Genomic DNA, 72,089 nt, shown 5'->3' with positions numbered 1-72,089 from the left:
CGTTAATACCATAAATTCAATTCTTCAGCTGTTACACATGGACCTTTTTTGTCCAATTCAACCAATGGCAATAGGCCAAAAAGCCTATTTGTCTGGTTATTATTGATAATTTCTCTCGTTTCAGCTGGACGTTTTTACTAGGTCGCAAGGATGAGACAGCTCTGTTTCTGATACAGTTTATGATTTGGTAGAGAATCAAACTGACAAGAGAGTCAAATGTGTTAGAAGTGACAACGGGACAGAGTTTTGCAACAGGGCTGTGGATGACTTCAGCCACGGCAATGGGATTCTTCGTCAATTCAGTGCTCCATACACTCCAGAACAGAACGGGGTTGCTGAAAGACGAAACAGGACACTCACTGAAGCCGCCAGAACAATGCTCTCATTCTCCAAACTTCAATTGATATTCTGGGGTGAAGCTATAAATGCTGCTTGCTTTACCCAAAACTGTGTGTTGCTGAATAAGAAGTTGAACAAGACTTCGTATGAAGTCTATTATGGGAACAAGCCACGTATCAATTACTTCAAGACATTAGGATTTCCATGCACCTTGCTCCAATCAAACGCCAACTCAACCTCAAAATTTGTTGAGAAGGAGGATGAGTGCTATTTTGCGGGCTACGCAGCTCACAAGAGCGCTTATCGGGTATACAACAAGCGAGCAAAGGTGATTATGGAATCCTATAACATTGACTGGCAGGAGATGAATCCCACGGATGCACGCACAGGTCCAAACTGGATGTTTGATTATGAAAGTTTGTTCAATCAGTTTCGAGGAGTATATGTCACACCAGTCCCCCCCCCCCCCCAAGTTGCATCTGCACCAGTCCATACCGTCGATGATCAGTCAATCTTGATGCAATCCATGTTGAGAAGCTTAGAAGATGTCAGTGTAGCTGCTCATGCTTCAATCAGGAATGCATTACCTGTAGCAAATCAATCGGCTGCAGTCAATGCAATGCCTTCTCCGGTAGATACTACAGACATGGTCACCGTCGAAAATGCCTCTGATTCGGATTCTGATTCATTTTTGCCGGTTGACAACGTTGAAAATGAGCATACTGATCCTGTGGTGAATCTTCAAGCAGAACACAGTGTGGTTGAGTCTATTCCCACACCTCCCTCTTCAGAAAACATTCAGGTTTCTTCTGAGGAGACTGCTGTAGAAATGTTCCCAATGATGCTTCTGACAACACCAAATCTACTTCAATTCCTGCCATTGTTGTCCCGTTTTATGAGAATCTGTGGGGTGAACCCATTGATCAGTAGCATTTGGTTGACCAACCGGAAGCCATTCAACCACACACCGATGTTCTCATGAATATGCCTGCCGTTTTCCATCCCATAGAAAGCTTATGTATAGAGATACAAGCCACTCAAATCGAACCAATCGATCCGATTCAACAGCTGCCAATCCATCAGACTCACCCGACTGAGAACATCATAGGAGACCCCTTGGCCGGCATCCAAACTAGCAGCATGTCGTGTACAATTAACAGGTGTAACATCCCGAAAAATTTCATATTTATTTTGGACCAAAGATGTAAATTTTGAAAGTTAAGGGACCAAAAATATTCTCAAGATAAGTAATGGGAAAGAAATAATACAATGAGAAATAAGACATCTTATGTTAAGGAAGATCCATCCCACATGGAAAGTTGGAATAAAGTGGAAGTATTCCATATGGGTATAAATAAGCAAAAAAAGTTCATCCCACATGGAAACAAGAAAGAAAATGGAAGCTCTTTATGAGGAAGAGAGTTTCCATAGTAATATTCTTATGTGGCTAACCACTCTCCAAGTCCTAGCGGAGGGTGCGAAGCACCCGACGCGCACGCGCATGGACTCGGACTCGGACTCGGGTGATGGGCGTAATGTGGCATTTTGATGGCGCACTTTGCACTTCGCACGCTCGCATCGCCGCGAGCCGCATAAGGGCCGCTTTAGTATTTTTGAACTATGGAAGATAGATCAAGAAGTGACGAGTTAACAAAATCCAAGGGCTGAAAATAAACATTTTGGTTTTCAAAACCCATCGCGCTACGCGATGGGTAAAACATGTTAATCATCGCGCTACGCAATGGTGTTTGTTGGTACATGATGTCAGTAGTTCAGTGTCTAGTGTCTGTAATCGAGTTAGTTGGATTTGTGTTTTGGATGTAAGCGAAGTTCTCACAAGTTCGCTGATATAGGAGAACTTGTGGAACAAGCGAAGTTAGGAACAACTTCGCCTAAACATGTTAGGCGAAGTTGTCGACTGTTAAATAGTCTAGGTTACGGCTGTGTTTCATAGAATTAGAAGTAACGAGTTTACGAGTTGTGTAATCGGTGATCAGTGAATCCCGTGTTTCCAGTTGCAATAAAATGTGTCTTTGTTTATTGTAACGTGTGTTTGATCGTGTTACGTGTATCGTCTTCTACGCTTGTATCGTCTTACGTAGGGATTCCGCACCTACGTAGAACGAGATATTCCGTGTAGATCCGGCTGGGAACCTACAATTGGTATCAGAGCTTTTGCTCGTGATTGTGTGGTTCGGGATTATCACGCGGGTGTAGAAATCGTTCCGTTCGAATATTCGCGGGACGAGTTTACCGAATTTTTGTGTCCTACTCACCTCCCACCATCAAAAACAACCCATTACACCTTCGCATACCTCGCAAAATCCAGAAATCAAACCTGCAAAATCATCGTGTTCATCAAGCGAAGTTGCCGCTACTGTTTGTAGGGTTTAGGCGAAGATGTAAGTTAAGCGAAGTTATCCACAACTTCGCCTACCTCACAAGTTCGCTTAACTTAAGCGAAGTTATCCACAACTTCGCCAAATCAGGCGAATTTAAAAAGAAGAGCGAAGTTAATAATTCAAGCGAAGTTAAGACTTAAGCGAAGTTAACTTTAACTTCGTCTACAGTACTGTTAAGAATAAAATTTTTATTTTTCGGGTTTCTATTGTGTTTTCGTTTCGTGAAAGATGACTTCGATAAATATTACGGAACTGGTGAAAATGGAAGTGGAAGTGGGTTCAGCTACGAAGGCACCGAAAATGCTTAAGGGTACCGATTTTGTGGCTTGGAAAGATCGGTTTGAGCAGTATGTTAAATACCAAGACGCTAAGATGTGGTTGTGCATTCAAGACGGATACATTCCACCAACTGCTTTGTATGAGGGTCGTGAACAGATTAAGAAATACAACAAGATGGAAGAGGAAGAAAAGAAGATGTATGAGGCTGAAAGCAAAGCTCATGCTGCGATTACAATGGCTCTTCCACCAGAGATTCTTCACACCTTCAGGAAGTATAAAACCGCTAGAGAGCTATGGTAAGCACTTGAAAACCGATTTGAAGGTAATGTGGGGATTCGTGCATCCAAGATTAAACTACTCAAAACCCAATTCTCGGTGTTCAATTATTTGAAGAATGAATCACTTGATGATATCATCACGAGATATTATCACCTGATGACCGAACTCAGCAATTATTCCATTGCTTACAAAGAAGAGGAGATCATGGAAAAACTCCTTGATGCTCTCCCACCGAAATGGGAGATGTACACTGTCTTGATGAGAGAAGACAAAGAGTTTGCCGACTATGACGTGGAAACAGCAGTCAACAAACTACGAACTTTTGAACTCAACATGGTTCGAAAAGAGACACCAACTGATCAGGTTCAGGATCCGGGAATGTATGGTGCAAAAGTTAACTCAAGTTCAAGTTCGAAGTCTGAATCATCTGCTTACTACTCAAAGGGAGACTCGGGCGCTAACTCAACACATGAAGGTCATGTAACTCTCAACATGGATGGTGATGTGTGTTTTGTAGCTGGAGGAACAAATGCTTCTAAACCTCAAGCAACCAAGGGTAGTTTCTCTTCAAGTGTTCCTAACAACAACTACTCAAAGATGCCCATGAGTGTTAAATCTGCTGAACAGCAGTTTGCTCTCTATGCATCTTTCATTGCTTCGTACGAAAATTACATCAAGGGTAAGATTGTTGACCCTGCAACTCTAGACGAAGACTATGATCAGATCGATGCTGATGATCTGGAGGAGATGGATCTGCAGTGGCAGATGGCGATGATAGTGAGAAGAGTTAAGAGGTTTATGAAGAAGACAGGTAGAAAGTTTGTTGGTGAAAGACCAGGTTTTAATAAGTCAAAGGTGCGGTGTTATAACTGTCAACAGAATGAACACTTTGCTAAAGAGTGCACAAATGAACGTGTAGAACGCAGTCAAAACAGGTCTACACAACATAGTGGGGGTGGTAATGAGAATAGGGCCATGATATCCAGACAGAACGGGGAGTACAACTGGAATCTGCATGTGGAGGAAGTGTTCGAACAGGCCAATTTGGTGACCATCGAAACTGCAGGAAGTGAGAAAGTGACTGGAGAAAATCAAGCTTACATGGCAGAAGTGACAGACCAGCTCTCCGAGGTAAGTACTAAACTCCCTTGTACGAAATGTGAAAATCTGTCTGAACAATTGAAAACAATAACTGATCAGTTTGTTAGTTTGGATGCTCAATTTAAAACATTAAAAGAAGATCATCATTACACTAAAGCTAGAGAAAATAGTTACAAGGTAAAAATAAAAGCTAGTGAGAAAGATATCAGAAGTCTTAAAGCCAGTCTAGCTGAAAAAATACAAGTAATTGATCTTAGCTATGAAGTGGAAGAGAAAACCAAACTAATAGCTGAAAGGGATAAACAGATAGCTAATCACCAGGTGAAAGTGGTGGAACTAAACAGAAAACTTGAGCAATTTAGAAATTCCTCCGCTATACTTGATCACCTCATAAGTGATCAACGTTCCCCAGTTAAAAGAGGAGGAATTGGATATAATGAAGTTCCACCACCTTATAATCATAACTATACATATGACCCTAGTAATCAGAAATCTGTTGATGTTGAAACTGGTCAGACAGTTCCGGTTAAGGTTACAATTAAAGATCCAGAAGTTAGTAAAGGCGAAACGAGTATGCCTGTTTCTAATGTTAAGATTTCTGTTCCTAGTTTTGTCTCATCAAATTCGGACAAGTCATCCGAGTCGAGTGAGACAAAACAGGAGGCAGTGTTACCAAAACGTGGAGAGGAAAATAAAACAATTGAAAAGAATTCTCCTCTAAACCCGTATGTCCCACCATATGTTAGACAAACGGGCGGTAATGCAGCCTCAACATCTAAAACAACTGTTGATACGAAAGTTGAACACAGGAGTTGTTTCAGATGCAATCAAATAGGACACCTGGTTGCTGATTGCCCTCTAAAGCAGAGATTCAGAGGTATGAGGCCTTCAAAAACTGAGAATAGAACTAACGGTAATTACTATAACTGTAAAAAAGAAAATTCATCAAAGTTCAGATATTGGACTAATCCAGATTTTCAAAGAAATCGATCTCAGTTTTTCCCTGTTAACAACCAAACCATTAGTAATAATTCATTTAATTCATGAAGGTTTGGATGGCCTCATAGTCAATCTACAAGAAGGTATCCTTTTGGGACTTACAGAAATCAGTCTAATACTAACTTTGGACAGCCAAAGTACGGGATGCATTTTAACAGATTTTATCGACCCAAGACCAATAGGTCTTGGGTCCCCAGATTTTAATCCTCTGCTTTAATCGTGCAGGAACAGTTGAACAGGGATGCAAATAATCTATGGGTTGTGGATAGCGGCTGTTCCCGACACATGACGGGTAACAAGAATTTTTTACACGAGTGGAAACCTGTTCAGGGAGGAAGAGTGAGCTTTGCTGGAGAGAGTGGTGGAAGGATTTCTGGAATTGGGACGGTGACTAATGGTAAAATGACGTTAGAGAAGGTGAATTTTGTTGAAGAACTGAAGCATAATCTGCTGAGTGTATCGCAGATCTGTGACAAAGATTACACTGTACACTTTACCAAGAATGAAGCGGTCGTACTATATCCTGGTTTCAAGATACCAGATGAATGGATAGTAATGAAGGCTCCAAGGGAAAAGAATACGTATGTTATGGACATGAGGTCGACTGAGATGGCAACAGAAGAATCGTGTCTTTTGTCAAAAGCAACTGAATCGGAGTCCGAGTTATGGCGTCGAAGAATGGGGCATATTCATCTTCGGAAAATGAGCTACATTGTCAAGAATGGGCCGGTGCTGGGTGTTCCCTTGAAAAATTTCAACTTTGTAGACCAATGCTTATCGTGCAAAAAGGGAAAGCAACACAAGAAATCTCATCACACCAAGAAGGTTAATTCAATAGTCAGTACCCTAGACCTACTTCACATGGATCTCTTCGGTCCCGTGAATGTAAAAAAGCCTAGGTGGAACATCATACTGCTTGGTGATAACTGATGATTTCTCTCGATATTCTTGGGTATATTTCCTGAAGTCAAAGGATGAAACGGTTCAGATGGTAATAAATTTGATTACTAAGGTTGAGAATATTATGGGGAAAAGGGTTAAATACATCAGGAGTGACAATGGGACAGAGTTCAAAAACTATCAGATGGAGATCTTCTGCTTAAAGAAAGGGATAGACCACCAGTACAGCGCTCCGTATACTCCGCAACAAAAAGGAGTGGCTGAGAGGAAGAACAGAACGTTAATTGAAGGAGCCAGAACCATGCTGGCTGATTCGAAACTTCCTGTGGTGTTCTGGGCTGAATCTGTTGCAACAGCCTGTTATATCCTTAATAGAGTTTTAACTGTTAAAAGATTGAATAAAACATGTTATGAACTTATGCATGGGAGAAAGCCTAACTTGAGTGGTCTTGAACCATTCGGGTCCCCGTGTTCGATATTAAAGACAAATTCTAAATTTAGTGAAATAGCCGACGAAGGTATTTTAGTCGGATATGTTGTTGGGACTCCCAACAGACGAGTCTTTAATACATCGACCAGCAAGGATGAGGTGGTGTGTAACACTGATATCACAAGTTACAAATCACCAAAACCAAGCACGGGACCCGCTGGGGCTTTCGACTATGATAGGCTTTTTAAATCTTTTAACATGCCTTACTTGGATTGTGCAGAAGTTGATGAGAGAATTGCTACGAAGATGCTTTATGATGAGGAAGACAATTATGTGCAACGACCGCAGTACGATGAATGTCAGCCTTCCTCGTCAAATGCTGTCGATACCCCTGCTCCCTCTACAGAAGAGGAATTCTTCAATCCGTTTCACTCTCAACAACAATCACCCATTGATGAGCTACCTTCGAACCTGGAAGACAATCTGCAAGTCAGTTCGGTTCCGACTACGAGAGTTCACAAAAATCACCCTTTAGAGAACGTGATAGGTGATCTGTCCGACGGTGTACAAACAAGACAAAGCTTGAATGAGCACACCTGTGTTTACACAAGCATTAAAGATACAGGCATCATTAACGAATGCTTGTACACCTGCTTCATCAGTCAGATTGAACCAAAGAACTATCAAATGGCTCTCAAGGACAGCTCGTGGGTCGAAGCCATGCAAGAAGAGTTAGCCCAGTTCAAGAAGATGGAGGTATGGAATTTGGTTACAAAACCGAAAAATGTGCATGCGATTGGAACCAAATGGGTTTTCAAATGCAAAAGAGATGAGAAAGGGATAATTATCAGGAACAAGGCGAGGCTGGTTATAAAAGGTTTTAATCAGCAAGAGGGGATCGACTACAATGAAGTGTTTGCTCCTGTGGCGAGATTAGAAGCGATTCGATTGTTTTTGGCATTTGCTGCACACAAGGAGATGAAGGTGTTCCAGTTAGACGTGAAGAGTGCGTTTCTTAACGGTAAAGTCGATGAGGTTGTGTACGTTGAGCAACCTCCGGGTTTTCCTGACCCAGACTTTCCTGATCACGTGTACAAGCTAAGTAAAGCGCTATATGGGCTACATCAGGCCCCTCGTGCTTGGTACGCAACTCTATCCGATTACTTGCTTGAGAATGAATTTGAAAGGGGAAAGATCGATAGCACACTGTTCTTTAAGAGAAAAGGAAGTGACTTTCTTCTGGTGCAAGTCTACGTGGACGACATCATCTTTGCTGCATCAAAAGTCGCCATGTGTCAGGAATTTGAAGCCGTCATGAAAAGGAGGTTTGAAATGAGTGCTATGGGTGAACTAACTTTCTTTTTAGGACTGCAGGTTGATCAGAAGAAAGATGGGATGTTCATTCATCAGACTAAGTATGTCCATGACGTTCTCAAACGCTTCAAGATGGAGGACAGCACTCCATTTGATACTCCAGTTTGCGTCAACCATAAACTGGGTGCTGATTCAGATAGCGATGCAGACGTGGACCCCACACAATATCGGGCAATCATAGGTTCTTTAATGTACTTAACTGCATCTAGACCTGATATTATGTTTGCAGTTTGTCTTTGTGCTCGCTTTCAGGAAAACCCAAAGGAATCTCACTTGAAGGGTGTGAAGAGGATATTGCGATATCTCAAAGGCAAGCCTAAGCTAGGGTTGTGGTACACGAAAGGAGGAGACTTGGAGTCAGTCGCCTACACAGATTCTGATTATGGAGGATGCAATCAGAATCGGAAGTCAACAACATGTGGATGTCAGTTTCTTGGAGGCAGATTAGTGTCATGGTAGTGCAAGAAGCAGACCTCAGTCGCCATTTCTACCTGTGAAGCAGAATACATGGCAGCATCGAACTGCTGCTCCCAGGTTCTTCGGATACAACAGCAATTGCGCGATTATGGTCTGAATTTCACTCATACTCCTATTTGCATTGATAACACTGCTGCTATCTCAGTAACTAACAATCCCGTAAAGCATAGCAAAACTAAACACATTGACATCCGTCATCATTTTATACGGGATTGTGCTGAGAAGAAATTGATTGTGCTCGAAAAGGTTGATTCGTTAGATAATTTCGCTGATTTGTTTACTAAAGCGTTTGACAAAACTCGTTTTCAAAACCTTGTTGAGCTAAATGGGATGATCAATCCCGAGTAACTGTGCTTTTCGTCTTTGTTTAAAAAAAAAAAAAAAAAAAAAAAAAAAAAAACCTCACTATCGCTTAGAATTATGTCGGTTGCCTCAGTTTGAAGGACATATCTTCGGATATGTTTGGTCCTCATTTCTACTTGTAGAATATGAGGATAGCCATTAACCAGATGACTGAAAGTGACCGGAGCGGTTTATGATGTGTTTTTATTCTTTCGCTGAAAATTAGTCGTTCATACTTAGTTAGAAGGACACATACTCGTATGTGGTCGGTCCAGTTGATCCATTGGATCTTCAGGATAGCCGTTTACCTGAAGACTTCGACTTGATCGGGGCGATAGAAGTTAAAAACTTTTTTGGGAGATGAAATTATTTTTCAAGTCTACTACTTCATAAGAAGTTTCTTTACTATGTTTAAAAGAAAATTGATCCAACCTTGGAAAGTGATAGACAAACTGATTCTGTGTGCTTAACTAGTGAAGTTATTAGGCCTAAAAGACTTTAGAACAGTCATGTATGTCATGGTAGCTTTTTATGGTGCGTAAAAGTAGAAGTGATACTAACTAAATCTCCTCGATTTTACGTGGAAACTCCTTAAGAGTTGTGCATGTCTCCATATATATCTTTCCGAATGATAGGCAGAAAAGCAATTACCCAGTCATACACGAGCCCGTGAGTGTTCTGATTCCCGTGAAGATAGCGTGTCAAGAAACTGCAGTGATCCAGATTCGGGACTTGCAGTAGTTTACTCTGAAGTTGTGTAAATACTTAAAAAAAATGTGTGTATTGAGACATTCTAGAGTTCATAATGTTAATACTTCTCAATCAAGATGTAAGAAAGCGAACGGGAAGAAGAGTCTAAAGATCGAAGAGTACTTACTATTTAATCAGACACTACGGGTCGAGGTCAACTCGGGGTGACTTGGGGAAAGCCAAATACGCTTTGAGAATAGATAGGAGACATCATAATCTCTGAGTTGTTGCCCATTTAAGTTTTGAGCTTAATTGAACCTAACCCGTATCACAGAAGCAATGAAAACCATTCTAAGTTATTTACCTGCTTACAACCTGTTTCTTTATGTCATAATACAGCTGAACATGGATCTGTGTGACAGTCACTTAATTAGTATGATTCCTGTTCGGATCTTTTCTAAAACATGGTAGTCCCTATCGAGACTGAAATTTGATCCCGTGTACTTTATTTCTAACTTTTATTCTACCTATGTAATTGTATGATTTTATACCTGGTTACTTGGTCTTGATCGTATCATTTAACGCTTTAAAGGATGTTTTAAAACTTAATTGCAAATTGTTCAAATTATAGGGGTTTGTTGTGTAAATTTTCATATCAGCGAAGTTATCCATAACTTCGCCTGCAATAGGCGAAGTTATCCATAACTTCGCCTGTATAACTCTGACCCTATATAAAGAAATTTTTGGTCAAAATCATTATTATTTTCTAAAACCAGCGAACTTATCTTCCAGTAACCTAGGCGAAGTTATATCTCGAATCACATCTTGTTGTTTTTTCTCAGTTTCTAATCCGATTTAAAGGTGTGTAGTGTCATCATATCGTATAATCACTGACAATGGTGTTTATCGAGGTCGTTTTGGTCCGTTTAGTGACCTCGTTCTTTCAAACATCCAACACCCGATTTTCAAACTTATTTTCACGTGGTTGTAATCATATTGATCGTCTAGATCATCTTAAAAACATGTTTTACGAGATCCGCAATCTCCAAATTGACCGAAATCAGTTCGTATTGAACGTCTAACTGTTGCCGATTCATATTCAGGCGAACTTACAGTTTAAGCGAAGTTATCCTTAACTTCGCCTGATAATTAATTATGTAACAGTACATGAGGCAAAGTTGTGGTTAGGCGAAGTTATCATTAACTTCGCCTGGTCCTTTTTTACTTAACATTTATCAGGCGAAGTTCAAGTTGAGGCGAAGTTGTTCCCAACTTCGCCCCACCTCTAACTTCGCCTATACAGAATAAATCATAACTTCGCTCAAGGTAACAGGCGAACTTGTGATTTGCCTCGACGTTTTTCTAACTTAGTCTGTTTTTGTTGTAGAAATGGCAGCTGTAGCTGGAGCAGGTGGTGTAGGTGGTGATGAAGGTGGAGACAACAACCGACAGTTTTTCCCGGGGCATAACATGTACATTACATTGGACCCGGATGCGAGCGGTGTTGATGATTTCCGCGAGATCATCAAGTTTCTACTACGCTCGCGTATCTTTCACGCCATTACCACAACGCTGCCGATATCTTTGCCAAACATAGAAGATTTCTGGCAGACAGTGGAATATGACTGTCGAGACGAGCCCCCGGTTATGCGTGCAACGGTTAACAGTCAGATAGTACAGTTCTCGTCTGAACAGATCAGGGTGGCTTTACAGTTCGGGGATGAAACGAGAGACGATCCTACAGACTTTGTGGCTCCATTCAGAGATGGTGCGTTTCTGAGGATGGGATATTCTGGTCCTCTGGGGGATACTCAGAGACGCAAGGGGTTCTTGCTAGACCAGTGGCGCTTTCTCATGCATGTGATGATAGTCTGCATGTCAGGGAGAAAGGCTGGTACGGATGGAATGGGTGCGACCATGCAGTCGGCGATGACTGCACTGACTTACAATAAGCGTTATAGCTTTAGTCAGATGGTATTCTACGAGATAGATCGTCAGAGAAGAGCGGTGGCGCGTGAGAGATTTCTTATGTATCCAAGATTCCTTCAAATGATCTTGAATCATGTTGCTCCCACGTTACCTCAGCGCCGCCTGATTAGATATGTAGAAAGTGTCAGCAAGAGGATCTTCGCTCAGTGTAGATCATCGAGTGCAAGAAGCAAGCCTGAGCTCCGTCCTCGACATACTCCATTATTTGGGTACTTGATCAACCCAGAGTATGTTCCAGCTCGTGGGGACGAGTTTCGGGATCCTCAACCACAACAGGCTGGAGCACCTCAACCACCACCTGAGGTACAACAAGCTATACCTGCTGCTCCTGTTGTGTCACCGGAGGAAAATGTAGACCTTGATGCAGCGTTTGGCGGTCAAGGATTCTTCGATATGGATTGTGTTGACCCTGAGGAATATGTACAAGTCTCGGTAGCCCGGGTTTCTAGTGTGAATGTTACTAGGGCAGCTACAACGATGGCTGATTCTGATTCTGATGATGATGTGGCTGAAGCGAGACGGACTTTAGTAACACAAGAAAGATGGGAAAAGGAAGAGAGATGCTGATGACAGTGATTCAGATTTTGAGGAAGAAGTACATCAGTTGGTTCGTAGATGTAACGATTCCGGCAAATTCAGGTATACCCTAGCCGGAATATACTATTTACGTGTTATTTAATACTGATTATATGAGTTATAGTATGTTTATACGAGTATATATGATTCACAGTATGAATCATACTCATATATATAGTGAATCGTATTGGAATTACAATTAACCAATGAACGATTATTGAAACCCGAACGAACCGGGAATTACATTATAGACGAAGTATATAATGTTAAGTGATGTTTACGAGGTATTAATGCTTCGGGATAAGTGAATTATAGCACAGAAAAAGGATTTCGATTTATTAGTACGTCGGTACGATAAACGAAACCTTTAACATCAAACCAAGCAAGAGACGATCGATCAAGCCGAAAAAGTTGCGTAATTATTAATAATATGATGTTTTAATGTCATGGTTTAAGTTTTTAAAGTTTTTCAGTTGGTTTTATGTAAATTTTATTTTAACCCGAAAAACGACCATTTTAGGCTCGTTTCAAGCCGAATTACGAGTTTAAACGAGAAACGAACTGAACCAGACTATCCACAACATTATCCGGATTGTGTAATCCAAATGTGTGGCCATGGTTTGAGATGTGGGCCCCCCCCCCCACACCACCACTTGGCCGGCCTTGTTTATACACACACACATTCCATTTTTTTTTCTTTTTTTACTACACAAACTCTCTCAAACCTCTCAAATCTTCAAGTGTTCATCCAAAATCCACCATTTTTAACCAAGAATTGAAGGTATAATACATGTTTTAAGGCTTAAATCTTGTTTCTAATTCTACAATATTGAGAAAAGGAGGTTTTCATGTGAACAATGGGTGAAAACCCGAGATGAAACCGATTCTCGTGTGATCAAGGGATGTATACAAGTTATACAAAGGATCTTGATCCAAGTAATTAGTTAAAAGTGTTTAGAATGAATTTTTACGGTTGAAATCTTGTAAAAATGAGTTTCCATGTGAAAGATGGGTGAAAACCCGAGATGAAACCGACTCTTGCATGATCAAGAGATGTATACATGTTATACAAGGGATCTTGGTCCAAGAAATGAGTAAAAAGAGTCGAGAACGGATTTTTACGGTTAAAACCTTTGTTTTTATATAAAAACCGACACTTTGAAAGAAATGGTTTGATTGTTGGTATAGTTTGCTTGGTATAGTGTTATTGTGCTTGTAAGTGTTGTATCTAGCGGCTAGCAAAGGCTAGAAACCGAGATCCTTGCGATCTAAAGCTAGAAAACACAAGATAGTTCGGTTTTCGTGTGGTTATGAAATTTGGACAGATTGTAGCACGCTTAGATTCGGGTCACGAAATTTCACAGAGATGATCTACACATGAAAATAAGAGATCTGTGAATTTTTGGTAATTTTTGGATAAAAGATGAATATTTGGTGAATTTAATGCTCGGTTTTAGCCAAAAATAGGGAAAAATAGCTAAACATGATGAAAAATTTTGGAAAATTTAAGATAAGCTTTTTATAACATATAAAAGTCACACACAAAATTTGAGCTCAGTTGGAGAAGTCTAAAGGGGCTTTTCGGTAAAACGAGTTCTAGGGCTTTCTAGCTCGGTTTTTGTGAAAATGGCTTGAAAAATAAGTTTTGGGTTCTGGAAAAATTCCAGGAAGTTATGAGGATGACAAGGATCATCCCAGAAAAATTTGGGATTTTTCTAAAGTCTTTTGGTATTTTTGACATATTTAGTGTTTTAATAAGGTTTAAAAATAGATAAATAAATGTAAATATAAGAAAATAAATCTGGAAAAATTTTGTAAAATTTTCTTTCTGTCAAAATAAGTTTTGTGCAAAATTTCAAGACCCGAGACTAAACGGGTAATTATTTGTGCTAAAATGAACATAAAAACAAATATTTAAAGCTTAAAACGTGTAAACCGGCAAAACTCGCATAAGCGAGCTGACTGGTATATAAAAACCTAAAAATGGACCATTTTCATAAAACTAAGTAAATTAAGTAAAAATAAATCATCCGAAAATAATTCGGATGATTTGGGTAATTTTACCCGATTTTACTGTTTCCGGCACCTAAATGACGGAAACGGGCCCCGCGGCCAAACGGGGTGTCAAACCGAGCTCTAATTTCATCACTTTAACTAAATTTACAGTCAAACACCATTTTTGGGTCGGGTGAGACCACACTCATTTTTGAAACTAAAAACGGATAACCGTGCTAGGCACGCAAATCAAGGAAATCATAAAAATGATAATTTTGACCGTCAGACTCTAAGCAATGTCACAATCTGAGTCCTTAGAAGTGTCACGGGATTAACATTGTCCCCGGATCGAGTACAGTACTGGGTTAACAATGTCCCCAGATGTACCGATTAATACGGATTTAATTTATGGAAATTATATAGTAACGACTAGATATTATATTACAGATCCAGGCACGTAGCTGTTCATTGTATTACCCACAGACTCACAAAAATGTGAGTTTTTCACGAGCCCCTTTTAATGAACTGTTTTAAATATTTTCCCGGGGCGGAAAGCATGTTTGTGTTAAATTATCTAAGTACATACCGATCGTATGGAAACACTTGTATATTTTTATATATATATATGGTATGATGCATAGAATAGATAATTTGTTTATCGGGTGGAATTGTTCTGGGGTAACTTAGTTCCCAGAGGGTTATTGGATATATTTCTGGGTTAACAGTGTTCCCAGAGGGTATTGGATATGTTCCTGGGTTAACAGTGTCCCCAGGGGTTATTGGATATGGTTCTGGGTTAACAGCGTCCCCAGAGGGTATTTGATATGCTCTGGGTTAACAGTGTCCCCAGAGGTTATTTGATATGTACTGGGTTAACAGTGTCCCCAGGGGTTATTGGATATGTTCTGGGTTAACAGTGTCCCCAGGGGTCATTTAATGTGTTTTTGGGTTAATAGAGTTTTCACTTACTGGCTTAGCATAATTTCATCATTAACATATGATTTTTATACTGATCTATGGTTTATTTAAATTAGTGAAACTCACCAACTATTCGTAGTTGACCCGTTTTCTTTACATGCTTTCTAGGTATGCCCAAGTTGGAATGATTGATATTTGCTTAACTATCTGTGCTACCTGTTGGAAGCTTGCTGCTCTGTATTTTGTAATGAATATATATTAATGTCTTATTGGTAAAACATGTGTGTAACACCTAGATAGTAATGAAACTCGCAACAATGTAATATGTTATAAATTAATGTAGTGGTATTTTCTTTATAAGCAATGCTGTTGATATCAGATGTGTCTGTTGCATCCCGTGTACGTTTCCGCTGCGGTTACGGGGTGTTACAGAACTTGGTATCAGAGCCATTGGTTATAAAGATTTAGGACGTCTTTAAAAGATACCTAAAATATAACCAGTAGCTCAAGTATTATAGGATCTGAATATCAACTAATAATATATTGTGACGAGATCGGGATGAACTTGGATGGACAAGTGGGTTATTATGGTCCGGAACATAATAACAGACTTGTCTGCACGAGGGAATTCAGGGGAAGTCACGGGGGACTTAAATAGGTAAAATTGGCAACATATGTGTAAATATATGATAATATTATTATGTGGTAAAGTTGTATAAATAAGTATGTGTTAATTTAATTATGAATTACACTATGGAAAGGACTATATGTTTGTTAACTTGTGTGCAGGTAAAAATGGCAAGAACTCCTAGTGTGTCAACGGAAGAGGACCCGGAAGAGGTTAGTTCCGAGGCCTCTGGAAGTCCAAGTGTAGCACCCAGCTCCGAGCCTTCAGAGGCTAGTCATAGTGCCTCTAGACAGACCACCCCAGCTAGGAGTGCTAGTTTACCCTCCCCTGCTAGGGTTACCAGATCTCCTACACCACCCGCACCACAGACCGCCCCGATTCCCCCCAGACACGGTCCCCGCCTCACGGCGCGGATCAGTGCCCCGTATGTCCCGCCCACCGTTACCCCACCCAGATCCACTTACCACAGGGGCGAGTCTTCCCGCCCCCAACCCGAGCCTGCGACCCTACCTGTGTGGGGTCTTCCAAGGCAGGAGCGGGACTTGGCGGCCTGGCTACGTGTGCTCACCGAACAGGTGAACGAGCACTCTGCCGCCCTGGTCGTGGGGGTACAGAGGCGGACGTACCTCGGGGACTGCATACTGGATCACCAGTATGCTATTGACCAGTTAAAGAGGGAGTGCTCATACTCCCACTGGTTGATCGGCCAGATTGAAACCCGAATCCGGGTTATGGTGGCGGTGTTGGTGGTGCTGGTGGCGGTGTTGGTGGGGTTGGTTTACCACCGGGTGTAGATGTGTTAGATGGTAGAATTTTGAACCGCTTTTTGATACTCCGTGTAAGTAGTTAGTGGTGATACTAACACGGAGTGAATCTTGTTTAGTTATAGTACAACCACTGGCCCCTAGTGTGGGTCTCTTGTAGGGCATATCACTATAGATACTTTTGGGTATCATTCAAGCACTGACCCCTTTACGGGTTATGTCGAGATGATACCGACATAGGGCCCTTGTAATAAAACTAGTTATGTAATGTTGACTGATAGTATGTAAACTGATGTTTGTGTAATATGAATCAATGTTTACTAATGAATGAAATATGTATTGTGTTTTATGTTTTGAGATGGTATTGATTATATATATTTCTTTGATGATTGTGTAGAATGGCACCGAAACGATCCACGAAAATATCGGAAGTAGATGTGAGCCGTTTGATTGCTCAACAGTTGGAGGCGGCGATACCGGATATAGTATCGCGCATCGCCGCCAGTATTAATAACTCAACCAATCCAACCCCTCCGAGCAATCAAACGCCCATAAATAATGGCGGGGAACATAATGCTAATCCTCCACCTACCGATAACACGATTCCGAGTAATGACGCACCGCCTACGGTGGTCGCTACAGACAGTAATGGCCCTATACCTACCGTAGAGACCAACCGCACTGGACCATCCAGGGGCTGTTCAATCAAGGACTTTATGTTGTGCAAGCCTTTAGAGTTTAACGGGTCGGAAGGACCGAATGGGTTAGTGAAATGGATAGAGAAAATAGAATCAGTGGTGAATATCAGCAACTGTCCCGAGGATTGTGTCGTTAAGTACGCCACCTGTACGTTCACAGACCATGCCTTGACATGGTGGAACACCATAGTACAGACTCGAGGTCAGGCGGCGACAAACCGCATGACCTGGGCAGAGCTTAAGGATCTTGTTTTGAAACATGTCTGCCCAAAGAATGAATTGCAGAAACTGGAACATGAGTTGTGGAACCTGGAAATGCAGGGGGCGGACCACTTGGGATATACCAACCGGTTTAATGAACTGTCACGATTAGTGCCGTGGTTGGTCACCCCAGAGTCAAAGAGGGTGGAACGTTATATTTGGGGACTTACTCCAGTAGTGAGGAGTATAGTTAACGCGGGAGGACACCAGACGTATGAGGGTGCAGTGACACAGGCTGGTATTGTCACGTATGATTTCTTAAGGAGTGGATCGCTAAAGGCGACAGGAGAGTCGGCTGGAGGAAAGCGAGGTACGTATGACAATAGGATCCGGGAGAAGCAGCAAGGTAAACGTGCTAGACCCACTGCCCAGAACTACGCCATGACTAGTTCGGGCGGAAGGCAAAAACCGCAGAGGGGAACGTTTCCTAAATGTGGGAAATGTGGTTACCACCATGGTGGCGTGTGCAAAGAGGTGGTGTGCCACCGGTGTGGCAGGATTGGGCACTACGCACCCAGATGTAGGACAAACTTGAACAACCTGAATCGTCAACCGCAACCTATCCGTGCGCAATCATTTAGGAACCAACCAACCCAACAGCAAAACCCACAAGGAAACCAATTAGTGACCACCAGCCGTGCTTGCTACGAATGCGGTAGCACAGATCACTTCAAGAAGAACTGTCCGAAGCTGAACCAGGGAGGAAATGGGCGGCAACCCGCGGGTCAGGTATCGTCGTCCAACCCGGCGAGAAGCCGAGCTTTCGTAATAGGGACGAGCGAAGCACGTCAGGACCCCAGCGTAGTGACAGGTACATTCCTTGTTTCTGACCATTACGCTTCTGTATTATTTGATACGGGTGCTGATAGAAGTTTCGTCTTCGTTAAATTCCTGTCATTAGCAAACATGCCGGTTAGTGAATCCATAGAACCCTATACCGTAGAAGTTGCTAACGGTAAGACCATGATAGTCAATCAAATTGTTCGGAATTGTCCTTTTATTCTAAACGAACAATCCTTCCTGATTGACTTGTTACCGGTAGAACTGGGTAGTTTTGATGTGATAGTGGGAATGGATTGGTTAGCACGCAACAAGGTAGAAATAAATTGTGAAAAGAAACTCGTCAAAATCCGGGTGTCGGATGACGAAGAAGTATTAGTGCAGGGTGATAAATCGGGCAATATGATGCCATTTATATCTCACCTCAAGGCGCTAAAATATATGCGTCAGGGATGTGTGGCGTATCTAGCGAGCCTGACGGCCACTGATTCTGAGGAAAAACGAGTGGACGATATTCCCGTGGTACGCGAATTTCCACAAGTTTTCCCAGAAGAACTTCCTGGATTACCGCCAACCCGACAAGTCGAATTCAGAATCGACTTATTACCTCAAGCCGGCCCTGTTGCTAAGGCCCCTTACAGACTTGCACCGTCCGAGATGCAAGAACTATCCAACCAGTTGCAGGAATTGTTGGATAAGGGGTTTATACGTCCCAGTTATTCCCCGTGGGGTGCACCTGTACTATTTGTGAAAAAGAAGGACGGAAGCCTTCGAATGTGCATTGACTACAGGGAATTGAACAAATTAACCATCAAAAATAGGTATCCTCTTCCCCGAATCGATGATTTGTTCGACCAACTACAAGGTGCGAGCTATTTCTCAAAAATTGATCTTAGATCGGGATACCACCAAGTTAGAATTCAAGAGGAGGATATCCCGAAAACCGCGCTTCGGACTCGCTACGGCCACTACGAATTTTTAGTTATGCCTTTTGGGCTAACAAATGCGCCAGCGGTGTTCATGGATCTCATGAACCGAGTCTGTAAACCCTATCTCGACAAATTCGTCATCGTGTTTATTGACGATATTTTGATATATTCAAAGAGTAAAAAAGAACACGAGCGACATTTGAGGTTAATTTTGGAACTTTTGGATCAGGAGAAGTTGTATGCAAAATTCTCCAAGTGTAACTTCTGGTTACAAGAGGTGCAATTCCTCGGTCACGTTATAAACCACCAAGGAATACACGTTGATCCGAGTAAGGTTGAAGCAATTAAGAATTGGCAAGCACCTAAATCTCCAAAGGAAATCCGCCAATTCTTAGGCTTAGCTGGATACTATCGTCGATTTATAGAGAACTTTTCCAGCATCGCCCAACCTTTAACCCTCCTGACTCAAAAGGATCGGAAGTATGAATGGGGTGAAGAGCAGGAAATGGCGTTTCAAACGCTAAAACAAAGATTGTGCCAAGCGCCAATCTTAAGTCTCCCCGACGGAGACGATGGATTTGTTGTATATTGTGACGCATCCCGTAAGGGGTTAGGATGCGTGTTAATGCAAAATAAAAAGGTCATAGCCTATGCGTCTCGACAGTTAAAAGTTCATGAGAAAAACTACACTACTCATGACTTGGAACTGGGAGCAGTCATCTTTGCACTTAAAATCTGGAGACACTATCTCTACGGTACAAAGTGCACCATATTCACTGATCATAAAAGTTTGCAACACATATTCGATCAGAAAGAACTGAATATGAGGCAACGAAGATGGGTCGAGTTGCTGAGTGACTATGACTGTGACATTCGATATCACCCCGGCAAGGCTAACGTCGTAGCCGATGCCTTGAGTAGGAAGGATCGGGTTAAACCATTGCGAGTGCGGGCGTTGGGGATGATAGTCCAGTCAAACCTTTCGGATTTGATTCGAGCCGCTCAACGCGAGGCGTTGAAAGAGGACCAATTGGATAAAGAAGGACTCTACGGGAATGAGAAGAATTTCGAACAGCGTGTGGACGAAATTCTCTATTTCAAAAGTCGGATTTGGATTCCGACCCTCCATGACCTTCGTAATTTGATCATGGATGAAGCGCATAAGTCGAAATATTCCATACATCCGGGATCAGATAAAATGTACAAGGATGTGAAAGAATTTTACTGGTGGCCAGGTATGAAAAAGGATATAGCCACATACGTCGGCAAGTGTACGACGTGTGCGAGAGTTAAAGCGGAGCACCAGAAACCCTCGGGAATGTTGCAACAACCGGAAATTCCGGAATGGAAGTGGGAGCAGATCACAATGGATTTTGTGACACACCTCCCCAAGACGCCCCGAGGTCATGATGCAATTTGGGTAATCGTGGATCGATTAACCAAATCAGCACATTTCATTCCAATTAGGAATAATTTTAACACTGAGAGACTTGCGCAAATTTATATGAATGAAATAGTGTCTCGTCATGGCATCCCCATCTCGATCATCTCCGATAGGGATAGCCATTTCACCTCCAAACTTTGGCAAGCTGTCCAAGAAGCGTTGGGAACACGTATTGACCTAAGCACAGCTTACCACCCTCAGACCGATGGTCAGTCTGAGAGGACCATTCAAACTTTGGAGGATTTGCTTCGTGCCTGCGTACTGGACTTTAAGGGAAACTGGGATCAACATCTCCCACTCGTTGAATTTTCCTATAATAACAGTTACCATAGCAGTATAAAGGCAGCACCTTATGAAGCATTGTATGGACGGAAGTGCCGATCACCACTTTGCTGGTCTGAAGTGGGTGACTCGCAGGTCATTAGATCGGATCTGGCCCAGGAGACGACCAGCAAGATTCTTGAAATTAAGAACAACCTGAAAGCCGCGCGGGATCGGCAGAAGAGTTATGCCGATACCCGTCGGAAACCGTTGTCATTTGAGAAGGGCGAAAAGGTATATTTAAAAGTATCACCGTGGAAGGATGTGGTTAGATTTGGCAAGGCGGGGAAGTTAGCCCCGAGATATATTGGACCATTCGATATTATTGCAAAAATCGGTCCTGTAGCTTACCGATTAGAACTGCCTGATGAATTAAGTGCAGTTCATAACGTGTTTCATGTGTCGAATTTGAAAAGATATCTGGCGGATGAGACATCGGTGTTACCCTTAGAGGGCGTTCAAATAAATGATAAGCTTAACTTCGTAGAGGAGCCCATTGAAATAGTGGACGGTAAGATCAAGCAACTTAGACACAATAAGATCTCGTTGGTCAAAGTTAGATGGAATTCGTAACGAGGCCCAAAATTTACTTGGGAACGAAAGGATGAATTTCGGAAGAAATACCCCCACCTATTTCCTCAAAAGGAAGTAGTTGACGCGTAAAATTTCGAGGACGAAATTTTTATAACGGCGGGAGAATGTAACGATTCCGGCAAATTCAGGTATACCCTAGCCGGAATATACTATTTACGTGTTATTTAATACTGATTATATGAGTTATAGTACGTTTATACGAGTATATATGATTCACAGTATGAATCATACTCATATATATAGTGAATCGTATTGGAATTACAATTAACCAATGAACGATTATTGAAACCCGAACGAACCGGGAATTACATTATAGACGAAGTATATAATGTTTAGTGATGTTTACGAGGTATTAATGCTTCGGGATAAGTGAATTATAGCACAGAAAAAGGATTTCGATTTATTAGTACGTCGGTACGATAAACGAAACCTTTAACATCAAACAAGCAAGAGACGATCGATCAAGCCGAAAAAGTTGCGTAATTATTAATAATATGATGTTTTAATGTCATGGTTTAAGTTTTTAAAGTTTTTCAGTTGGTTTTATGTAAATTTTATTTTAACCCGAAAAACGACCATTTTAGGCTCGTTTCAAGCCGAATTACGAGTTTAAACGAGAAACGAACTGAACCAGACTATCCACAACATTATCCGGATTGTGTAATCCAAATGTGTGGCCATGGTTTGAGATGTGGGCCCCCCCCACACCACCACTTGGCCGGCCTTGTTTATACACACACACATTCCATTTTTTTTTCTTTTTTTACTACACAAACTCTCTCAAACCTCTCAAATCTTCAAGTGTTCATCCAAAATCCACCATTTTTAACCAAGAGTTGAAGGTATAATACATGTTTTAAGGCTTAAATCTTGTTTCTAATTCTACAATATTGAGAAAAGGAGGTTTTCATGTGAACAATGGGTGAAAACCCGAGATGAAACCGATTCTCGTGTGATCAAGGGATGTATACAAGTTATACAAAGGATCTTGATCCAAGTAATTAGTTAAAAGTGTTTAGAATGAATTTTTACGGTTGAAATCTAGTAAAAATGAGTTTCCATGTGAAAGATGGGTGAAAACCCGAGATGAAACCGACTCTTGCATGATCAAGAGATGTATACATGTTATACAAGGGATCTTGGTCCAAGAAATGAGTAAAAAGAGTCGAGAACGGATTTTTACGGTTAAAACCTTTGTTTTTATATAAAAACCGACACTTTGAAAGAAATGGTTTGATTGTTGGTATAGTTTGCTTGGTATAGTGTTATTGTGCTTGTAAGTGTTGTATCTAGCGGCTAGCAAAGGCTAGAAACCGAGATCCTTGCGATCTAAAGCTAGAAAACACAAGATAGTTCGGTTTTCGTGTGGTTATGAAATTTGGACAGATTGTAGCACGCTTAGAGTCGGGTCACGAAATTTCACAGAGATGATCTACACATGAAAATAAGAGATCTGTGAATTTTTGGTAATTTTTGGATAAAAGATGAATATTTGGTGAATTTAATGCTCGGTTTTGGCCAAAAATAGGGAAAAATAGCTAAACATGATGAAAAATTCTGGAAAATTTAAGATAAGCTTTTTATAACATATAAAAGTCACACACAAAATTTGAGCTCAGTTGGAGAAGTCTAAAGGGGCTTTTCGGTAAAACGAGTTCTAGGGCTTTCTAGCTCGGTTTTTGTGAAAATGGCTTGAAAAATAAGTTTTGGGTTCTGGAAAAATTCCAGGAAGTTATGAGGATGACAAGGATCATCCCAGAAAAATTTGGAATTTTTCTAAAGTCTTTTGGTATTTTTGACATATTTAGTGTTTTAATAAGGTTTAAAAATAGATAAATAAATGTAAATATAAGAAAATAAATCTGGAAAAATTTTGTAAAATTTTCTTTCTGTCAAAATAAGTTTTGTGCAAAATTTCAAGACCCGAGACTAAACGGGTAATTATTTGTGCTAAAATGAACATAAAAACAAATATTTAAAGCTTAAAACGTGTAAACCGGCAAAACTCGCATAAGCGAGCTGACTGGTATATAAAAACCTAAAAATGGACCATTTTCATAAAACTAAGTAAATTAAGTAAAAATAAATCATCCGAAAATAATTCGGATGATTTGGGTAATTTTACCCGAATTTACTGTTTCCGGCACCTAAATGACGGAAACGGGCCCCGCGGCCAAACGGGGTGTCAAACCGAGCTCTAATTTCATCACTTTAACTAAATTTACAGTCAAACACCATTTTTGGTTCGGGTGAGACCACACTCATTTTTGAAACTAAAAACGGATAACCGTGCTAGGCACGCAAATCAAGGAAATCATAAAAATGATAATTTTGACCGTCAGACTCTAAGCAATGTCACAATCTGAGTCCTTAGAAGTGTCACGGGATTAACATTGTCCCCGGATCGAGTACAGTACTGGGTTAACAATGTCCCCAGATGTACCGATTAATACGGATTTAATTTATGGGAATTATATAGTAACGACTAGATATTATATTACAGATCCAGGCACGTAGCTGTTCATTGTATTACCCACATACTCACAAAAAGGTGAGTTTTTCACGAGCCCCTTTTAATGAACTGTTTTAAATATTTTCCCGGGGCGGAAAGCATGTTTGTGTTAAATTATCTAAGTACATACCGATCGTATGGAAACACTTGTATATTTTTATATATATATATGGTATGATGCATAGAATAGATAATTTGTTTATCGGGTGGAATTGTTCTGGGTAACTTAGTTCCCAGAGGGTTATTGGATATATTTCTGGGTTAACAGTGTTCCCAGAGGGTATTGGATATGTTCCTGGGTTAACAGTGTCCCCAGGGGTTATTGGATATGGTTCTGGGTTAACAGCGTCCCCAGAGGGTATTTGATATGCTCTGGGTTAACAGTGTCCCCAGAGGTTATTTGATATGTACTGGGTTAACAGTGTCCCCAGGGGTTATTGGATATGTTCTGGGTTAACAGTGTCCCCAGGGGTCATTTAATGTGTTTTTGGGTTAATAGAGTTTTCACTTACGCGCTTAGCATAATTTCATCATTAACATATGATTTTTATACTGATCTATGGTTTATTTAAATTAGTGAAACTCACCAACTATTCGTAGTTGACCCGTTTTCTTTACATGCTTTCTAGGTATGCCCAAGTTGGAATGATTGATATGTGCTTAACTATCTGTGCTACCTGTTGGAAGCTTGCTGCTCTGTATTTTGTAATGAATATATATTAATGTCTTATTGGTAAAACTTGTGTGTAACACCTAGATAGTAATGAAACTCGCAACAATGTAATATGTTATAAATTAATGTAGTGGTATTTTCTTTATAAGCAATGCTGTTGATATCAGATGTGTCTGTTGCATCCCGTGTACGTTTCCGCTGCGGTTACGGGGTGTTACAGTAGATCAAGAAGGGAGAGGACAGGTGCAGGTTCGGGAGCTGGTGAGAGCTCAAGGGTGGTTCGTTTCACTCCACCCGCACTGTCTGGTATGACTATAGTTCCGACATCATTACTAGTTACAAGGCCAAGCGCCACGGACGTTCCCGTGGTGGCTACCTCATCCTCATTCGGCCTACCACTCACTACATTCCAACTCTCGACTCCGGAGATTGTATCTTTGCCACCTCCAACTCTTACTTCAACGGAGGTCGTGGCAAGATTTATTGAGTCGACAGTTGTAGCTACTGCAGGGTTGTCAGTTACGATACCACCCGTGGTTACGTTTACGCCTACTTCTGAGGTCTCGGTTACATTGGAAATCCCTCCTCAGTACACTCAAGATATATCACATCTGAGGTTTGATTTCGATGCAACGTTATCCGACTCGGAACGAATAGCAGCGCTTGAAAGGGTCGTGGTAGAAAAATCAAGGGTAAATCTTATCCAGACCCATGCTATTCAGCGCCTCGTTGCAGAGAATCAGATACAGTCGTCCCTGCTGATCGAACATGGAAAAATAATTGATGCTTTGAAACAATTCTTGGCATCTCAGGGGGAGACGGGCTGTAAGGGTGATGAGCTGAGGACGAAGAAGTGTAATGATCGAGACGATGATCCCAATGCATCGAAAGGTGCAGGTGGAGAGTTGCCAAGAACTGAACAAGCTCTTGGGACTTCCACATCTCAGGGGGAGTCAACGAGTGCAGCTGGCGGTTCGGGTGACGATGTGGTGGTCGTGGATGCTGAGATGATGGATGATGATATTGTAGGTGATGAGGATGTGTTACCGGTTGATGAGATAGAGAAGATTGGGGCAGAGATTGTTGTTGATAATGAGATTGAAGAGGGAGAGATTGTAGAGGAGAACATTGAGCATGAGATTCCGGAAGTTGATAAGGCAGATATGAGTCAAGATATGGGAAGCGATGAGACGGAATGGGAGGAGCAGCCAAGATGGAAAGAAGGCTACGCTAAGTGGTTCGTAAAAACGAAGAAACCGGCGGTCCCTACTATGTTCAAGAAAAGTTACAACATCAGGGGTTATGCTGAATCGAAAAAGGGGATTATATGCTGGTTATATGATGAGCAGTTGAGGCTTTTTGTGATTAAAAGGTATGATGGGGTTCAGTATCGTTGAATACGTTGCCTGAGTGTGAAGTGAAGGACTTAGCCAGGTTGGGGTTGATAAACAGGAGTGATGATAACATGGCTAGGGTCATTGGAAAGATTGTTTGGAAGGAAAGTATAAAGGAGAAAAAGTTCAAGCTGTTGAAACCACAGAAAGGAAAACTTATTGAAGATAAAGATAGAGGGATGAGAGCAGATGGCAAGCCTTGGATGATCATGAAGTATAAGTCGATCCGGTGTTTAAAAGAAGTGCCGATGAAACAAATGCCCAAGGATGTGCTCAAAGATCTGAAGTGGTGGTATGTGGATTGTGAAACAGCTGAAGCAGTAATGGAGGATGAAGATGAACAAGAGCTGATGAGAGTATATGATCCTATGCATTTAGTGAATTTGTCTCAAGCTGATCTGCAGGTGCTGAACGAGAAAAAGATATTTTATATTCCTGCTTGGAAAGAAGAAGCGAAGAAATATCAAAGAATAGTATCGGTTTGTGTACGAGAAGGAGTTCATGCTTGAAGATGAAAGATACAAGATTGTTAAAGATTACAAGACACGTGTTTGAAGATAGAGATATGAAGCTACTACCAAGGGGGAGTCTGTTGGTACATGATGTCAATAGTTCAGTGTCTAGTGTCTGTAATCGAGTTAGTTGGATTTGTGTTTTGGATGTAAGCGAAGTTCTCACAAGTTCGCTGATATAGGCGAACTTGTGGAACAAGCGAAGTTAGGAACAACTTCGCCTAAACATGTTAGGCGAAGTTGTCGACTGTTAAATAGTCTAGGTTACGGCTGTGTTTCATAGAATTAGAAGTAACGAGTTTACGAGTTGTGTAATCGGTGATCAGTGAATCACGTGTTTCCAGTTGCAATACAACGTGTCTTTGTTTATTGTAACGTGTGTTTGATCGTGTTACGTGTATCGTCTTCTACGCTCATATCGTCTTACTTATGGATTCCGCACCTACGTAGAACGAGATATTCCGTGTAGATCCGGCTGGGAACCTACAGTGTTTCCCAGAAGTTTAGAAAAAAGGGTGCCGCGCTACACGATGGTCCAAAAGGAAGGGGGTATCGCGCTACGCGATGACCCGGTTAAGTAACCGGATACACATGTCCAACCACGTGTCAACACGTGGCACAATCTTACGTATTGTGGCGTCGCGCTACGCGATGGCCTATGGAAAGGCCCATCGCGCTACGCGACGGTGGACAAAACTTTGCCTATAAAAGGAGGCTACGGGTTTGAAGCAATTTCATCCCACAATCACTTTTCTTTACACACATATAACCTTGGGAAGCGTGCCCGACCATTTTGAGGTTCTAAGGTCCTGATTTCTCGAGAAACGTGCAAGAATTTGGGGTTCTAACGCCCTGTAGATTGGTTAAGCGAGTTAGAAGCAAATTTCTGACTGGTCAAGCTATAGAACGTGATAGAGAGTAGAAGTGCTGCTCGATCAATCTTGAGCGTCTAACTCAGAATACCTATGGGAGGAAGGGGTTCTGCTTAAGTGTAAGACCCCGAATCCCAGGAATCCGACAGTTGGGAATCATACACGAAACTTACAAAATTCTTAAACCCAAAACAATTCATTTCATTTCAAAAACTATTTCAGAGTATAATTCAGCGGAAAACATAAATAATAAAATAAGTTCCCAAAACCAATTTAAATGTATTTAAATAAATGTTAAAAAGAAAACGTTTATTATTATTGAAACATCCGACTAAGTATGCTCTCCACCGTCCAAGTAGCTTCGTGCACGTCCAAGCGGCAATGCATCCACCTCCTAACCTGAAACTCACACTAACATGCACACAAAGTCAGCTTGAGCTGAGTGAGTTCAAGTTTTAATAAATAACATCAATATTAATAATCATAATAGTCATTCCCAAAGGTTTTAAACTATAAAAGGGATACATCAGTTAGGCCATCATCTTCGATAAATAATCATCCTTATGTATATATACATATACAAACCTACATATAAACATCTTTATAAGTGCATCCCTATATATATATATATATATAAATATATATATATATATATATATATATAACATCCAAGTAATAACATCAGGGTCGAGCAAACGTACAACCCAAACACGTAACATCAGGGTCGAGCAAACGTACAACCCCATCAGGGTCGAGCAAACGTACAACCCCATCAGGGTCGAGCAAACGTACAACCCAAACACGTAACATCTCATCAACGTATGCAAATACAAAGTAGGCATACGTAACATCCGTAGTCGATAACGACTACTAACATCGCCAAATATTGTCCATACAATAATATATACATACATACTATAACATCCCAAGGCCTACCATATATAAGCAAGCCTATATAAAATAGTTTAAATGTTTCATCAAGCAAAATCGTTTAGGTGTGCATGCTAGCCCAAAACTTAAAAAGAGTTAAAAGGGGCATCATGAACTCACCTGACACGAGACACGGATTCACCACGAGCTAGAGAATCCCTAAGTAATCCCAAGACTCAAACACCTGTCGGTTTACATTCAATCAATACTAATGACATCAAGATGACTCGTTTATCCTGTGAGACGTTCTAACGAGGTTCGGGTCACCTAAAGCCTCGACCTCATCAAACTAAATCACAATAGCCCCCGAGGCCTCACATTCACCAATACGACCCTTAGATACTCCCGGGAATAAAGAATTCCCAAATTACCCCTGGAAGCACTAGGTGATACCAATACGCGCGTTTAAGAGTCGTTTAGGCCGTTAACATCCAACTCAGCCCCGTGTGGACCCATTATGATAAAATCACAGTCAACAAGTCCACACGATGCTATACGAGTCAAATGGGTCGGTAACTCGCAAGTACAACGCACCAACTACTTAATAAACGCAATTGCGCGTTGTACCAACCCATTGGAGTAACCGACAACCGATTCAGCCCCATAACTAATAAAAATGATTTTTCAACAGTCCGTACATCAAACCAAGTTCCCCCGAGCTGAATTGGTCGTTAATCACTTCCACCCTCGCGTTAAACGCAACAACCTACAATTCTAGTCAACCGAACACTAACAATCAAGCTACAACTAGTTGACCAATCTAGCGAACACCAATGAACATGATTTTTAGGTATGATATACGGGACATAACTAAGAAGATTGTGGTGCAAAAACTCACTTCAAACAGCCTCGACAAGAACATAATTGAACATCCACCGGTTAAGCCTAAAACGAACCTATTGATCAATAACAAATAAAACATGCAGATTTTTGCATGCGAATATGCATTTAATTACATGGGATAAACTTTGAAATAAATTATTAAATTTTTACCAGACTTTAATAAATGTCTTAGTTTTATAAAAATATTTTTATTATATTTTTCTAGTGGACACAAAAATTATAAAAATTCCTCCAACACAGCAAGATACGTGCAGCTATTTCAGTGCACAACAAAATGGTTTTATTTTTATAAAATTCATTACCGAACCAAATTAAACGATTCCAATTGGGTTTGATTCTTAACTCAAAATATAATTTCCAGAAATGGAACTAACTAATTTCGACTTGTTGAAAAAGAGTTATGATGTCAGGAAGACAGACCAGAGTCCGTCATCCCGCATCAACTTTGACACTCGATTTTATAAATTCATAAAAACCATTCAAATCTCGTCCAAAAATTACATATTATACCTTTCTGGAAACTAGACTCAAAGTAGAACATCATGGAATCAAGAATCGATCAAAAACAATGGATTATCATCGCGTTACAGACCCTACAATAAACGTATACGAATCTGTCAGCAAACTGTTATCAGCAAAACTCAACCCTAACGTGTTCAATAATGGGTTAAATGGTGAAAAAGACTTGCATGGACGTTAGACTAATCTTTAATTGATGTTTTACGCTCACTGCTTGGCCGGAAAAAGGAAAATCGCGGGGGGGGGGGGGGGTCTGGAGCTGCCGATCGGACTATGAAAGGGGTTAGGGTTAGGTTTGTTTATGTTATAAACATTTTTCACATCTAGTCCCTCCAATTATAAAGAATTAACATTTTGGTTGAAAAGTTAAATGTTATAACGTACCGGGATGGCGAGAGGGCTTCTGAGAAAGGTCGGTTAAACCCCGAGAATTATACATACTTTACAGGCTTTAATTCTTTTAAACCGAAAATTAATGGGTGTTACATTAAGTATTATTTTATTATTATAATGGCTTGGACCATAGTCGGGGGTATAGCCCGAACCTTGATCATTATTGTTAAGTACAACATGATTTTCATAAGTAAAGGTTATAGTCAAAATATTGTTTCTTTATGATTAAGAAACGTAAGGAATAAAATAATATTTCTTTATGATTAAGGAATGTATGCAAAGGTTATAGTTAAATTAATGTTTCTTCTTGAAAAAGAAATCCAGTGTAGTTGTTTCTTCCTGAAGAAGAAACATAGTATATGATTAATGAATAGACAAAGAGGACTTAAGGTCCAAATGTTTTATGGAAACTAATGAATTGTCAAGGTTAAAGCTATACGAAACAGACTATAGGTCTAAAGCTAGATCGTTGATCTAGGTATTTATACAAAGGTTATTCTCGTACTATAGGTTCAAGATAGCAAGAATGCATAAATCAGTAAGATATACTGATCAAGAACAAAAGGTGAATACGCCCAATCTTTATATAACATGAATATGTTCTCCGACGTGAATACGTCCAACATTTTTATGTGTTTTATGACGTGAATACGTCTATGTACTGTTTTAAAATATTTACTATGGAAGGTTATCCATAGATAAAGAGTCAGAAAAGATTTATATGAGGATTGGTACGAATCCTCTATGTTTATGAAATGTTTACTCTTATAAACTATGGACTATTATCCATATGTAAAGAGCTATGAAAGTATTTGCATGAGGGTTGGTTCAAATCCTCTAAAAACATTTTGATATAAGGTACTAAACACTCAGACTAAAATACACAAGTGTCTGGATCCATACATATATGATTTGTAGTGGGCACACTACAAACATACTGACCATGAGGCAAATGACTGTCTCTAGGGCGAATGAAGTCTAATTATGTGGTCTATTGGTATTTTTAGTTCCGATGAGATGGGATGAGGCCCACTGAGTCGTTGAATGCTATTAGTGTTATGTCATAACGAAAGTGAGTTGATATTAATTATGATTATGTTATGATGAATTATGAAACCTTTTATTGAGTCAGCGTTATTCACCAGCATATAACTGACGTAATTTCCCCACATTTCAGGGATACGGTAAAGGTTAGAACAGACAAGCAAGACAGATTAGAAGATTGGTGATATAGTCATTAGACGTTATCTGATGGTTCAGATATTTTATTTAAAATGTTATAAAGAATGATATTTTCAAATCACAGGTATTTGAAATATTTAACGGGTATTGGATCCCGAGTTTTTATTATAATTTTTATTAAAAAGGACTTTCGCTTAAAGAACGTAATTCTGATATATTTTTGACAAAAGTGGTACCAACTGGATGTGTTTCTTAATTAGTGTCTTTGTATTTATTTCTAGCTCAATCACTGGCTATCAACTAATCAACCAATTGAAAGCTTTAAAACTTGGTTTGTTCAGTTTTGCCGGTAAGGATATTTTGTGCTTGAATACAAGTTCCACAATCAAACATATGTTGTTGCGAGGATAATACATGATAGTGGTTATGTTTAAGGGGAGCTTCTTGAGTATAACTAGTATGGGTTGCTTGATGATGTCTTAGGGGATGGAATTTCATGGTGTCGTGTATATTGTTGTGATCTTCATATGTATATGTTTTGATAGTTAGGGGGTTATAGTCGACCTAATACATTGTTTGATTGACAACAAATATATATCAAGGCTATAAGCTAACAACTCATTCGTTCTAGCATTACAAGCCAAACAATTGTATTATACATTGTATCCTTCAATGAAAAGGATTTGAACATCAGTGTGTTTGTTGTTAAGATGAAGCCAATGGGGTATATGAAGATACCGCAATGTGTTAACGAAGTGTAGATAATGATATGAAGAGCAGTTCCAGTAATCAAAGTATAGTTGTAGTGACCCGATGTCTTGGTTTTCAAGACTCTTGATCTAGATTTAGCAACTCCAACACTAGCAACAAAGCAACAAATAAAGAACATAGAAAAAAGTTTGTGTAGAATAGGACCAATCTAATCAGAAATTTTGTAACCCAAAACAAACATTTAATTGATTAAAATACCTACAAAGTGTTTTAAGTTCATTGCATTTGTACAACCCGGGAATACTCAAAAGAGTTATGTGAGGTGAATTGAATAGGAATGTTAGGTGACACGGATTTATTGGTTTGTGTGTTGAATTGGGTAGTGATTGAGTTTGGTGTAGCAAAGCGAGATGGAGACGCCACCCACTTGGCCAATCAGCAACCTAAAGCGCCAACACCACTACACGAGTGTTGAAGTAGAGAGCCAAAACACCTTTCGCTTAAAGCTTTAATGGAAAGAAGATTGTGAGGGTATGAGACCAACTCAAAACCGGCCAATCATGCATTTTATTTTAGTTAAAACACTACACCTACACCTACACCTTTATGAAAAAGAGGCTTACTTAAAAACTCGCATACTAAATAAAAGTGACGTGACACTTTAACTTGATTGTGCGTCTATCCTATTGTGTTGTCTAAAAATATATGGAAATGAATTTGTTAGGCGTTATTTCTGTCGGTAAGATATGTTTATATTTTGTTCGTGGGTAGGAAAGGATCGGATGAGACAGATATTCTAGATGGGACCCATGAGCAGGGGGAATCCTACGCACACAGTGCGTTAGGGGCTGAGATGAAAAGATACGATATGGCAACGGAAGCTAATCATTTCGAATTGTCTTGAAAATTGTAGTAATTGCGACGCCTTCCTTCCTTACACACCTTTTGGAATGCTTTTTCCTTTATTACGGCCGGAGCCTTTATTTATTTATTTTACATATTCTATTTATCAACCTTCTTTATAATTAATTAATATTATATATATTTTCAATCCAATAGGAAATGATGATCAAAATAGATTATATGGATTAGGTTGGAAAACAAAAATTGAACCGAACTCAAATTAGGTTTCCTGTTTGGTTCGGTTTCCAAAAAGAAAAAAGAAAAACGAACCAATAAACACCCTTGGCTAAAGTTATGCACACATTAATACTCGAGGTTGATATATCAGACTAGTACACAATTCACAGTTATATGATCACTCATGTTGTGTTTCCTTCTCTCATCATTTAACAGAGTTTTTCAAAAGAGAAAAAAAATATAGAGGTCCTAAATAGTCGATGACACATAAGCACAATGTTAATATGCTCATTTTTATGTAAAACATGTGATCCAAACTCAAAAAAGACAAAAACCTATAAACGTTGAGATAAAGGTAAGATGGTACGATGTTGTTTGATTTGGGTTAGGTGATGAGGTATTGGAGAAGTACTTTCAGTCTTTATGGAAGTACAAGTGGTTAATGCATGAGCCACTAGAAAAACATATTGCGTCACATTCGAAACCCTTTTTATGTAATGTCGTGTAAACAAGTTGCCATTCTCATATAAACTTACAAGTACATCAAGTATGTTGTATGTACCACTCCTTCCTGCCTTTTCTACTTTCAACTTGTCTACCTTACGTATGCTTGCTTAATACACAATGAGTGCAGTACGATTATGATATTTTCACATATAGATCCAACTGCGTAGGGTCAGGTCGGCTTCTTCAGGCCTAACTATGAGCATTTTTAGTCTTCTTTTTTTTTCGGATTTGTAACTAATTAAGAATACTACAATTAGCTAACTTTATTTTTTTAACAGCATTTGGTACCTCGGTGCTCGAGTGAGGCTTCCTAAGACGGAATGTCAACCATCTAATTGATTTGATGCTCCAGACCTGACTCGCCCAAAAGCAACATCAAAGAGGAAACCCGCCTCAAAAATCCCAAGCCTTAACCATCATCCCAATGTCATTTAACCAGAAAGCCAATTATCATAAGCTAACTTACTTTATATGTGAAGAGAAATCACTATTCATTTTATCCGCTCATCAACCTGCAAGTGGCTCAATTTTGTTTTATTTTTTAAAATTTTAATCAAAGTTACAATTAAAATTTGACACTTCAAAAGTTACAACTTAGTTCCTGAAGTTCAACTATAGATACCCTTTATGCCCTATACTTACCCAGTCCAGTTCTTCCATATCTTTTGTTTTTTTTATCTTTTGTAACTTTTGAAATACAAATCTTATTAAATTACGAATATACTACTGCGTAGTTATTAATTTTATATAGGTTTCCGTGTAAATTTCATTCAAAACGGAGTTGTGCTTGATAATGTAAAAGTTATCGAAACACAAATGTACAAGGCGTCAAATCTGCTTAAAATTTTCGTTTTTACTCTTACAACTTTTAAAAAATTTGAATTTGCCATTGCAGCCTGTTAACTTTTATTATGGTTTCAGTTTTTTTTAATCCAATTTTGCCATTACGACATGCTATTTTTATTAGCATTTCGGCATGAAACTTGTAAAGGTTTCGTTTCTTTATATAAGTTTCGAATATTATCAACGCCCCTAATGCAAGACGGGGCCATGCCCATGCCTACTTGTTAATGTATTAAATATTTAAATGTGATCTACAAAAACAAATACTTTAATAAGAGGTTAGTAACATCATTGTTTTATACAGTATGTTGGCAGAAAATTGAAGCTGTATAGATAATGGTGATACCTGTTTGGCTGTTTCTGAAGACAGCCATCAAACATAAATATATTTTCTACTTTCTTCCAACATATGCTGCCAGTTTTGACAAATCTGGGATCCAAAACGACAATTCAGAAGAACCCGTAACAAACATTAGACTGCCCGGGGCCCATTTTATGACAGGTGGTTCGTTTTCAGTGCTCAACCAACTAGCCACCTGTAAAGAATTAGGTTGGGACACAAATAAGCGTCTGCCTTTAAATAACTTTGTTAAATAAATAGCAAATACTGAATTGATTATAATAATACTTTGGACCATACTTCTTTGCCACTACGAATGTTCCAAGCATAAACGCTGCCATCACCCGAACCTGCAAAATAAGATTCTGATTATAATCCACAACACACTGATTATTATAGAGCATTTGCATTTCACCTGATATAACAAACATTCCTTCGGGACTAAAAGAGGCCTCCAAAGTAGAATTACTTGAGACCGGCTTTACATTATGCGTGCCTATCTGCATAAAAAAGGTACAAAAACAAGCCTTAAGCGTTTCTATATATGAGTTGAAATCATTGTTGACTGTCCAAAGAATTTTACAATTAAAAGAAATACTCACAAGTGTACCACGAAAGGAGTCAAGTACATGAACGCGCCCATCCTTAGTTGTCAACAACATAAGTTTACCATCATTACTGAATTTGACAACATTTGCATCCGACACGTCTCCATCAACAGAAAATATTTCAAAAGGACCCTTCACAAGATCAAACTTCAGAAAATATTTGCTTAAAATTTGAACTAATAAATAAAATATAGTATTTTTAACCTTTTCATAATTACGTGAATCAAACATCCTTATCAATCCTCCAAAAGCAACTGCAAAGACAAGCCCTTGTTCATCATAAGCTGTTGCTGGTCTTCCTTGTACACGTAAAAGTCCCTATATCCATAAATAATCAGCTAGTTTCATAGAATATGCATGCATGAATACATACATACATATATGCACATACAATTCTGTAGAATATAGAAAACAACCTGACATTTATCAGCTCTTTGATCCCAAAGTAGAACAGTTCTATCAAGAGAGCCAGAGATAAAATGTTCTGCTCGTGCACATAAACTGAGGGAGACAACCCTAGAAAAACCAATGACACAAAAAGTTGACCGGCCAATTAAGTACTATAATTGCAAGCACATAAAATGGGATGATGTGGAACCTTACCTGTCATGGTGACCTCTAAAGTAGCGCAAGTATTTGTTATCGTGCAATGAGAGAAGCCGCAGAGATTCTGCATTATGAAATAAAATGAGGATAAAGACTAATTAATTACACACGTGAAACGATTATTATGATATACAAACCGTCCCATCCGTTTTTGGAGGAGTATATAACAGTTGTGGGATGTGACGTGAAGGACACCAAGTCAACCCCATATTTTTTGCTGTTAATTGTCTTCAAACATCTGCAAAAAAGAAATCCCTGTATCAGCAATTGGATACTAAATATGCACTATAACACATATAAGTTCACTAATTATATACAACCACAGCAGTAGTCAATTATGCATATACTAATTCTTTTAATTTACTGCTGTGCCACAGAAGCTTATTCCTTCTATCAAAATATTTACAAATATCAAACAAAAAACATACGTTGCATTAGCCACATCATAGAGCCGAATGGACTCATCATCACTAGCAGTCACCAAATAATTTGAAGCCCTGTGAAAATCCATTGAACTTATCCTACCACTCTGCAATTAAAATGATTTGCGTATCAGTGCATCAATTAACTGGGCACGTAAAATTATAGTGCAGCATCATAACCATAAATCATTTGTCTACAGATATACCGATCATGATCAGGAAAATGAAAATCACATTATAAAGTATAAACCTCAAGAGCACTAACCACTTTCCACTTGAGTCTCAGTATGACAACAGAAAAAAGAGATACTACAAAACCAAGAATAAATCCCAGTTCCAAAACAAAAGAGTAACCAGCATAGTTACATGTGCAGAACTGTTAAAACTAAAATTCTGAGGTTAAGTGACGAAGTCGAACCTAGCTCTTATTACACAGTTGCTGTTATATAATAAGTCGAATAGTTGATAGAATTACTTAAGGTTGCTTGTTGAGCTCTTACATTATCTACTGCATATATATGCTTTGAAACCCTAGAATTACAGTGATCTCGAACTTTCAGCTATGAATGAAATTCAGATGCTTACGTAATCACGGAAGGCCATGCCTACTTCCATGCTCTGAATAATTTCTTCCGTGAGCTCCAGTGAGACCTTGTCTTCTCCATCCGTTTGTCCACCTGCACACGATAGTACAATACGATAACGAGACTTCAATTAACTGAAGCCTTAACGAAATAAATAGTGGCATGTTATGAATCGATCGACGGAGTTTAAGTACTCGCCTGCCATTGGCAAGCTTCAAGCAACCGGTGTGGTGGCTCTATCTGTCAATTGATGTAATAATGCGTTAAGAGTTTTGAAAGATAAGTGGTGATTTTGGAGGAGATAGTGGGTTTATTAGCCGGATTCTGGTGTATCGCCGTCGTCTCTTCCGGTCTTTGGGTTAGTTAGCAGGTGTTTTCGGTTTGGGCCCAATTTTATGTTCATGTTCGGGCCCGTATAAATCAACAATCATTTTTTCATAATACCAACTCACCAAGAATTGATTATACAAATGCTACTCATTTGGTAATACCTCACATTACATAAAAAAAAAAAAAAATCAAAGTTTAAACATTACATGTTTAATTAATTGACTCTATCCGTGTCGCATTTTTAAGACTTAATAGTAACCCTTTTAATAAAATTTGTAACTTATATAAAACTAGTTATGGGACCCGTGCGTTACGTGGGGTTTAGTTTATGGTCTAATGAATGAACTACATTGCTAAATTATTTAAATATAAAGATGTTTACATCGGTTCCAAATACAAACAGGCATGTTCCTGCTACTACAACTCATACAAAAGGTTATCGAACTTTTAAAAGATAAATAATTACAACAAATTGTGCTAAAATTACCATATTTATATAAAATTATTGTTTTACCATTTGATCTAGTTGTGTGGTTTGCTTAAATAGTAAGTTATTTAAAAGGGAAAACTCGATATGTGCTAAATGACTAGTGACTAGATAGAAATGATATGACAAGGTGTAGCAGTGATGTTTTTGTGTGATGGTAAAAACGAGCGGCAGATAGAGTGATGGTATTTAGGTGATGTATGTGGATGGTGGTGGAACAAGAGGGAGACCGGGAGAGAGAATGGTGATGCCTCAGTGATATCTATGTGTGGTAGTAGAAGCCAATTGCCCATCTTAAACTTATAGCGTATTTAACGCGTCCATTTTAAACACTCACGGCTAAGCTTCTGTCACATCAAATATCGACTAGGAGCATTATCGATCTGTTGCATATATCTATAGCGATGTCATATCTAGAAAATTAACAGTTATGGAATTCATAAAAGAGTTATACCATAGAAGACTAATAAAAAGTTAAAAGATAAGATTAAAGAATTTAAAGTAAATTTTGTTTAGCTCCATGTAAGAAGGAATAAGACAATCTACAAAGCATTCAATTTGCGTAAAGCCTCTTAGTGTTTCAATAGAGGAGTTAATTCTGGTATACAAGTTAAAATACAGGCAAACATTAATAATTCGCCTCACACAAACTAATTACTATATATACAAGTATATAAGCATACTATGATAGAGCCTGTGTTATATACGGGTGGTTAAAAACAACAAAAATGTTAAATTTAGTAATATACATGATAACATACGTTATAGATTCATATGATATTAATAATGATAAACAAAATTTTACAATTCATAAATCTCTAAAAGCCTATTTGAATACAACATTGGATGTTAACTTAATTGCTTAATGATTTTATGGTATTAATTATAAGTGAATTAACATATCATTTATAAGTCAAGAAAACCAACACAATAACTACTTAAGTGTAGTTGGTAAGCATCTTTAGTTTAAAACATGAGGTCTTGGGTTCAAGACTTGTATCACACAATAAATTATTTTTAAAAAAATTTCAAAGTGTTATATTGTTCATACGAAGATGGTTGTATTTGAAGAGAAACCGGGTCATGGGTTATACATAACTAAACGGGTTCACGCTCCATAATATGTTTAGAAGAAGAAATTATAAAATTAGGAAACTACTCACATGGCATCGATGTGGCATCCTATGTGAAAGCCGTAGAATGATGTTAAATTTTTCAAAGCGTTATATATCTTCATATGAAGATGGTTGTATTTGAAGAGAAACCGGGTCATGGGTTATAACATAGCTAAACGGGTTCATGCTCCATATTATGTTTAGAAGAAGAAATGATAAAATAGGAATATGCTCACATGGCATCTATGTGGCATCCTATGTGAAAGCCCTAGAATGATGTTTAGAAGAAGAAATGATAAAATAGGAAACTGCTCACATGACATCTATGTGGCATCCTATGTGGAAGTCCTAGAATGATGCCATGTGGAAAAATCATGTTACTTTAATATATAGTTAGATTAGATTAGATTAGATTCTTTGCTATATTAAAAAAGTGAAAAGAATAAAGAACATATGAACGGCAAGCTGCAGCAGCAGCAGATTCTACTTTAGATCGACCTATGTATATGCTTCACCATGAATAATCTGAAAAAATTACTAAAAGATCATGTTTGCTAGCATAATTCAAAGAACATCATGTACATCAGTCCACTGATTAGAAACAATAGTACTAACAATTGCAATAGAGAAAGCAGCATTAACATACCTGTCTGTGCAGATTGTTTAGCTCAACCACATCATGATCCACTAGACCTAACCTACATGTCAATATTTAACTAAAACTATTAATCCAACATCTAAGGGCATAGTTTCGATCATAAGGGGGTGTAAATGAGCCAAACTGTTGGCAAACTACTTGAGATCAGCTCGTGAAAAACTCGATCGACCAGCTCCAATAACTAAAACCGGCGAGATGACTGCCATGCAACCAAAGTATCGTTGATACACTCAACTTAACAATAAAATTACACATGCATCCAATCCAATCAATTAAAACCTTGAATACCAAAAGATAGGAGTAAGAGTTGACGGTTGTATCTGTATGTCATATCTAGAGTCAAATATTGACAGATTATTTGATTGAATCTGAGCTTCGATAGCTGATATCCCAGCCTCAATGCCTCGTTTCTAATCGTTTAACAACTGGAGCTATCCGTCAGCAGCTCCTCCGTTGGATTCCATTGGTTCCGTTCAATTATAGAAACCTTAATATTTTGCAACCATGGTATAATTCAAGTTATTATGTTCATAGTTAATACCATTATCGTCTTGAACCGAACAGCTAGCTAGCGTTATAAGTTCTTAATTTCTAAATCTAATAATACATGAGTTAAAAAAATCACAACCGAACTTACGAGATAAGAATGTAAATTGCATGATTTTGTATTCGGTAACACCGGAGTTGATAAGTTGTGGAAGGCCATACGTATAATTATTATTATTAATACAATAATTAATAAACCACAAACATTAATTAAAAAGTGCATCATGTGGATGGAAGTTTGGCTCTAAGGTCTTTTCTTAGAATCTTTCCTGATGCAGATTTGGGTATGGAGGTGACAAAGTACACTTTGTGCAGTTTCTTGTAGAAAACCACCTGTTTCGCAATGTAATCTTTAACTGCTTCTTCACTCAGCTCCATCCCAATCGACAACACTACGAATGCAACGGGTACCTCCCCAGCAGCGACATCTTTTTGCCTGCTACTAACTAATTAATTAATACTGACGTTCTTTTCATTATTATTATATATGTTAAAACTACTTACGGGACAACAGCAGCATCCGCAATGCAAGGATGGCTCACTAGAAGGGCCTCCAGCTCAGCCGGTGGCACCTGCGGAGTTGATAATTAAAAGCTAGCTAGCTGCACATATATATAATGTAGGTAGCTAGCTGGTTGGTACCTGGAAACCTTTGAACTTGATGAGCTCTTTAACTCGATCTACAATGAAAACTTCATCGTCGTCGTCTACATAGCCAATATCACCAGTGTGAAGCCAGCCTAGTTTGTCTATAGTTGCAGCTGTGGACATGGCATCATTCAAGTATCCTTTCATGATCTGAGGCCCACGGATGCATATCTCACCAGGTTGGTTATATCCAAGAGAGCAACGAGTGTGGGGGTCGATCACCTTGAGCTCAGCATTCCTAACAACAATCCCGCAAGATCCCGACTTGGTAGGCAAAGGTTGTTTCGCAAACGCTGCACTCATTGACAACACAGGCCCTGCTTCTGTCATCCCATATCCCTGCACTCATTCATCAATCATGCAAATAATATTTGAACTAAACTGAAACTACTTCCCAACCAACTACTACACTATGCTGTAATTATACTACACTGTAATTACATTATGTTTTATACACACACACACATATATATATATATAATTACATATAATTATACTACTTGATTCACACAGTTAATACATTAATTTAATTTGTATTTGATCCAAACTCTCTCTCTCTCTATTTATATATATATATATATAGGAAAGTTAATTAATGCACAAATTAAATTAAGTGCTAACTGTGAGAATCAAGTAGTGTAATTATACTATGCTGTAATTACACTATGTTATATATACACTATACATATATATATATATATATGTATATATATATGTATATATATATGTATTATATTTAAATAAATAAATTGGGCAACTTACCTGACCAAAAATTGCCTGGGGGACTCTACCTCTGAGACCGTCTTCCAGCTCCTTCCCAAGCGGTGCCGGCCCCGACAATACCACCCTTATCGAGCACAAGTCGTAGCTCCCAACCATCGGATTCTTAGCCAAAGCCAACACCAAAGGTGGCACCACTGCCGCCACAGTCACCCTATACCTCTGGATATGTTCAAGTAGCGATCTTATCTCGAACTTGGGCATGAGCACCACCGCGGCTCCAGCTCTAAGCGAACACAAGAGTATGGAATTAAGTGAATATATATGGAAAAGCGGGAGCACGCATAAAACCACATCGTCTTGTTTCAGATATAGGTTCGGGTTCTCCCCGTCTACTTGCTGAGCCACACTGGTAATCAAGCTCTTGTGCGTTAGAATCACACCTTTTGGCAGCCCTGTCGTCCCCGACGAAAATGGTAAGGCCACCGCGTTCGTCTGGATCAATTATGACAGATGGAATATCATCATCATCATCTAGGTCCTTGGATATTAGCAGAGAAATGCAAGCACTTGTCCTGGATCGGTGGGTCATCTACGGTGATGATTGGGATCGAATCCAAGTCGTCCGTGCTATAACTACAATTACGAATTAGCTTGTCCACGTACTGAGCCTGGGTGATAATGATCTTGGAGTTTGAAGCAGTGAACTGCTTGAATATCTCTCCAGCGGTGCAGAAGGGGTTAGCGGCGGTGGTTATGGCGCCGATCATGGAAGCGGCGATGAAGGTTAAGGCGAATTCAGCGCAGTTTTGAAGGAGGAGCATGATGACATCACCTTTTGAAATACCCAGCCTAAGCAAGCCTTTGGCAATCCTGCGAGAGAGAATGTGTGTCTGGGAAAAGGAGTAAGTGGTACCGGTCGAGCCGACAACAAGACAAGGTCGGTCTGAGAATCGGGAAAGATTTTGGAAGCAGTAGGAGTGAAGGGGCATGTGGTTTGGGATGTAGGGTAACTCTGGTAACTTGGATCTAAACACAACCTCAGAATCATTCGGGTTATGATTATTATTATTGTTATTGTTATTAATGCAAGAAGAAGAAACCGCGAGGGGCGGTGGCGGTGGCGGTGGAGGTGGAGGTGGATGTGTTTCTGGCTTCTGAGCTGCTAATTTTACGGACATGTTGATGAAATAAGGTGTTTCTTTGTTCTTTCTGTTATGGAGTATGTCTTGTCTTGATGCTAGCCATTGGCGGATCCAGCATACAAACGGGTGGTTCCGGGAGTTTCGAAATAATAGTGTACGGATATATAGAAGACGCGTAGGAACCACCTTATAAATTAAGAGGGAACCACCTAAAAAAAATTCCTGGATCCGCCACTGATGCTAGCTAGGTAGCTTGTTATTTGTTTGTTATTCTTCTGGAATTGCATGTCTTGTAAAATATGAGATAAATTTGTGAGAGTAGAAGGGGAAGTGCAAGAGGGTGACAATCCCATATCCATGCACTAGCTCATTGATTGATCATGCAAATGGAGTGACAACCAACACGTACTTACGTAATGTATAATACTTGAACTAATCTAAAACTACTTCCCAACAAAATACTACAACATTGATTGATTAATATACTAGGATGATTACCCGTGCTACATACGGGTGAAAAAAAATGAAAATGTCATATTTACTAAAAAAAAGTTAATATTACTTGAACTTTAACATATTACGTAGTTATTTTAGTTCAAATACAAAATTCAACATTCAAGACATAGAAAAATATAGTAAAAGAATTTAAACTTTTTCTATAACATGAAAAGTAAATACTTGATAAAAAAAAACAACGTATTACATGGTTATTTTAATTGAAATACAAAATACAACATTCAAGACGTAGAAAATATTACAAAAGAATTTAAATTTTAAACTTTTTCTATAACATAAAAAGTAAATACTTGATTTAAAAAAAACCGCTGTCTATAAGAAACACTTCAATTTAGGTGAAGTATAAGACTTGAACAATTAAAAAACATATAAGTAAAATATTTTCCAATATTAAATGAAAAATAAGCTTATGATTACATACCAGGTTTAATTTTTTCACATTAAGTTTCAAAAATCTCCTTGTAAACAACGTTTGTTGTTTTTTATTTGTAAATTGTGATTCTGTGATGAGTATGACTAATTTAATACCAGCTATACTCTTCACACTTAACAAAGCGACATAAAGCTGGCAATGTGAAAAAACTTTATCTTTTAAGTATAAACCAACTATTGATAATGATTGTCCTTGACTTTTGTTGATGGTCATGAATCATAAAAAACAAAGTGCAATAAGAAACTGTCTTCTCTTTAGCTTGAAAGGAAGTTTCTTATGCGATGGGGTAAGACTGATTCGACTAATTAAGGTGTGATATCCGATATTCATACCAGAAACAACTTTAGCTTCAATTACACGTCTACACAGGCTAACACTTGTTGGCGAGTACCGTTGCACAACCCTTTTTTATGATTAATATTCTTTAGTAGCATAATGGGAACACCAACTTTAAGAACCAATCTGTGATTTGGCATTCCATGCATCTTTATCTCATTTAGAAAATTGGGAGTGTATAACTGCTGTAACAACTCGGTTTTCCACATACTGATTCGAACTCGTTACTCGACCCGTTTTATGTTCGAAAAATTTTAAACAAAAATAAAAGTAAGCACGTTTATCGAGACACTAACAAAAAATTTATAATTTTTTATATACTTATTTAATATATTTTCAACTTTAGAAAATGTTCATTTTTAACCTGAAACTAAGCTTTAACCCTCTAATGTTTCCACCTTCAATCTATAGGGACTAAAATGCAATTTTTATCATTCTCTTTGTGACCCATTTACCATATCCGAAATCCGTAACCCGTTAACCCGAAACCCGTGACCCGTTTAGTTGCTTGAACCACAATCTCTGTTCTAAACTCGGAATTTAATCGTGTTTATGATTATTATTACTATTTTCTGTCACACCTCAACCTAAGGCGGAAATGCCGGGGCGTGATCCGATTGCTCACAGCTCGAAGATACTATCATAATTATAAATGACAATATCTAATTAATTATTTTATTCAAATAATACATACAATGATCAAATACAACAAAACCATTCAAATAAATAAGTACAATCATTTAAATTCAAGTTTGTCTTCAATATAACCCTAAAGTCTTTCTAAGTGCCCATACTTCAACTTCAAGCAACCTGCATATGCGTAGAAAATGGAGTTTTGTCAACAAACATGTTGAGTGAGTTTATCACCAATTTATGACACCAAAAATAATGTTAATATAATAAGTAAGCAAAACGTAATAAATGCGATAATGAAATCAAACCATAAGTAAGTAAGTTGTCGATTAAACCATTGCCAAGCGAATCGGGCGCCAGTAAATCAACCATGAGTAAATAATGAGAATAAGACCGTTGCCAAGCGAATCGGGCGATGGTCAATAGAATGAGAACCCAATACATGGGGATATCCGGGACCTCTCCAAGCACGAATGCGCACATAAACAAGTAAGCACATAACACGTAGATTTGATTAATCACACAAAATTACACGTTTGATATTTTTGATATGTATATATAGATATGTATTTATAGTATGATATACGCATATGTCCCCAAAACGTTTGTGAAAATTGAGTAAAATAGGGGGATGATAAAACTCACCTGATCGAATAAGCCAAACGGGAATGAATATGTCAAGAAAGTGGAAATCACACTCTTCTAGAATTACCGACAAGAATCCTAATTAAACAATATAATATTATGAACGAATGATGTAATACGTATAATGAATTTAGAATTTTGATGGGATTTGAGTTACAATTATGATTTGTATTTTATGGATTGAACGATTGATCACTACGAGTTATTGTTATTGTAAAAACATTATTATTAGTTATTACTTAATTATAAGGATCATTGTTTATTATATAATCGAATCTACGAATAATTAGTTTGAATAAATATGAGTTGAGATATATAATGATAAACGTTTAAATATATAATTATCATAAAATTTATATTTTGAAAAATCATAACGAATTTCGATGGTAAAAATATAATTAACACTTGTAATATGTTTATTATAGTTTTGTTTTAAAAATTATACATACATATATACATATATATATATATATATGTACACATATTTTTATATATTTATAATAAGTATGAGCAAATTCATAAAGACGTTTTATGACAAGAAACATCCATGTTAGTGTCAGTTTTAAATAAAATAATGATGATTTAGTATTATATATATATACACACACGAAAACTTGTAACGAGCAATTTGACACAAAACGTTAACTTACGATGTCGGTTTAATTAAAATATTGTTTATTGATATTTAGTATTAATTATAATACGTTATAAATCATTTAAAACAAGTTAAAAAAATAAAAATCTCAAAACTGTCATAACAAGGACTCGAAACCGGGTGTATTGCTAGCTCAAAGGTTTAACACACACACCAGCCGTCTGTGCTAGTGTGTCAGTTGGTTAACACTTGTAACTGGTTATATATATACAAAAACTAATTTAACCCAAATTTGAATAAGAACCCTAAATCTGACATCTCTCAATCCGTTTAACGTTGTTTTAAATTGACTTAGGGCTTATAATTATTGATGAAAGACGACTAAAAAGCATGTTTTAATTACCGTGATTGGCGATGAGAACACAGAGAACGACGAACTCATAGTCGCGGCAAATATGGTATCTGAACAGAGGGTAGCAGCCAGATTTAGTGTAATTTAGTTTAGGGCTATTGATCGTCGGTATATAAAGGAGCTTCAGACACGATGAATTGAATTGTTATGAACCCTAGATTATATAATCAAATTCTAGGTTAGGACGGTTTAGTTAATATATCAATTCGCTTCGTATCAGATCTTGTTTCTTAATTAGTTATGTTAGTTAGGCCGATTAGGATACGGGAAATCATAAGCATGATTAAATTCCAAGTTTAGATCGACAATTGTGGCTCAAGTTAACTAAACGGGTCACGGTTACGGGTTAACGGGTCATGGGTACGGGTCTGGGTAAATGGATCATAAAGATAATATGTAACAATTGCAGTTTAGTCCCTGAAGAGTTGATGTGGATACAATAAAGGGTTAAAGTTTAGTTTTGGGTTAAAATTGCATATTTTCCAAAGTTAAATACATTTTAAATAAATAAATATAAATCGTATAATAATTTCTCGATAAACGTGGTTATTTTTCGATGATAAAACTTCCCGAATATAAAACGGGTCGAGTAACAGGTATGAGTTGTTCGTGGAAAACCCGAGTTGTTACATTTTCGGTCTAAACAACTACATTAATTAGGAAACCAAATCGTTTATGATACGAATTGATTTATACACTAAACCGTTTTAACCTAGTATCAATTATATAACCTAGGACTGATCTTAATTCAATTCCTCGCGTCTACACCTTCTATTTAGCCCGGCGATCAAAACCCCTGAGTTTAATTCTGTAATTAGTGGCCGTAATCCTCTGCTCGTGTTCTGTTCTTGACGGCAATACCAGGTGGTCATTCTCCCTTGATTCATCATCGTTTGAGGTAATTGAAACATGTATTTGGTTCGTTGAGCATCCATAATCAGAAACCCAAAACCAATATAAATAAACGACTAACGGATTGATCGATTTTAGGATTAGGGTTCTTGTTTCAAATTGGTCTAATTATTTATTGTATATATGAAATCGTTTTCAATGTTTAAACAACTGACACACCAGCACGCTTAGGTGGTGTGTGTGTGTTCAAACCAGAGAACCGGCCATAGGCGCGGGTTTGAGTCCCGGCCGGCCCATTGTTTTTAGTATTTGTTTTATTTGGTTATTTTAACTTGTTTAAATTATTTATAATATATCATAATTAATATTTAATATTAAATAATCAATATTTTATTTAAACCGATATCATAAAATAAGCGTTTCGTGTCAATTAGTTTCGTTACAAGTTTTTCGTGTGTGTATATATATGCGTGTGTGTGTGGATTATTAATAATAAACCAGTATTATTTTATGAAAAACTCGACGCCAATTTTAATGTTTTTACCGTTAAAATGTCTTTATAAATTTGCACATATATATATATATATATATATATATATTTAAAACAAAAATAGAATAAACGTATTAAACTTGTTAATATATTTTTATCATCGGATATCGTTAAAAACTCCAAGATATAAATTATACGATAATTATATATTTAGACGTTTATTATTATAATATATCTTAACTTATATTTATTCAAATTAATTATTCGTAAACCCGATTTTATGACAAACAATGATTTTTATAATTAAATAATAATAATAAATCGTAGAGATCAATCGTTCAATCCATAACGTACAAATCAAAATTATAACTCAATCCACATCGAAATCCTAAATTCGTTATACGTATTATATCATCTATAATGCACTAATAATATTATTTAACTAGGATTATTGTCGGTAATTCTCGAAGAGGGTGATTATCGTTTTCTCGTCGTAAGCATTCCCGTCTGGCTTATTCAATCAAGTGAGTTTTATCATTCCCCTATTTTACTCAATTTTCACAAACGTTTTGGGGACATATGCGTATATCATACTATGCATACATATCTATATATACATACATATCAAAAATAGCAAACGTGTAATTGTGTGTGATTAATCAAATCTACTTGTTATGTGCTTATTTGTCTTTGTATGCAATCGCTTGACATATCCCCTTGGAAAGGGTTCTCATTCTATTGACCACCGCCCGATTCGCTTGGCAATAGTTTAGTCGACAATATATTTGCTTATGGTTTGATTTCATTACCGCATTTATTACGTTTTGCTTATTTATTATATTAACATTATTTTTGGTGTCAAAACTTGGTGATAAACTCACTCAACATGTTTGTTGACAAAACTCCATTTTCTACGCATATGCAGGTTGCTTGAAGTTGAAGTATGGACACTTAGAAAGACCTTAGGGTTATATTGAAGACAAACTTGAATTTAACATGTTATATTTGTTTATTTGAATTGTATTGTTATATTTGAATATTGTTTGTAATCTTGTTATAAAATAATTAATTAGATATTGTCACCTTTTATGTATGATAGTATCTTCAAGCTGTGAGCAATTGGATCACGCCCCGGCATTTTCGCCTTAGGTTGGGGTGTGACAACTGCGAGTCAAAATCATCAGAAACTGTTTCAGCATGATCCAAACTACCGGAACTTATTATAATTTATTTCTCAGATAGATATATAACTTTAAATGTTAATACTAAAACAATAATAACACATAAAAACAAAGTTAATTAATATTTCTAGGAAAAATACAAATACTTGAAGATGAATTATGTAATGGATTTTTGTTTAAATTCATTGCTTTAGCTCGTTTCCCATCTAAAATTGGTCGCCTTTCTTTTCATTTGGATGCAGAAGAATTTGCATCTAGCGTACAAATTCCATTTGCAAATACAATAATATGGAATTATATTATATTATTCAAACATGTTATCTCATAAAATAACAAACTGAAACCGATACATATAAAAATGTAAATATAAAAGTATCTACATATTTACTGGTATTAAGGATGGTGGTAGATATGATACGTTGTACTGTAGATGGAGGCACATTCTCTTTATCAGATTGTGAACGTGTGACTTGATTTGATGCATGAATGTTTTGCAAAGTGTTGAAGATCCGATTAACTATTACAGTTTACATATTAGAAATTCAACTGTAACAATAAAAGTAACAAAGTGAAATGAACATACCAGATAGGGGTGTTCAAAAGTATCTGAATTCAAATCCGTATCCGAATTATCCGATAATCCGTATCCGAACTATCTGAAATTTTGGATATCCGAAAATTCGGATATTCGAACCCCGGAATCCGAAAATTCGGATTCGGATAGCATTTTTTGGATTTTTCGGATAGTTCGGATATCCGAACTATCTGAAATATTAAATTTAATATACTTTTAATTTTAATATTTTTACCTCATACCTAATTAACCACCCAAATTTCTAAGCATACACAAGCTGCTTTCACATCCTTTCCCTTAACCGTCCTCCAATCCAATCAGTTTCACTATCAGCAGACTGCCTCTGTTATCCAGTCAGTATTCGTCATCATCCTCCACCGCTGCAATACCCGTCACCTGTCACCATCTTCGTCCTCCGTCCGCCGTATCCGTCTCTGTCACCACCTCCGCCGCCGCTGCACTATCCATCACCGTCACCAGTCACCACCTTCGTCCTCCGCCACCGCTGTCACTCTTCCAACTGCACCAAATCCACCACGGCTCCACCTTGAACAATAAATTTTGTGTTATTTGCTTGTTTGTTTGTTTGTATTTTGAACAAGTTGTGTTTAGATTGTTGGATGTTATGAGTTGCAAGTTGAATTTTAACAGGTTATTGGTTTTTTTTCCAAGTTTTTTCTTTTTATTTTTCCCAGATTTTCATTCGGATATCCGAAACACTATCCGATCGGATATCCAAAATTTCGGATTCGGATTCGAATAGTGAAATCCACTATCCGAAAGGTCCGGATATCCGAAGTTCGGATATCCGAAACTTCGAATATCCGGTTTTGAGCACCCCTAATACCAGAGACACAAGGGGTGAATGAAGAATAACTTGGATGCACATTTGAATTAGGAATATGAGAAAACCCATGGATATTATAGTGATAAGTACCACCGACTGTTTTAGAATACATGTATTAAAAATGTGAATGTTAAATAACAAACTTAAATGATATTCACAATGTAAGCCATGGGATGTAGTTATATGAATACTCATTAGACGACAAAATTGGTGTAGCTTGATAAGTCATGGAGTTTGTATTTTTTGAAATATCAGACAATGATAACCGTTGATATTTAACTACATGTGAAAACATATTGTTCTATTAAATATACACATAATAACATTATTCATTACAAAAAACAATTATAATAGAGATATCTTTTTGAATTGGGTTATATAGTTTAAAAAAATAAATACATACCATTTGAGTTGTACGTGTTTTGAGAATATGTAGATCCTTTCGGCTTCCGCTTTTTTGATGGTGTAGACATCTTTGCACCCTATATCTTTAAAATTCAAAATAAAGTTATAAAATGTCATTCAAAATTTTTATCGGTTAAAAGCCGAGCGTGAACGTGCTGGAACAGCACCTCAGATCACTAAATTTGTTGATCGGAGGCGGTGTTTCAACTGCAATGAAGTTGGGCATGTATTCTGTGTTTGTCCCAATAGGTTGAAGCATGATCATGCTCAGCCTCAAAAGGTTGTTTCCAAGAAACCAGGACTTGGGTATGTAGAGAAACCATCGTTGTTTTAAAATCCGAGCATGTTAGGATTTTGAAATGGGAAGAGACGGTAAAAAGTGGGCGTGTTAAAACTGAAAGTTCTAAGCCTACACCATCCACTTGCATCAAGAAACCAAATGTCGGTCAGAACTGGGTGGCCAAAACAATGTCAAAAGAAAAACCACCAAGTTTTTAGGAGGACAAAATTGTATCTAATTTACATTTATCGAGTTGTGATCTACTGTCTAGTGAATCAGATATAGAAGATGTGAAAATGTTGTTTAAGAAATTTAAACAACCCAAGATCAAGAAGGCTTGGGTTTCCTTGTTTCATTAAACCGTTTGCTGATTGTGCAGGGGCTTCCAAGATCCCACGACTCACATTGGATTATGGATAGTGGAGCCTCAAGGCACATGACGGGTACCCTTCATTTACTCAAAAACGTCAGATCTATTCGAGAAGGGTATGCCGGTTTTGCTGGTAATTAAGGAGGGCATATCGTCGGTGAAGGCACGTTGACTAATGGGAAAGTCATGTTTGACAAAGTTAACTATATTTCGGAGTTGGAGAACAATCTTCTCAGCATATCAAAAATTTGTGATAAAAGTTTCTCGACTCATTTCGCTGACAAGGAGTGCCTAATTTTGAAACCTGGTTTCAAAATTCATGATGATTGGGTTTTGATGCGAGCACCTCGCGAGAACGACCTCTATGTTCTTAACATGTGTACTGCATCAACAACTACATCAAACTCTCAATGTTTTATTTCCAAAGCGTCATCGACGGATGGGTCACGTCAATGTGAGGAAGATGAACCATTTGGTTCATAACAATCTGGTTGAAGGGGTTAACCTGAGGAGTTTCCATTTTAATGAGTGCTTATACTGCAAAAAGGGAAAGCAGACAAAGAAACCTCATCCGAAGAAACTTGTAAATTCCATCAACATACCTTTCGAGCGTCTACATATGGATCTTTTCGGTTCGGTGAATGTCAAGAGTATCATGGGCGAACTCTATTGCCTTGTGGTCACCGATGATTATTCTAGATTCTCGTGGGTGATGTTCTTGGATTCTAAGGATGAGACATTTGATTCCTTGATGGTATTATTCAAGAAACTTGAGACCTTGTACAATTTGCCGATTCGAAGAATAAGAAGTGACAATGGGACTGAGTTTAAGAACAACAAAATGCTGGAGTATTGTAATGACCGAGGGATTCTTTATGAGTTTAGCGCACTTTATACTCCACAACAGAACAGGGTCGCTGAACGAAAGAATCGTACTTTGATTGAAACAGCCCGTACCATGCTTGCTGATTCAAAATTACCTGTGAATTTCTGGACCAAAGCGGTGGCATCAGCTTGTTATGCACTCAACCGGGTTCTTACTGTGAAGAAGTTCGGCAAAACATTTTTTGAGTTGCTTAACCGACGTAAACCTAATTTGAAATGGCTTGAACCGTTTGGATCTATATGTAAAGTTCTTGAACCGAGTGGCAAATTCGGTCCCAAATCTATTGGGGGATTCTTCGTGGGGTATGCTAGTCCATTATGACGTGCATACATACCTAGCCTCCACAAGATCGTGCAAGTACAAAACGTGGACTTCAACGTTACACTACACCAACCAAACGACCTGAAGAATCTCGGTTGTTCGATTACGAGAGCCTTTGGGAGAGTTTCAAACTCCCTGAGGAATCTCATCTGACGATACGGTTACAATGTTATATCAATAGTTATCTCAAGATACTGTATCGACACCAGAAGTTCTTATTACAACTCCACAAAATGTTCCAGATCCTATCCCAACCGATGTTATACCAGAGACAGCACCTGTTTTTTTTACGACAATGGTGAAACAGATGAGGAGATCATTGAGGCTATTTCTCCTTTGTCTACTGAAGTAGCTGAAGATTTGAATGTCAACAATCTTCAAACCAAAGTATCAGTTCATACCGAGGTCATACCGAGAACGTTGTCCTATCATCCAGAGGATAATATCATTGGTGCTTTGAACACTGGGGTTCAAACCTGACGTCAAATTGATCAAAGCCTACAGTGTTTCTACACGAGTGTATCACCATTACAAAATCGGTTCTCGTTTAAATGTTTTATCTCGCAGATTGAACCGAAGACTTACAAAAAAGCACTGACTAAAGAGAGCTGGGTAAACGCAATGCAAGAAGAATTAATGCAATTCAAGAAGCTCGGGGTCTGGAAACTCGTCGACTTGCTAGAAAACAAGAAACAAATCAACACAAAATGGGTGTTTAAATGTAAGAGAGACGAAAATGGGGTTATTGTGAAAAACAAATCAAGATTGGTTGTTCTTGGTTTCAATCAGAGAGAGGGTATCGACTATAATGAAGTGTATGCACCAGTTGCAAGGCTAGAAGCAATTCGGATTTTCTGGCTTTTGCTTCATGGAAGGGTTTCAAGGTGTATCAGATAGATGTCAAGTCTGCATTTCTTAATGGGAAGATAAGTGAGGAAGTCTATGTGGGACAACCACTGGGTTTGTTGATCCGATACACAAAGACAAAGTGTACCTCCTTGATAAAGCCCTATACGGTCTCCATTAGGCCCCGAGAGCCTGGTATGAGACATTATCCCAACATCTTTTAGAAAATGGGTTTATCCGAGGAACGGTTGATTGTACACTCTTCACAAAGCTGGTAGACGGACATCTTCTAATTGTGCAAATTTATAACAGACATCTTCTGATTGTGCAAATCTATGTTGACGGTATCATCTTTGGGTCAACAAACAATGACCCGTGCAAGAAGTTCGAGGAGGTCGTGAAGCTTAAGTTCGAGATTAGTGCAATGGGGGAGATGAAGTTTTTCTTAGGACTTCAGGTGGAGCAGTTTCCAGACGGTATCTTTATCCACCAGACCAAATACCTCAATGATGTCCTGGCGAAATTCAACATGACTGGTGCAACGGCGATCAGTACTCCTCTACCTTTGAATCATGGTATCGGTACTGATCCCAATGGGGAGAAGGTTGATCAAACGCTTTACCGATCCATGATAGGCTCACTTATGTACCTCACTGCATCACGACCAGACGTCATGTATGCCACATGTTTGTGCGCCCGATATAAGTCGAATCCAAAAGTATCACATCTCATGATCGTCAAACACATCTTAAGATATCTTAAGGGATGTCCGCGGGTTGGTCTCTGGTATCCAAAAGACGATGAGTTTGTGCTGAGGGCATACTTAGACTCGGATTATGGGAGCTGCAAGCTGAACGCCAAATCTACAACAGCGGGGGTGCCAGTTCTTCGGCAAGCGACTTGTCACCTGGCAATACAAAAAGCAGACCACAGTATCGCTAGTTACCTGCGAAGCTGAGTACGTAGCTGCCTCCAGCTGTTGTTCTCAGGTTCTATGGATCCAACAATAGATGCGGGACTACGGTTTGAATTTTCTAAATACCCCTATCTTTGTAGATAATTCTACAGCAATATCTATCACTAAGAATCCGGTAAATCACTCCAAAACTAAACACATTGACATACGGTAGTATTTCATTCGTGATTGCTACGAAAAGAAGTTGATCACCATAGATAAAATTCACACCGATGAGCAAAGAGCAGATCTTTTTACTAAAGCTTTTGATAAATCACGTTTTTTGTACTTATTAAAGCTTAACAGTATAAGATTTTTGGGTGGTGGGGATAAGAGTGTTATTAAGATTCTGGATGAGTCGGATATCCTATGAACCTAAACATCAGAGTCAACTTTATTTTTGTAAATATTTTTCATATAGTTTTTTATTTTAGGGGGAGAAAAGGCGCATAACATATGCGGCCCCAAGGGACTTATGCGCTAAGTATGCTTTATGGTCAAACCTATATATAGGTGGACTTATGCGTGATTTATAAGTTTTTTGGTCATTAGTGTCAGAACCTAGAGAGAGAAAGTGCTGGAAAGTGTTATATCTTTGTAATCTTTTGAATATATTAATGAGAATGGACTTAATGTTACCTGTGGTCTTCCAATCTTATTGCTTTCCACACCTCAAGATATAAGCGATGACATTTCAGATCCTTAGTAGAGTCTACATCATCTAGATCAAGTTCTTTCACCCATCACTCATCCTAACTTAATAATAAATCAATTATTATAAGAACTTAATATCATAATGTAGTTAATTAATTGTGCATTATTATAAGTAATTAATGTAGTTATTAAATAATAATTATCATTGGCTAAAAGACAATAAACCTTTTTTATACTCAAAAGATTCAAAAGTAATTTCAGAAAGGGTAAAGTTTTGCCAAGTTGCACCAAACGCTTTAACAACGAATCAAGGTATTGCCAAATTACTTTTTCGATCAAATTGTGTTTTCTTTATCTTCATCCCTTAATTGTGAAATTACCTCCATTGCCCATCACTCTTCCTTAACAATAAATGAATTATTATATGAACTTAACCATAATGTAGTTAATTAATTGTGCATTATTATATGTAATTAGTTTAGTTATTAAATAATAATTAACATTGGCTAAAAGATAATAAACCTTTTGTGTCATCAAAGTATTTAAAGTAATTTCAGAAAGAGTAAAACTTTGTCAACTTGAACCAAATAGCTTAACAACAGATTAAGGTATTTCCAAATTACTTTTTCTGTCGAATTGTGAAATGTCTTCTCTGTCCTTATCCCTTAATTGAGAAATTACCTCCATTACCCGTCACTCATCCTTAATAATAAATGAATTATTATATGAACTTAATATCATAATGTAGTTAATTAATTGTGCATTATTGTATGTAATTAATGTAGTTATTAAATAATAATTATCATCGATTAAAAGATAACAAACCTTTTGTATACTCAAAAGATTCAAAAGTAATTTCTAAAAAGGGTAAAGCTTTGTCAACTTGCACCAAACGCTTTAACAGCGGATTAAGGTATTGTTAAATTACTTTTTATGCCGAATTATGAAGAACTTAATATCATAATGTAGTTAATTAATTGTGCATTATTATATGTAATTAATGTAGTTATTAAATAATAATAATCATCGACTAAAAGACAACAAACCTTTTGTATACTCAAAAAATTCAAAAGTAATTTCAGAAAAGGTAAAGCTTTGTCAACTGCACCAAACGTTTTAACAACGGATCAAGGTATTGTCAAATTACTTTTTCTGCCCAATTGTGAAATACATTCTTTGTCTTTGTCTCTTAATTGTGAAATTACATCCATTGCCCATCACTCTTCCTTAATAATAAATGCATTATTATATGAATTTAATTATAATGTAGTTAACTAGTTGTGCATATTATATGTAATTAATGTAGTTATTAAATAATAATAATCATTGGCTAAAAGACAATAAACATTTTGTATCCTCAAAAGATTCGAAAATAATTTCATAAAGGGTAAAGTTGTGTCAACTTGCACCAAACGGTTTAACAACGGATCAAGGCATTGTCAAATTATTTTTTCTGCTCAATTCTGAAATGTCTTCTTTGTCTTTGTCCCTTAATTGTTAAATTACCTCAATTGCTCATCACTCTTCTTTAATAATAAATGCATTATTATATGAACTTAATTATAAATGTAGTTAATTAATTAATTATTTATGCATTACTAAATGCAATTAATGTAGTTATTAAATAATAATTATCATTAGCTAAAAGACAATAAACCTCCTGTATTATCAAAAGATTCAAAAGTAATTTCATAAAGGGTAAAGTTTTGTCTAGATGTGGCAATATGAGTGGGTTGGGTTGGATTTACGTGATATGTTAGAACGGGTTTGGGTCAGGATGAGTTTTTAAAATAGAGGGTTATGATGGGTATCGGTCAAGTTGGGTAAAGTTAATCCATCTTGACCCAAGTAAAGGTTAAAATGTAAAAGGTTTCAAAACCCCTCAAAAAATATTCGAAAAATTTAATAAAAAAATTAATAACTCAAAATATAAATCAAAAACGCAAAAACTAAAATAACTAAAATGTCTCCCTCGTTGTCCTCGTTTAAAAAAAACCCGGTTTTGTCTTGGTTCAGGTTCGGTTTTTTCAATTCATTTTTGTTTTTTTTTTTTGTTTCGGTATCTACTTGGTTTCAATGTTTTTGGTTTTTGTTCGGTTTCGATTTCTCGGTTTATTCGGTTTAGGATGGGTATGGGTCAAGATGGGTAAAGTTAACCCTTCTTGAACTAAGTAAAGGCTAAAATACAAAAGGTTTCAAAAATCCCTCAAATCAATCAATCAATCAATCATACCCAGTAAAATCCCACCGACAGCAAAGCTATAAGTAGGGTCTAGGGAGGGTGGGATGTAGGCACACCGTACCTCTATCCAAAGGAATAAAGAGGTGGCTTCCAGAGAGACCCTCGGCTCTAAGTACATGTGTATGAAGCAAAATAAAGGAAATCAAAGTTTAACAGTTATATAAAAACTACTACTAATTATAATAATATTAATAATAAGATCACAGTTTAACAGCTATATAAAAGCTAATAATAATAATAATAATAATAATATATGTAAGGGAAATACCATTATGGTATGTGACCTAAATAAGTTAAGTCTAAGCCCTAAGGTATTCAATTCTCTCTAAAAATCCTTAACTTTAATTCTACTTCTCCACGAATTCCTATCCTCAACCATGTCCTCAGAGAGGTTTAGGTCTATCAAATCATGCCTAATCCTCTTATCCCAAGTCAATTTCGGTCGTCCTCTACCCCTCCTCCCCTCTATAGTAATGTTTTCTACGGATCTAACAGGATTCGTCGTCTGTCTTCTCTTTACATGTCCAAACCATCTCAATCTCCACTCTCCAAAAATCCCTTAAATAATATTCAAAATAATTAATAAAGAAATAATAACTTAAAATATAAATCGAAAACGAAAAGAGTAAAATGACAAAAATGATTCTCCCGTCTTCCTCGTTCATTAAAAAAAACTCGGTTTTGTCTCAGTTCAGGTTCGGTTTTTTTAGTTTTTTTTGCTTCGGTTTTGCTTTTTTTTCATTGGTATATGATCGGTTTCAATGATTTCGGTTTCTATTCAGTCCCGTGGGTTTGTTTGAAATAAAATTGGATAAAGCTTATTTTAGTCCATTCTAACCTATAAAAAAACCAATTCTAACCAATAACCAAAAGTCACTAACATTTTCCCAACCCATCTTGACCTTATTGCAAAAATTTTTTGATCCATTCTGACCCATCTCAATTTTAAACTTTATCCAAATTGACCCAAAACAACCCATTTGAGTTTATTTTGCCACCCTTAGTTTTGTCAACTTGCAACAAACGGTTTAACAATGGATCAAGGCATTGTCAAATTACTTTTTCTGCTCAATTCTGAAATGTCTTCTTCGTCCTTATCCATTAATTGTGAAATTACATCCATTGCCCATCATTATTTCTTAATCCTTAATAATAAATGCATTATTATATGAACTTAATATTTAATATACTTAATGTTCGTTATCATATGCAATTAATGTAGTTATTAAATAATAATTATCATTGGCTAAAAGACAATAAACCATTTATATTCACAAATGATTCAAAAGTAATTTCAAAAAGTGTAAAACTTTATCCAATTGCACCAAACACTTTAACAACGGATCAAGGTATTGCCAAATTACTAATTCTGCCTAATTGTGAAATGCCTTCTTCGCCCTTGTCCCTTTATTGTGAAATTACCTTCGTTGCCCATCAATATTCCTTAATAATCTTAATTAATAATTAATAATATAATATTTTCACTACCCATCACTTTTCCTTAATAATAAATGCTTTATTATATGAACTTAATATCAAAGTGTAGTTAATTAATTCTGCATTATTATATGTAATTAATATAGTTATTAAATAATGATTATCATTGGCTAAAAGACAATAAACTTTTTATATCCTCAAAAGATTCAAAAGTAATTTAAAAAAGGGTAAAACTTTGTCGTCAACTTGCACCAAACGCTTTAACAACGGATCAATGTATTGCCAAAGTACCTTTTCTACCCAATTGTGAAATGTTTTCTTTGTCGTTATTCCTTAATTATGAAATTACTTTCATTGTTCATCACTCTTTCTTAATATAATAATAATATAGAAATATAGATCAATTTCTGTTATATTGTTTAAATGTAAACCAACTTATTATACCTGCAAAATTAAACATCTTTCAAACTTCTAAAAAGCAGTAACTTAGTATGTATTTAAAAACTTATGGTCATAGCAAGTCATATTTACAAATTTACTTATGAGTTAAGATTATTTAGACTCATGTTCCATAGACAAAACACATATAAAATATTTTTTTTTTCAAAACTTTATCACCTATGTTAACCTTTCTTTATGTTATCTTATTATGAAAGTTATGGTGTGAATGTAATTAACTTTTTTAAAGGAAAGGTTCCAAATGGAAACAACATTGAACTTTGAAGAACATAATTGATTTCCTGTATCCTAGAAAAGGGAAATTATGAAACATCGCCTAGTGTCGAATCGAATAATATAATTAGTAGTCCAAATCGGGGGAGATTCAAACTAACCGGTCGTGCAAGGTTAAAAAAAATTGGCGGGCACTCTAAATTCGAAACTGAGGTATAGAATTCGGTCGAAAGTCCTCTTTAAGTAAACCGTACAAGTTAAAAGGACCATTTATGCAACATTCCCGAAATAATCATAACTGAAGCTTCTTCATTCGTTCTATAAATTTCCCGAGGGCCTAGGAAGTGCGAGTGCGAGTGCGAGTGCGAGTACGAGTACGAGTACGAGTACGAGTAGCAGGGCTAGAGACCTGCTTGAATGAATGAATGATCACCATATCACTGCAATCAACCTCTGCAAAACCTAATTTCGTGCAGTTGTAATCTCACTAGCAACTACAGAAGCAAAATTCGCAGTAATTTTGCCATAGGATTCAATTTCAATTACAGTTTCAATTACAGTCTCGAGTACGAAGGCGCGTTTAGGAGTGAAGCTAGGGTTTATTACGTCATGAGTCCAATTCAGAATTTCGAGCAGCATTCTCGCCATCTCATGGAGCCTGATTTACGTAATTATTCTATCGTTCTATTATTAACAGTTTAACACACGAACACGACGTCGTTTAATCGTTTTGAAATTATATAAATTCGTCATTTGGATTATCAGTTCTGTATGTGTGTGATTTTTGCGTTGATCAAATTAACACACACATACGCACTCACTCACACACAAATAATGAAAGTTTTGAGATGAATAATTGAGTTTAATATTTAGTATTGAGTTTTCTAGCCCTAGTTTCACTAATTTGAATTGCTATATTAATTTGTAGAATTTGTTACAAAGTTTAATTTTGTTACATGTAATAAACTAAGACACTGGAAGAAAATGAGTGATTTAATGTGATAATAAGCAGGTTTCGAGATAATTATTTGAGTTTAATGGCTTGGTAACGATTTTCCTAGCCCTAGTTTTGCTAAACTTGAATTGCTATATAGGAATTTGTAGAATTTGTTACAAAGTTTAAATTAGTTATATGTAATAAACTAAGGCACTGGAAGAAAATGAATAATTAAAGTGATCATAAGAAGGTTTTGAGATGATTCTTTAAGTTTAATGGCTTGGTAATGAGTTTCATAGTTTCACTAAACAAATTGCTCTATAGGAATTGTTACAAAGTTTAAATTAGTTTATGTGCAATAAATTTGTTACTGGAAGAAAATGTATCATTTAAAGTGATGATAAGAAGGTTTAATGGTTGCATGATTGTGTTGTGTGAAATATAAAGTAATTGTGTTTTGATTATTGTTTTTCTATATGTCACAGCTATTCAAAATAGGCTTCAAATGATATTGGAGGTAAGGGATAGTTTGGAAATTACGCACACCGGGGAGTACTTAAATTTCCTAAAGTGTTACTTCCGACCGTTTTCTGGGATTCTGTGTAATCTAACAAAGCCGCAGTTTACGGACAGCCCAGAGCATAAGTTGCGAAACATTGTTATTGAAATCCTTAATCGACTACCTCATAGTGAAGTGCTAAGGCCTTTTGTTCAAGAGTTGTTAAAAGTTGCCATGCATGTTCTTACCACCGATAACGAGGATAATGGCTTGATTTGCATTCGCATTATATTTGATCTTTTGCGGAATTTCAGACCAACCCAGGAGACTGAAGTGCAGCCTTTCCTTGACTTTGTGTGTAAAATTTACCAGAACTTTAGGTTCACGGTTAGCCATTTCTTTGAAAGTGGAGCAATTGTGGCTCCAGCAATGCCACCACCATCATCAATGTCAGCGTTACCTTCTCTTGGTGGTGAAGATGTAAAGCCAATGGACATTTCAGATCAAGTTGGATCTTCAACTGCCTCAAGCGTTGGGTCGGGGCAACTTAATCCAAGTACCCGGTCGTTTAAGATTGTGACAGAGAGTCCGTTGGTGGTTATGTTTCTCTTTCAGTTGTATAACCGGCTTGTTCAGACTAATATCCCTCAGTTATTGCCATTGATGGTTTCTGCTATCTCAGTCCCGGGTCCTGACAAGGTTCCTCCACATTTGAAGACCCACTTCACAGAGCTTAAGGGGGCTCAAGTTAAGGTAAATTATTGGGATCATCTTTGTATTCATCCTCCCTAACTCATATTTGAACCATTGTACCTCTCGTATAATCACGCATACTAAGGGGGTGTTTGGGAATCCCTTATTTTTACCTCCTTATAGCTTATGACTTATGATAAGTTAAAAGAAAGTGTTTGGGTTTCCTTATTATGTGAGAGGAAATGTTGATAAGTTACACATTTGTAACTTGTGACTTCTCCTTATAAGTTATAAGGAGGTGAAAATAAGGAATCCCAAACAGCCCCTTATCTGTTTCTGGACCTATTGTTGCAGACGGTCTCGTTCCTGACTTACCTTTTGAAGAGCTTTGCTGATTATATCAGGCCACATGAAGAAAGTATATGCAAAAGCATTGTGAACCTGCTTGTGACTTGTTCAGACTCTGTTTCCATTAGAAAGGTGATAGCATGACCTGGATCTGTTTATCCTTAATTTACTGTTTCTTACATTGTTTGTGAACTAATATATATCTACTTATCACATTCAGGAGTTGTTGATAGCATTGAAACATGTCCTTGGAACTGATTTTAAGAGGGGCTTATTTCCTCTGATTGATACACTCTTGGAAGAGAGGTAACACTGATATTTTGTAAATAGTTAGCTTGCTAATTTGTTATCTGATTTTCTTTGCCATTGAAGCTCCACATTGTCATTGTATATGGACCCTTCAAATAAAAGGTTTCCACAAATTTCAATAAAAGCTAATTCTTTTACTGACCTACCTTTTTGTAAAAATATTAATGGATTATAAAATATTTCTTTCTTTTGAACAGTTTGATTAATAGGCATCAAACATCTAAAATACGTATTTTGAAGGGAATATTCATATATACCCATACAAACTTATAAAATATCATGTATATCTAACCCAAACTTAAAGTATCATGTATTCATGCCTTTAAAAGCTAAAATATCGTATTTACCCATTTCAATAGATTAATTCAAGTAATGGCCATTCTATGCTTATTTTGAAACTTTACTAAAATATCATATCTACCCTTTATTTCATTAAAAACAATTTAGAATATAATCATGCCACCATTATCTTTCTCAAAACATTAAAATTAATTTCATATTTACCCCTATACGTTTTTATTTTTCTTTTTAGTTTGTAGGGGTATATATGAAATTTTCTCTCTAATAAAATTAAAAGTTCTTGTGAGCCACTATTGCTAATAAGCAACTATGCATTCCATCTATCAATAAGATTGCAATTTTATACCTGACACTTTTTTTAAGTGATTCTATTCTATTTTAGCTGTTTAGTTCCCAAATCTATGCTACCATGTCACCAACTTATGGTAAAGATACAATTTTTTTCAATGGAAATGCCCCCAAAAGAAGAGTATTGCAAATTTTGTTGACACCCTAAGAGAAAGTATTGCAACTTTTATGAGATAAAGGATGCACAACTTTAATTAGAAAACTTCTTATAAAAGGCGAAATCAATGCACCGGATCCTGGTTCTGCCCCTGATCAGGACATATGTGAAAGAGAAATGCTGATTTTAATAAAATGACTTGCTTTTAATTTCTTTAGATAATGTTTTGCATTCAACATAATGTTTAAAGCATCATTTGATTAGTTTGTTAACTATATTAGGGTTCTTGTGGGAATTGGCCGGGCTTGTTTTGAGACACTGAGGCCATTGGCATACAGTCTCTTGGCAGAAATTGTGCATCATGTTCGGGGAGATCTCTCATTGTCCCAGGTTTGTGGTTTGTTTTGAGACACTGAGTTCAGCAAATAAAATTATAGTTCTGTCAATTGTCTGTATGCATTTTATCATCATAACTTTTACTTTATCTATCTGCAAACAGATATGCTAAATAGTAATTACACAAATGGAAAGATCACTGTTCAATGTAGTAGAAAATGTATCCACTTAATGTTCTTTTTAGACCATGGCCTCGTGAGGTATAAGTGAACAGCATAAGAGACTATTGTAACATGTAATGCAGATACATAGGAGGGAGGTGTATGCACTTTGAAATAACTAGTTGATTACCTTCAATATGCAGCAGAACATATATTAACTAGTTGATTAAAACACATTTACTATCTTGGATAGCTGGTTGTATATGTACTTCTTTCAGTTTGGTTGTTCTAATCTGTTTTCTAGAAGTGTTAACATGCTTTATTTTGTATACATTCTAAGTCCATTTATTGCTTCCTTTTTTGCTTGACAGTAGTAATACTTATCAATATTGATGCGCACATGCTTTATTTTGTATACATTCTAAGTCCATTTATTGCTTCCTTTTTTGCTTGACAGTAGTAATACTTATCAATATTGATGCTTTATTAACTGATGAGCTGTTATGTGCTGTTTTCTTCATTTCATGTGCTACATGTCTTACTATCGTGTTTTATCATTTTGTTGCAGCTGTCACGAATTATCTACTTGTTTTCGAGTAATATGCATGACGCTTCATTATCTCTCAGCATCCACACCACATGCGCACGGTTAATGCTGAATCTGGTATCAGCTTGAATCTCTCAGTTTAAAGTGTCAAGAGTATTCCGACCTCATATTTCTTTGAATCCCAAGTTTATTTTAATAATGTGTATAGGTGGAGCCGATTTTTGAGAAAGGTTTTGATCTACCATCCATGGATGAAGCAAGGATCTTACTGGTAAGATTTTATATGTCCTCTTAATTTTATCTGCTATTCTTTCTGGAGTTGCGGTGACCCACATTGGCAATTTCTTAATGGTTTTTAAATCAGAATAATGATAGTTGATTCTTATTTCATATGTAGGGGCGAATATTGGATGCTTTTGTTGGGAAATTTAGCACCTTTAAGCGTACTATACCTCAGGTATACTTCACTTTGCTACACTCGGTTCCTACTTGCTTTAAAGAAAGGGTGAAAATGGTCTATAAGAAGTAAGAACTGGATTTTGTTTTTGGTTCAATCCAGTTAAGCATAGCTAATAACTGATGTGGAGGAGTGCCCTTATCATGCCTTAATGGCTAAATGCCTAACACAATTTATTCATCAATTTTTTTATGTCAAGCTTCTTGTTAATTGTATTTAGTTAGGGTTTTAGCCCATTTGGTTAGATAGAGCCCATGGGCCTTTTATGGGCTGTTAGCTAGGGTTTAGTTGTGTATATATAGGTGTAGTGGCTTATGTATTAGATACACATTCAAGTAATAAACATTACTTTCACAACAACCATCTTCTTTACATGGTATCAGAGCTACGGCTCTCGATCCAAACCCTAGCCGCGATCTGACCCGAACCTGAGTCTGACCAGCCGTCACCAGCAGCCTTCAGATCTGAAACAAGCTCCTGCCTTGTTGTTCTGTCCGAGCACTGTTCACGCGAGCACTGTTCACCGGTACTGTTAATCACCGGAAACACTGTTCACGCCGGAAAAAACACTGTTCACTGCCGGGAAACTACTGTTCACAGACGAGCACTGTTCACGCGAAATCACTGTTCACCGGTACTGTTCATCGCCGGAAACACTGTTCACTCCGGGAAAACACTGTTCACTCCGGAAAACACTGTTCACTGCCGGGATTTCTGTTCACTGCCGGAAAGTTACTGTTCGCTGCCGGAATACTGTTCGCTGCCGGAAAGTTACTGTTCGCTGCCGGAATTACTGTTCGCTGCCGGGATTAACTGTTCACGACGAGTAACTGTTTACGCCGGAATCTGTTCCTGCCCTCCACCCGCACTTGTTACTGTTCACAGTCAATTTTCAGTTTCGTGTATCACTATGGGCGAAAATACATACATGTATACATTTACTAAAGAGGAGCATGATCTTATTCAACGGTTTCTTACCTCCCAGTTGCCTCATCCTCAAACCAGCTCGGCACATTCAGGTAAACCTTCTAGCCTTGACTTATCATGGGTGATTGATTCTGGAGCCACACATCACATGACTGGGAATCGGGGTATTTTTTCTAGTCTTCAAAATGTTTCCCATGCACCAGTACGTCTTGCCGATGGATCTTCATGTCCCGTTCTCGGCATAGGATCCATCAGTAACTCGGAAAACCTAAAACTGTCTTCTATCCTATTTGTTCCTAAATTTCCTACCAGTCTTTGTTCAGTGAGTCAGATTACCAAACAAAACAACTGTTCTGTGACCTTTTACCCAACTCACTGCGTTTTTCATGAACTAGGAACAAATCGGGTAATTGGTACTGGTTTTGAATCAGGAGGTCTCTATCGTATATCCCCGTTTTCGCATCCTGTAGCAAACTTATGTGATTCTGCTGTCAGGGAGGCTCACTGTCGGTTAGGTCATCCTTCTACAGCAGTTCTGAGGCAAATGCGACCAGATTTACCACTTTCGTCTTTTAATTTTCATTGTGAGTCGTGTCAACTTGGTAAACATACCAGGCGTCCCTATCCCCCTAGGGTGCCCAATCGAGTCAGTTCTTGTTTTGAACTGTTGCATTCTGATGTATGGGGTCCTTGCCCTATCAAATCTACGTTGGGTTTTGAATATTTTATTACCTTTATTGATGACTATTCTCGCACTACTTGGGTTTATTTGTTGAAATCTCGTAGTGAGGTATTTTCCATATTTCGAGAATTTAATGCTTATGTTCAAAACCAATTTAACACCACCATTAAAACTTTACGATCTGATAATGCTAAAGAATATTTTTCCACCGACTTTTCTTCATACTTAAAAACCAACGGCATTATTCATGAATCATCGTGTGCTTATACATCTCAACAAAATGGTGTGTCCGAACGCAAAAATCGTCACATATTGGATGTTGCTCGCACAATCATGATCCAATCACGTGTTCCTCATCGTTTTTGGGGAGATGCCGTTCTCACTGCCACATATCTGATTAACCGCATGCCCTCAACCGTTCTTCATGGTAAAACACCGTTTTCTATACTATTTCCCAACGATGATCCATTTCCTCTCGCACCTAAAGTATTTGGTTGTGTCGCCTATGTTCATGACCATAGTCCAAAAACCATCAAACTTGATCCTCGAGCCATTCGTTGTGTCTTTCTTGGTTACTCACGGGTTCAAAAAGGGTATCGATGCTATAGCCCATCACTTCACCGATACTTTACCAGTGCCGATGTCACTTTTCACGAGTCTCCTTACTTTCCCGAGTGTTCCACTCCTGTTTCTGACCCGTTTCCCGACCTAGATTTACTCACATCTCCCTTCATCCCCACCATTCCTGTGTCAATTCCTTTTACCGATCCAATCTCTACTGATTCTGACCCACCGACAGAATCTCCGCCACTGCTTTTCACATATGCTAGGCGGGGTAGGGGTCAAACATCAGCGACTCTTGATTCACAACCTGGCCACGACCCCGAAATACCCTCCGATACTCCGCCTACATCTGAGCAATCCACACCTCTCACTACTACATCGTTACCCGATCCACCAACCTCTGACACACCTGTTTATGATCCTCCTGGTGCCCCACTTCCCGATATACCTATTTCCTTTCGCAAGGAACCCCGGACATGTACTCGTTACCCAATTCAGGACTATGTTGCCTACACCCACCTATCTCCTGAATCTCATGCGTACACCACTACCCTTGAGTCCTACCCGATTCCCAAAAATGCGACGAGCGCTCTCGCTCACCCAGGATGGAGACAGGCTATGGAAGATGAAATCGGGGCTCTAAAGTCCAATCGGGGCTCTAAAGTCCAATCATACATGGGATCTTGAAACACTTCCTAAAGGGAAGCGTATTGTTGGTTGTCGTTGGGTGTTTACGGTTAAACTACACCCGGATGGCTCCCTACACCGCTTAAAGGCTCGGTTGGTTGCAAAAGGGTATTCTCAGGCATATGGCATTGATTACGATGAAACTTTCTCTCCGGTTGCTAAAATGCCATCTGTCCGTATTTGCATCGCTCTTGCTGCCGTTAATCATTGGCCGCTCCACCAGCTTGATGTCAAGAACGCCTTTCTTAATGGTGTTCTTGAGGAGGAGGTATATATGGAGCAGCCCCCAGGGTTCGTCGTTGAGGAGGAGGCCTCGAAAGTTTGTAGACTACGTCGTTCTCTATATGGTCTTAAACAGTCTCCCAGAGCATGGTTTGGTCGATTCTCTAGTGTTATGGGACAGTTTGGGATGACGCGGAGTGCCTACGATCACTCTGTCTTCTTTAGACACCAGAAAGGGAAGAGGATTATCGTAGTTGTTTATGTGGATGACATTATAATCACAGGTGATGACGAGGTCGGGATTTCCGAACTCAAGCAGTTTCTTCAGTCTCAGTTTCAGGTAAGCGACTTAGGTCGACTGAGGTATTTCCTTGGCATAGAAGTATCCCGCTCTCCACAAGGAATACTTCTCTCCCAACGAAAGTATGTTCTTGATATGTTAACTGAATGTGGCTTACTGGGTTGTAAACCTGTTGATACACCAATGCTTCCTACAAAGAAACTCCTCCCAAAGGAAGGAGATCCAATGAAAGATCCTGAGCGATACAGACGGCTGGTTGGTAAACTTAATTATTTAACCGTCACACGACCGGATATCTCCTTTACTGTCAGTGTTCTGAGCCAATTTATGGCTACACCATACACCGGTCACTGGGATGCTGCCCTTCGTGTCTTAAGATATCTTAAGACCTCACCTGGCTTGGGCATATTATACTCTGATCAGGGTCATTGTCGTGTAGGTGCCTTCACGGAAGAAGGAGATGGTCGAATATCAGGGTTCTCAGATGCAGATTGGGCAGGTTGTCCAATTTCTCGACGATCTACCACCGGATATTGTGTGTTTGTTGGGGGAAACCTTGTATCATGGAAGAGTAAGAAGCAACACACGGTCTCCCGGTCGAGTGCCGAATCAGAATATAGAGCCATGGCAGATGTAACATCAGAGATGACATGGGTTCGTCGTCTTCTCAGAGAGCTCGGGGTTGTTTCTAATGACTTGATGAGGCTATACTGTGATAATCAGTCAGCTATTCACATAGCCAAGAATCAAGTATTTCATGAGAGGACAAAACATATTGAGGTCGACTGCCACCTTATCAGAGATCGGGTAGTAGGCACACAAATTGATCCTCCTTCCATTCAACCAGTTCATGTGAAGACAAATTTTCAGCTAGCAGACATTCTAACTAAACCGCTCCGGAAAGCTCAGATAGATTTTATTTGTAACAAGTTGGGCATGATTAACATCTATGCTCCAACTTGAGGAGGAGTGTTAATTGTATTTAGTTAGGGTTTTAGCCCATTTGGTTAGATAGAGCCCATGGGCCTTTTATGGGCTGTTAGCTAGGGTTTAGTTGTGTATATATAGGTGTAGTGGCTTATGTATTAGATACACCTTCAAGTAATAAACATTACTTTCACTACAACCATCTTCTTTACACTTCTTAACAAAATTTAGAATGAAATAAAAATAATATAGATAATCATGTCTTGTATAATATTTTTGTTAGTTGCTTCTTCCCCAGTCCGATAACTCTTGCATCTTTCCACTAATTGTGATCATTTTCTATGACAGCTTCTGGAGGATGGAGAGGAAGGAAAGGAACGATCTACCTTAAAAGCAAAGCTCGAGCTGCCAGTGCAGGTTGTATTAATTATGCTAACCTTTTTTCCCCATAAAAACCCACTGGTTCTTAATTTTCTTATGGTATGAGGCGAGCATCTATGTAAGACTTTGAAAATGTTTGATGGCTCAATTCTACTCTAACCATGAATACTTATAGTTATCACTAAGTTAAGTACACTCTAGAAGGTAAAGGTAGCCAGTAGCTGTGAAGCATACTTTGCATATACAATTTCTTCTAGTTATATGTAGCAAGATATTTGTTGACCCAGGAATTTACCACACTAAATCTTCTATAAGTTATCATACACACATATTGGAAGGATAAATAAATATATTAACTAATTACATACATAGCTTAGGTGTATCTAGGCCTAGACCCATTCACTCAATATTGGGTCATTCGCATAGTTAGTATAAACGGGTCATTCTGGGTTAAATGAAAAAGAGTAAAAGTTGGGGACAGGTCAGGATGAGCAGCAACTTAAAAATGAGAGGCTAGAATGGGCGACTAGGCGACGATTCCTCTTCTTGATTATTGTTCCAGTTTTTCACACCTTGCCCTTCATCCCTAGAACAACATCGTAGCTTGCATATTTCTTCATTGTAAGTTGATTGCCTCTTGTTGGTCCCGGTTTTCCTTGAAGTTTTCGTTAGGGACTTGGGGTTTGCTAAATTCGGTGTTTTAATAAACCATACGATCCTTTCATCATTCCGACGACTTTTTTCTGGTTTTCAAACAGATCAATTGATGCTTAGATTACTTCATTTATAGTTTCGTATAATCTTTGACGTTAGTTATATAGCTGGTAATTTGTTTTTTTTTCTGTTCCAACTACTTTTTGTGTTCTAAATTTTACCTTCACTTTGGTTGAAATGATAGATTATTGGTTATATGTGCTTGATGAATTCTTGTTATGATAGAACAGAGCCCTGGTTTCATTTAGACACCACGCCAGTCACAAATGGTCATGCAATTGGGCGCAAGTTGTAATTGGTTTTTATAGAGTATTATGAATTGCGTATGTTCAAATTGGGATGTTTTGTATATGTGGCAAAACGGGTCAGAAGAAGTTCGGGTCAGAATGGGTTTGTGTCAGAACAAACAGTTTTAAAAAGTGATCATTTTGGTTTGGGTCAAAACGAGTTTGAGTCAGAATGGATTCAAGTCAAAATGGGCGATTTTGAAAGGTGGTCATTTTGGTTCAGGTCAGAATGGGCTTTGACCAAAATGACAAATAAGAAGGTTATACTTTGATTATAGTTAAATCAAGAAATACCCTATGATAAAAAGTGGCAAAAATTTTGGATCTTCTATAAGGACCATCTGATATAATCTATTTTAAAACGTTGATAAACACAAGAGAGATTAAGATTAGATAACCAAATTGAATAAGTTCTTTTAAAACATTGATGAATATAAATGTTGTAAAACACTGCTGTCGTGTGAATACTTTCATCGTCCAGTTCTAATTATTTTTATGTTGATCAATGTTTTAAAGAGTTTATTCAATTTGGTCATCTCTCATCTATTCTCTTATGTTCGTCAATGTTTTAAATAAGATGTTGTATATAAAAGAACCAAAGTTTTTTGCCACTTTTCATCATATGGTATTTGCTTGATTTAACTGTAATCAACGTATAACCTTCATGTTTGTCATTTTGGTCAACCCGTTCCGACCTGAACCAAATTGAGAATTTTTTACTCTGTCCATTCTGACCTTTGCCCATGTTAGTCAAAATCCATTCTGACTGAACCAAAATGATCACATTTTAAACGGCCGATCCGACCTGCCTGTTTTTCCAGGTATAGGTGTATCATGTTATATTTTCATGATAAAATGTAGCACACTAACACCATATTGAACATGCAAATTTCTGGCAGGCTGTTCTAAACATTCAGGTTCGGGTAGAACATTCCAAAGAAGTCATTGATTGTAAGCATTTGATCAAGACCTTGGTTATGGGTAAATTTCTTCCATTCACTTATAGCTGATCCCCCATTTAAATATTATCTCGAATGATTTTTCTCTATTCATGTCATATTATTTAAAAATATCAAAGAGGCTCACTTCAAAATGATCATTTATCAATCCCTAATAATTCATTACTTTTTTAATTTCTAGGAATGAAAACAATAATATGGAGTATCACACACGCACATCTACCCCGATCACAGGTTTCAACTTCCACCCATGGTACACCTCCACAGATGCTTCCATCAACCCCACCTAATTCAGCCACAGGCCAGCCATTTAAAGGGCTGAGAGAAGAAGAGGTATTTAATTATTTAGTGTTTATACAATAAATGCTATCACCGAATAACATGATTATTAATACTAACTTGTGAAATGAATTTGATTAGGTGTGGAGAGCTTCTGGTGTCTTGAAGAGCGGCGTCCGTTGCTTAGCTCTCTTCAAGGAGAAAGATGAAGAGAGAGAAATGATCCATCTTTTCACCCAGATTTTAGCTATTATGGAACCTCGAGATCTCATGGATATGTTCTCATTATGCATGCCAGAGCTTTTTGAATGCATGATATCCAACACACAGCTTGTGCACATATTTTCTACTCTTCTTCAAGCACCCAAGGTTTTCAGACCATTTGCAGATGTCTTGGTTAATTTCCTAGTCAGCAGCAAACTTGATGTTCTTAAACATCCGGACTCCCCTGCAGCAAAACTTGTTCTACATCTTTTCCGGTTCTTATTTGGTGCTGTGGCCAAAGGTCCAGCAGAATGTGAGCGCATTTTGCAGCCTCATGTTCCTGTTATTGTGGAAGCCTGCATGAAAAACACCAGTGAAGTTGAGAGGCCACTTGGTTATTTACAACTTCTTAGAACACTGTTCCGTGCCCTAGCTGGTGGAAAATTCGAGCTTTTATTGAGGGACTTAATTCCCACACTACAGCCATGCTTAAATATGCTGTTGGCAATGCTTGAGGGCCCCACAGCTGAAGAAATGAGAGACCTTTTACTTGAGCTTTGCCTAACACTCCCTGCGCGGTTAAGTTCATTGTTACCTCACCTTCCTCGATTGATGAAACCACTTGTAATGTGTCTTAATGGGAGTGATGAAC

The 72,089-nt window shown here is 37.7% G+C and overlaps 2 protein-coding genes and 1 pseudogene across 4 annotated transcripts in view; 1 reads left to right on the top strand and 2 right to left on the bottom strand.

The window, feature by feature from the left end:
- Positions 1–34,669: 34,669 nt before the first annotated feature.
- On the bottom strand, positions 34,670–37,131 carry LOC143580418 (protein ANTHESIS POMOTING FACTOR 1-like). 2 transcript variants are annotated; one of them, XM_077063445.1, is made up of 10 exons: positions 37,042–37,131; positions 36,463–36,563; positions 36,172–36,272; positions 36,032–36,098; positions 35,845–35,944; positions 35,633–35,746; positions 35,423–35,560; positions 35,236–35,320; positions 35,109–35,170; positions 34,670–35,016 (listed from the first exon to the last, which is right to left on the bottom strand). In XM_077063445.1, exons 1-10 carry the CDS (start codon positions 37,069–37,071, stop codon positions 34,873–34,875), a joined length of 942 nt encoding a protein of 313 aa, XP_076919560.1. In that variant the 5' UTR covers positions 37,072–37,131; the 3' UTR covers positions 34,670–34,872. The 2 variants fall into 2 exon arrangements, with proteins under 2 accessions (XP_076919560.1, XP_076919561.1); XM_077063446.1 differs by having other exon boundaries at positions 34,687–35,016; positions 35,121–35,170.
- A 3,267-nt stretch (positions 37,132–40,398) lies between these two features.
- LOC143580417 (4-coumarate--CoA ligase 2-like) lies at positions 40,399–42,725 on the bottom strand (annotated as a pseudogene). Its single transcript, XR_013143651.1, has 4 exons — positions 41,587–42,725; positions 40,819–41,163; positions 40,681–40,748; positions 40,399–40,612 (listed from the first exon to the last, which is right to left on the bottom strand). The product of XR_013143651.1 is annotated as a 4-coumarate--CoA ligase 2-like (transcript).
- Positions 42,726–59,862: 17,137 nt separating this feature from the next.
- The window catches only part of LOC143580413 (uncharacterized), a 25,052-nt gene continuing 12,825 nt past the window's right edge, over positions 59,863–72,089 (top strand). Inside the window, exons 1-12 of the mRNA XM_077063441.1 lie at positions 59,863–59,938; positions 60,694–61,460; positions 61,755–61,880; positions 61,969–62,054; positions 63,084–63,192; positions 63,868–63,963; positions 64,055–64,117; positions 64,244–64,303; positions 68,962–69,030; positions 70,895–70,976; positions 71,136–71,287; positions 71,375–72,089. The exon at positions 71,375–72,089 is cut by the window's right edge and continues 518 nt beyond it. Of these exons, the coding sequence (XP_076919556.1) occupies positions 59,881–59,938; positions 60,694–61,460; positions 61,755–61,880; positions 61,969–62,054; positions 63,084–63,192; positions 63,868–63,963; positions 64,055–64,117; positions 64,244–64,303; positions 68,962–69,030; positions 70,895–70,976; positions 71,136–71,287; positions 71,375–72,089 (2,383 nt within the window). The 5' untranslated portion in view covers positions 59,863–59,880. The remainder of the gene's footprint in view (positions 59,939–60,693; positions 61,461–61,754; positions 61,881–61,968; positions 62,055–63,083; positions 63,193–63,867; positions 63,964–64,054; positions 64,118–64,243; positions 64,304–68,961; positions 69,031–70,894; positions 70,977–71,135; positions 71,288–71,374) is intronic.

This window comes from Bidens hawaiensis, unplaced genomic scaffold (assembly GCF_021521415.1).
Source record: "Bidens hawaiensis isolate Kalapana, Puna unplaced genomic scaffold, B.hawaiensis_p1.1 tig00030470_1, whole genome shotgun sequence".
Lineage (NCBI taxonomy): Eukaryota > Viridiplantae > Streptophyta > Magnoliopsida > Asterales > Asteraceae > Bidens > Bidens hawaiensis.
This window is presented reverse-complemented; position numbering and strand designations above follow the sequence as displayed.

What these genes read in the sequence shown, in the direction of transcription:
- LOC143580418 (XM_077063445.1), bottom strand. Translation starts at nt 37,071, where the DNA reads ATGGAAGTAGGCATGGCCTTCCGTGATTAC. An exon ending in CTCCAAAAACGGATGGGACG is followed by an intron (nt 36,099 to 36,171) that starts GTTTGTATATCA and finishes TTCATAATGCAG; the next exon opens with AATCTCTGCGGCTTCTCTCA. An exon ending in ATTCACGTAATTATGAAAAG is followed by an intron (nt 35,561 to 35,632) that starts GTTAAAAATACT and finishes GATCTTGTGAAG; the next exon opens with GGTCCTTTTGAAATATTTTC.